General features: G+C 45.9%; 3 protein-coding genes across 3 annotated transcripts; 2 read left to right on the top strand and 1 right to left on the bottom strand.

Moving 5' to 3' along the window:
* Nucleotides 1-4741: 4741 nt before the first annotated feature.
* G6PC3 (glucose-6-phosphatase catalytic subunit 3) lies at nucleotides 4742-19994 on the bottom strand. The gene is given in 8 exon segments (XM_081884273.1): nucleotides 4742-6556; nucleotides 8261-8402; nucleotides 9969-10087; nucleotides 11705-11795; nucleotides 15365-15471; nucleotides 16942-17172; nucleotides 19796-19926; nucleotides 19929-19994. Coding segments are annotated over 8 exon segments (1236 nt in total). The 5' UTR covers nucleotides 19983-19994; the 3' UTR covers nucleotides 4742-6195.
* A 3669-nt stretch (nucleotides 19995-23663) lies between these two features.
* LSM12 (LSM12 homolog) lies at nucleotides 23664-34643 on the top strand. The gene is made up of 5 exons (XM_081886653.1): nucleotides 23664-24026; nucleotides 26866-26999; nucleotides 28768-28877; nucleotides 31740-31866; nucleotides 32477-34643. Exons 1-5 carry the CDS (start codon nucleotides 23906-23908, stop codon nucleotides 32567-32569), a joined length of 585 nt encoding a protein of 194 aa, XP_081742779.1. The 5' UTR covers nucleotides 23664-23905; the 3' UTR covers nucleotides 32570-34643.
* A 20503-nt stretch (nucleotides 34644-55146) lies between these two features.
* LOC309354668 (uncharacterized protein) lies at nucleotides 55147-57599 on the top strand. The gene is made up of 2 exons (XM_081884933.1): nucleotides 55147-55504; nucleotides 55590-57599. The coding sequence occupies exon 2, from the start codon at nucleotides 55798-55800 to the stop codon at nucleotides 56854-56856; it is 1059 nt and encodes a 352-aa protein (XP_081741059.1). The 5' UTR covers nucleotides 55147-55504; nucleotides 55590-55797; the 3' UTR covers nucleotides 56857-57599.
* Nucleotides 57600-62915: the final 5316 nt, after the last annotated feature.

Genomic DNA, 62915 nt, shown 5'->3' with positions numbered 1-62915 from the left:
ACAAGCCAATCAACACTGTTCACCACAGTATGGCAGAACCGATTGCCGTGAACTCAATTCTGCTCAAGGACTTCCAAATCTCTGTACAATAGTGATTATGCTTCCGTAATGATTCAGCTGCTATAGTAACACACATCTTCACCTGTCCTTAATTTATGCTTAGTCAAATGTACAACACCCAGTAGATGTGAAAGGGAAGTACAGTGTGGTGTATGGTTTTGCAGCCTCCCCAGTGCAGATGGCTCAGCAAAGTCCCCTGAATGGCTTGCCTAAGCTGTCATTTCTGCTGTGTGGAGAAGCAGGGGAATCCATGCAGGCTTTGCATCTGTATTGTGTAGCTTGCAGAAATTTGACGCAGTGCCTACCGCAAGGCACCTATCTGCACACCCCTGTCACAAAGGTCTTGCACTCTACATCTTCACTAGCTTCACAGTAGATAGATGGATAGATCGATATTTGTGATATCACTCTACAAATAACCTGAAGGCCTGTCACACAGAAGAGGGCAAATACTTGTTATTGGCTTCCCCCAAAGGGGAGGACTAGATCTAATGGACTTCTTACAAGTGGGTAAATTTGGGCTGAATATTAAACTTCTTAATTAATTGTAAGTGCACTTCAAATACAGTGGTGCCTTGGTTCCTGAACAGCTTAGTTGACGAACAAATCGACTCCCGGACGCCGCAAACCCAGAAGTAAGTGTTCCGGTTTTTCGGAAGCTGAACGTCTGTTTTGGCTGTTGGTGTTGTTTTCAGGGCCAATCGGAAGTTGCGCCTTGGTTTTCAAACATTTTGGAAGACGAACAGACTGAGTTCGAGAACAAAGGTACCACTGTACCTCAAAAGAGTTTTGGGTTCTTGATTACCCTTTGAGCAGGAGATCAGACTTGACAGCCTTCTAGGTCTCTTCCAACTTTCAGTCAGTGGAAATAACAGCAACAACGCCCATCCTTTTAGATAAGCTTCAGCAACTTAAACTTCAACATTAAAAGCAGTTAAAACAATTAAATTACTACCGATTGATTGATTGATTGATTGATTGATTGATGGGTGGGTGCTTGCCGTGTTCTCCCTTGCAATCCTGGAATAAGTGCACTTGCCTCTATTTAACATTTTGAACCACTTGCTATCAGCGGCAAAAGTGTGGGGTTTTGGGGGGCGAGCAGAGAGGATCAGTGTATATGCAAGGATTTGTTTGGATAGATGTCATTACACTCCCAGTTTAAAATATCCCCATAAATGCCCCTTTGGAGGATCAAGGAACTTTTCTTGGTGATATTTCAGGCACTGTAAGAAGAAAGTGAGGATTTATGTTCTTTAAAGAGCTGTGTCAGTTTCCTGAGGGAGCCTTCCTTGGGGGTTTGGAATGAAGCTATGAAACCACATGCACTTTATATGCTGCTGGCCTGCCCTCCCATCTCCAGTTGCAAGTTTGAATTCTGGTTGTGGATAGAGAAGTTAACCCAAGATCTAAGTTCCTGGGTATGAGGCCTGGTTCCCTAGAAAGATGGGAGTGGTTGACTAGGCCAAGCCTAGCTCCTGAATGCCCTCAATCATGGCCCAAAATTTGTATTGACCAATGGCAGACGGCCTTTGTATGACTGATATTGAATGCTGTTGTCATTGGCCAATCAAAATTCTTTTGTGAGTAGTTCCTGCTCATCCACTCCTCCAGATAGGACCCTTGAAGTATTCCACACGCCTTCCTTTTTCTGATGGGACCAGGATGAGGATGTTGTCTTGGTTGTTAAGAACTAGAGGATGCTCAAACATGATATTTGAGAAACCTCATCCTCATGAATCCAGACTTAAGTTGCAATGAGGTTGTTCATCATGACTTTACATAGTTCCCGCTGAAATCAGTGAGGCTTTTAGTGCAGGGTTCCCCAAACATGGCTCTCTCTTCTGTTTTTGGACTAGAACTCTCATCATCCCTAGCTAGCAGGACTGGTGGTCAGGAATTATGGGAATTGTAGTCCAAGCTTGGGAAACACTGCTTCAGTGAATTGAACACAGCAACAGGGAACCTGCAGCCTTCTAGGTGCTATTGGACTACAACTCCCTCCCCATTGGCTATGCTGATGGGAGATGAAGTCCAATAGCAAGTTCCCTTTTGCCGATTGAACCCAATGAGTGTCCTTAGCTGAAGTGCCGTCAAGGTAGCTCACTGGTTTGACACGAGCCAAGGTAGATGTCTGCTAGTGCAGAATGAAGTGGGAGCAGAGGTGTAATAAAGAGCAGGGACAATGAGGAAGCCTCTTATTTGAATCAGGGCTGTGGAGTTCGCTGTGGTCAGGTCTGTGGCTGGTCATAGAGAGAGGCAGTCTCCCAGGGTGCTCAAGTCCTTCCTGTCCACCCACAAAGGAGATGCAGGCGTTTCCTTTGTCCTCGTGAGCAGGCAGTTCTCTGACCCACATCTCCTTTTCGCAGGTCCACCAAGGGGCTTGTGGAAATCCGCCATGCAGGCCCAGAGCTCTGCGCAAGGCTGCATGCTTGCTTCTGTCCCTGTGGCTAAACTCTGCCTTGCACACTGGGGCTCCCACATGTGGATGTCAAGCAGCAGCAGCATGTTGGAGGGGAGAGGGCGAGCCATGGATTTTCATGTGCATTGTTGTCATTCCCCCCGCCCTTCTACACTGCACATGTTTTGTGTCCAGTCCTCCTGTTTCTGCACCGACGTAGCTTTTACGTTCATGGTTTTCGTGAATGCAGGTATCAAATGAAATCCCACCGTTTGGGATTGTACGGCTCATTCACTCAGAGCAATAGAAACTTCAGCTAAATCTGAGGTCAGGCAGTGTGTGTTCCGCAGAACTCGCAGGTAGGGCTTGTCACGTCTACATTTTTCCACCTTTTTTTTTAGGGTGGGTGGGAAGACAAATATCCACCAGCCATATTTTTCATCTTGGTTTTTTAAAAATTATTTCTAGGGGGAGGAGGGTGGGAAGTCAGAACTGGCCAAGAGTAGCAACTCCTTCGAAAAGCCATGAGTCTTTAGGACAACAGCATGGAACAAGTTGTGTGTTTGTGTGTGTGTGTGTGTGCGTGCGTTACAGCTCCTGTTTTGTGGAAGATTCCACACCAGTATTAAGTTGCCAAGGGGGCTGTTTTCATGGAGGGAAAGAGGGACTTTGTCAAAAAACACAACACCAATCCTCTAACCAGCCCCCTTCTCATGTTGTTGAAAGATGCCCCCACAAGTGGGAATAACTGTAATTTTATTTTATTTTTCCTGCTTTTTCCCTCCTGCTTTCTGTCTCTTTCTCTTTCTCTCTGTTTTATCTCGCTCTGGATACAATTTTCAGTTGAGTATTTTGTAATATGTTCCAATGTTTGTCCTTGTGTAAATAAAATTGTTTCTGGCAATATCCCGTTGTAGAATTGATGTGTGGAGGAGCTGTCTGGGCTTTTTTTCCTATGTGAGTCTTGTGTCCACTTCCCAGACTAACAGGACCCAGCAGCTAAAATGTGTGAATGTCTGTCCTGAATATCCCACCCGTTTCGCTTCACTGGATCGTCCCTGGTTCTGCTGTTGGCAGAGAGAAAGAAAAACTGCACGCACCTCTGAGGCAGGAGGCGTTTCTAGAACAAGAAAAGCCAACTTGGGACTGTGTACACAAACGTGCATTTAAGCCACATGACACACACATACCCCAAGAATCCAGGGAAACATAGTTTGTTAAGGTTGCCTTCCAAAGGCAACAATGGGGACAAAAACGAGATAGTGATTTGCTAGGGATACCAGAAAAGAGACAACCTATGCCTCTTTTGAGGGAAGCGGGTGGCGCTGTGGGTTAAACCACAGAGCCTAGGACTTGCCGATCAGAAGGTTGGCGGTTCGAATCCCCGCCACGGGGTGAGCTCCCGTTGCTTGGTCCCAGCTCCTGCCAACCTAGCAATTCGAAAGCACATCAAAGTGCAATTAGATAAATAGGTACCGCTCCGGTGGGAAGGTAAACGACGTTTCTGTGCGCTGCTCTGGTTCGCCAGAAGCGGCTTAGTCATGCTGGCCACATGACCCGGAAGTTGTACGCCAGCTCCCTCGGCCAATAAAGCAAGATGAGTGCCGCAACCCCAGAGTTGGCTGCGACTGGACCTAATGGTCAGGGGTCCCTTTACCTTTATGACTCTTTTGGAATTTAAAAAAAAAATCAAAACGTTCACAAAGCAGGAATACAAATGGGACCTGAAACAACAGAGTGCAAGGTGGGAGTGCTGCAGTTCAGGATTTGAACCATTCATGGATTCCCCCACCCCCACATTCCATTTTCCTTCCCCCTCTTCCTCTCTCTCCCACCACCTTTTTCTGGTCATCCAGTATTCTGTGCCCACTGAGCTGGCTTAGCCTTACCAATACCTTCCACCTGCGTATGCCATTTTGTCTATATAGAAGTATCCACATTTGGAGGGCGGATGCACTGCTAGTTTATCACCAGTCTTCCCCCAAACTTGTACACGTGTGAGATTTTGCCCCAGGACTCCCATAAATCCCCACTGGTTTTCTTTGGGTGTGAGCTCTGTCTGTTTTTCCACAGTTCTCACTAGTGGATATGCCAGAGGCGGAGGGGGGCAGCGCAAAACACAGTCTGAATGCTGTGAAAGCTTACTTGCAACAGCAGCTTTCTTTTTAATAAAAGACTTCTATATCCTGTGCTCCTTTTAAAAAACAAACAAAAAAAAGTCTAGCAACTCCTTCAGATTCCATTTCTTGCTGTCTCAAAAGCATGTGCTGGCAAATGACATGACAAGCTGTGAATGCAAACTTTATTATGATACCAATATTCAGGACAGATAGATACAGTGCTTTTTTTCTTAAAAAAAAATGTCTAGGGGTACTCTCATTTTCCTACTCCTATTGAAATACTGCCCCTCAATGAGGCCAGACTTAGATTCACAAAATGTTTAGGGGTATGCGTCCCCTCAGGAAAAAAAAATCACTGGATAGATAGATAGATAGATAGATAGATAGATAGATGATAGATAGATAGATAGATAGATAGATAGATAGATAGATAAGCTTTGGCAAAAACTGGAAGAAACAAAGGGAAGGAAATCTTAAGACTACGGATGGGGAAACCTACGTTGGATTTAACCCCAGCCAGCACAACCAATGGTCATGGATGATGGGAGTTGTAGTCCTGCAACAGGAAGAGAACCACAGATTCTGCGCCCTTGCATTAGGCATTGCTACCCAGTCACTTTTTCTGGTGTGCTGGACCCAAAATCCCAAGGCAGTCCCCCCTAATCCAGGCAGGTATGGCTTTTTGCGATTGCCGACACTGTTTTAAAACCATGGCTGTTGCTTGCAAAACAGAAAGATGGGGTGCTAATCCGTTGTGTTCAAGCAAGTTGGCGGGTTTCTTTAATTTTCTTAACGCACGTACAGTCATGATGGCTAAGTAATGTGCCGACAACGGCTGAAGGGAGGCAAAGGCTTAGCTAGCCAGCCTTAAAGGCTGTGCCAGTATATTGCGACTACAGTGCTTCCTAAGCAACTGGGACTTACCGTATTTTTTGCTGTATAAGACTCACTTTTTCCCTCCTAAAAAGTAAGGGGAAATGTGTGTGCATCTTACAAAGCAAATGCAGGCTGCTCAGCTATCCCAGAAGCCAGAACAGCAAGAGGGATTGCTGCTTTCACTGCGCAGCGATCCGTCTTGCTGTTCTGGCTTCTGAGATTCAGAATATTTTTTTTCTTGTTTTCCTCCTCCAAAAACTACGTGCGTCTTGTGGTCCGGTGCGTCTTATAGAGCAAAAAATATGGTGGGTGGAAAGCAATGTGTGATGAGGTGGCCTGTTTCCCCTTTGAGGGAAATCGGGGAGTTCGATTCTCCCAATGTTTATGTCTTACGGTCGTCCATGAAACTTATTTCCATAGGTATATAGTAGAAAGGGCTGTTGCAGTCACATCAAATCTTTGGGGGTGTTAAAATGCCTCAACACCCATTAAAGAGCAGAAAAGTGTGCAGTGGTTTGTTTTTAAAAATGGGATTCTCTACCTGGCAAAAAGGGATTCAAGGGGAGGTTGTGGGTTTTTTGGTAAGGCTGTTTTATAGACGAGGTCAGACTGAGTGAACAGACTCGTTTTACTTGAGGAAATCTCTCCTCTGTTGGAAAAATCTTACCTCACTCTGGGAGGAACAGAGGTAAAGCAAAGGGTTGCTGTGGGCTTCCTTGCCTATGTCTCCCCTGCCGGCTACTCTCGGTGGGGCGGCCCCGTGCTGGAGGTCAGAGCGTGGAACGCTTTGGGGAGCAGTGCGATCACCACCCATGGGAAGATGGCATACTTCGCAAAACTCAGCCCGTACCAAAGAGCCACATTCTGCGGCTGGGCCACGTCGCTCAGCAGCCGCAGGACCACGAGGGACAGCGTGGCGCAGCAGAGCCTCTGGGACCAGCCGGGCCTCTCGCCTTTGAGCTGGGTGTAGTACGACGACTGAAAGGCCAGGCCAAGGCCAAGGGCAGTGGCCGTGTCGCGGCACAGGGACGAGAAGGGCCGTGTCTCCATGCGGATCCACTCTGGGTTCGTGCACCACTTGGTAGCGAGGCCGATGGACCTGGGAGGAGAGCAAGGAAGAGAAACAAGTAGGTCAGGCAGGCAGAGGGGAATGAAATTATGCAGGGCATACCAGAAGTGGATAGGGAAAAGAACTTTCTTTCTGCCTCTCTCATAATACTGGAGCTCTGGGCCACCTAATGAACCTGAATGCTGGAAGATTCAGGGCAGGCAAAAAGAAGAACTTCTTTGCCTAGTGCATAGAATAGGTTAATATTCTTTAAAATGTGTTTGTGGGAAGGGGGGTTGTTATGTACTGAGTTAGATAGGATCCAAAAGGCAATAGTCTGATTGGTTCTAGAACAATAGGGTCCAGAATGCAGCAGTCTGATTTGTCCACAGGAGCCACCCAATCCAGCTCCAGGTGGAAGTGAATCCGCAACCTGATTGGCCTACAGGTGAATCCCGGAATTAGCCAATCACGTGGGGCCCATTGTGTAAATAATGTATATAAAACAGACATTCTGGGGGAACTTCCATTCCTCCCACCACTATGAGCTGAATAAAGAGCATGAAATCCACTCTCGACTCCGAGTATATTTCAGGGGTTATTGTTTTGTTTTTGCTTTAACTCTTTAATTTTGTGCTTTTATCCTGTATTTTTAATCTTGCGAACCGCCCTGAAATCTTCGGGCAAAAGGCGCTATATAAATGTAATTGAAAATGATAAGAACCACTCTACAATTCTGTTTTACGATTCTGCAGTTTTGGGGACTACAACTCCCATCATTCCTAGCCAGCAGGACCAGTGGTCAGGGATGATGGGAACTGTAGTCCAAAAACAGCATTGTTGCGGACCAGGTTTGGGATGTAACACTAATGTAAGGGAACCAGCACCTGGGATAGAACTTAAGAGATATCCTAAGATTTCTGAAGCCAAGAAACTTGGTGCGTTGTGCTTTTCTTCATCTCCATTTTGAGAAGCCAAGCTAAGCTGACATTTTGGAGACTATAGCCCTATTTTGGGACGTTTTGAGGAAAAGTATTTCTAAGAGTAGTGATGTATGGAAGTGAGAGCTGGACCATAAAGAAGGCTGATCGCCGAAGAATTGATGCTTTTGAATTATGGTGCTGGAGGAGACTCTTGAGAGTCCCATGGACTGCAAGAAGATCAAACCTCTCCATTCTGAAGGAAATCAGCTCTGAGTGCTCACTGGAAGGACAGATCGTGAAGCTGAGGCTCCAGTACTTTGGCCACCTCATGAGAAGAGAAGACTCCCTGGAGAAGACCCTGATGTTGGGAAAGATGGGGGGCACAAGGAGAAGGGGACGACAGAGGACGAGATGGTTGGATAGTGTTTTCGAGGTTACCACCATGAGTTTGACCAAACTGCGGGAGGCAGTAGAGGACAGAGGTGCCTGGCGTTCTCTGGTCCATGGGGTCACGAAGAGTCGGACACGACTAAACGACTAAACAACAAACAACATTTCTAAGAGGCAGGAGAAATGGAGCAGTGTGAGGCGTTTAGAAAACCAGCTATGTGACCCCAAAATCCACCCGCCACCAGCTATGCAGGCGTCCTTTTGCTAGGCAGATTGCACCTCCATGCACAACGCCAATGAGATGAAAGTTAACATGTGCAGGAAGGGTGTGGAATGTAGAGTCGGAGGCACAGAACAACAACCGCCATCGCTGGGGGGGGAAAGAGTCCACGTGGATGGCCCTGCAGCCCAGTGTCCCGTCTCCCTGGCGGAAGGAACTCACCAGCTGAGATCTACGCCGAGAGCAACCAATGCCCAATAGGTCACGATGCCACTTAGCAGGAGAGACAGCGAGGCCCACATGAAGAAGCTGAGTTTCCTCTCTAGCGGGACGTGGGATTCTAGCAGCCAGCCCAGGATGATTGCTGGCAGGCAGTGAGAGACCCGGGGGGGGGGGAGGAAGAGGAGAGAAGTGAGAAAAGGGGGAAATGCAACATAGAGCCCCCAATTCTATGGCTGGGTTCTTCTCATTGCCCTCCATATCTAAGCCAGGAGTCAGCAGATTTTAGGATCCCATATTTTAGAACCCAGAGGACCCCCAACAGTAGCCAGATGCAAAACAGTGGCTCAGGAAGGTGAAGAATTAAGAGGAAATAATAATAATAATAATAATAATAATAATAATAATAATAATAATAATTATTATTATTATTATTATTATTATTATTATTATTTATTTCTACCCTGCCCATGTGGCTGGGTTTCCCCAACCACTCTGGGTGGCTTCCAGCAAAATATTAAAATACAATAATTCATCAAATATTAAAAGCTTCCCTAAACAGGGCTGCCTTCAGATGTCTTCTAAAAGTCAGATAGTTGTTTATTTCCTTGACATCTAATGGGAGGGTGTTCCACAGGGCGGGTGCCACTACTGAGAAGGCCCTCTGTCTGGTTCCCTGTAACCTCACTTCTCGCAATGAGGGAACCGCCAGAAGGCCCTCAGAGCTGGACCTCAGTGTCGAGGCTGAACGATGGGGGTAGAGACGCTCCTTCAGGTATACTGGTACGTTTTAGGGCTTTAAAGGTCAGCATCAACACTTGAATTGTGCTCGGAAACATACTGGGAGCCAATGAAGATATTTCAGGACCAGTGTTATATGGTCTCGGCGGCTGCTCCCAGTCACCAGTCTAGCTGCCGCATTCTGGATTAGTTGTAGTTTCTGGGTCACCTTCAAAGGTAACCCCACGTACAGCGCATTGCAGTAGTCCAAGCCAGAGATAACCAGAGCATGCACCACTCTGGCGAGACAGTCCGCGGGCAGTTAGGGTCTCATCCTGCGTACCAGATGGAGCTGGTAGACAGCCGCCCTGGACACAGAATTGACCTGCACCTCCATGGACAGCTGTGAGTCCAAAATGACTCCCAGGCTGCGCACCTGGTCCTTCAGGGGCACAGTTGCCCCATTCAGGACCAGGGAATCCTCCATACCCACCTGCCCCCTGTCCCCCAGAAACAGTACTTTTGTCTTGTCAGGATTCAACCTCAATCTGTTAGCCGCCATCCATCCTCCAATGTCCCTCTGTGTTCCTGCCTGCCTCCCAGTACCAGAACTGGAGTTTACACACAGATCCTTTGGCACATGTACGCCTAACCCTGTTTGCCCCTTGAGCGTTCTTGATTTCAGCGGCCTGATTAAAGAGGGAAGGGAAAAAGCTTTTCGCGATCACGACTGGGAAATCTTTGAATCTGAGGCAGAGGAGAAATTCTGAGCGATCCGAGAACACCTCTTCCCTCATTCAGGATTGTTTCCCACAAGCCTCTGTGGTTCGTTTCTGAGCCTGGCTACGGGGGGAACGTTAATCTCTAAACTGGACCTATAGCACCGTTAACGGTCCTCATGAAGACACAAAGCAAGGCCCTTCTGCAAAGGATGCTGGGATATCAAAGCACAGGCAGCAGAGATGGCCGCCGGACGCCACAGTGTACCCACCTGTCAAGATGCCGCCAACGACTTGGTGGGGGAAATGAGCAAGGATGAAGATGCGAGAGAGGCCTACAGCCAGCAGGAAGACGAGATAAACTGTAAAGGGCCCGGCCTTCACGACCCAGCTGTAAGAGGCAAAAAGAGTGGGGTTTTATTTATTTTTATTCAAATTTATTCTTTACCTTTATTTTCCTGCAGGAAGCTCAAGATTAGGGCTGATGGGAGTTGTAGTCCAACAACATCTAGAGCAGGCATGGGCAAACTCGGCCCTCCAGATGTTTTGAGACTACAATTCCCATCATCCCTGATCACTGGTCCTGTTAGCTAGGGATGAGGGGAGTTGTAGTCCCAAAACATCTGGAGGGCCGGGTTTGCCTATGCCTGATCTACAGGGCCCAAGTTGACTACCTCTTGGCACATGCCACTGACCGACCCACCCAATGTCAGCTCAAAAATTCACTGCACCTGTTTTGATTTTATGCACCAACATTACATAAAGGAAAAAGAGGTCAGGGAAAAGGCCAATATATACCGCATTGGCCCGAATATAAGCCACACCTTTATCCCCAAATGCCAACCATGAAAAGTTAAAGTGCGGCTTATATTTGCAACCTTAAAATAATTATCCAGTATGCAGCCAGGAGCACGGGGCAAACAGAACCAGGAGTGCGACAAAGCAGCGCCTGCCCTGCGCATATTCCCCCGTCCTCTCCCCCAAGAAGGGAGAGAGCAAAGAAGGGAGTGGCTTATATTCGAGTGCGGCTTATATTCGGGCCAATATGGTATGTGGACGGACTGCCCCTGGATTGAGGAAATTTACTTCTTTAAGTTCTCAAAGCTCTTAACCTAGCTCAAAGTTGTCATCTGAACTACCCGAATGTTTACCTGAGAATCAATCACAGCCAGTCTGTCATTTGAAAAACAAAACTTTAGATCTGTCTTGTGCCCCCAAATGGCAACTAGATATTCCACTCTAGTGACTGCAACCTTGGTTTAAGGAGCCATCTGGCTGCCTGGCTTATATATCTAAGTTTCTAACACTGGACCGCCAGTCGCTCCTAGGCTAACCTGCCTCGCAGGGTTGCTATGAGGGGGAGAAAAAGAGGGGAAGTGGAAAGGCCCATGAGCTCCTTGGAGGAAAGGCGAAATGCAAATGTAATAAGTAAGTAAGTAAGTAAGTAAGTAAGTAAGGTATACAATGCTATTAGCAGAGACATCACCTTGCCTTGCCAACAAAGGTCCGTATAGTTAAAGCTATGGTTTTCCCAGTAGTGATGTATGGAAGTGAGAGCTGGACCATAAAGAAGGCTGATCGCCAAAGAATTGGTGCTTTTGAATTATGGTGCTGAAGGAGACTCTTGAGAGTCCCATGGACTGCAAGAAGATCAAACCTCTCCCTGAGTGCTCACTGGAAGGACAGATCCTGAAGCTGAGGCTCCAATACTTTGGCCACCTCATGAAAAGAGAAGACTGATGTTGGGAAAGATGGAGGGCACAAGGAGAAGGGGACGACAGAGGACGAGATCGTTGGATAGTGTTCTCGAAGCTACCAGCATGAGTTTGACCAAGCTGCGGGAGGAAGTGGAAGACAGGGGTGCCTGGCGTGCTCCATGGGGTCACGAAGAGTCGGACACGACTAAACGACTAAACAACAACAACATACAATGCTATTGTAAAGTAAGAGGGAAGGGGGGAAGGGAAGGAGGACTGGGAATGTGAGTGGCTGAGATACAGAGACATACCTTTTGGAGTGCTGTGATATCCGTGCGGTCAGTGCGGTCACCACTGGCCACAGAGCCGTGCCTGTGATCATGCAGTGGCCAGAGGGGCTTCCTGCAGAAAAAAAGGAATTGGATTAGGGTTTTTTTCCCCTCTCTCTTTCTCTCTTTTAATCAGCATGCTTGGGAGACTGCCCTGCTTTGCAACAGACAAACCACAGACGAGTCGACCTTTCGGTCCCTGCCAACTCTGTAACCCAAGGCATGGCCTGGGTGGGGTGGAGTGCTGGAGACAGGCCTGGTGGTCTATGTGGAGGTTCTCCCCCTTGCTCTGTTGGCAGCTGGTCTGGGGCGAATCAAACGCCAGCAGAGAATTACCAGGAGGCGTTCCAGTGAAAACCACCAGCCCAGGCGATTTCAGAAAAGTCTCAGGCGAATTCCAGAAGGTCCACGGATACCTCAGAACCACGCAGCGCTTGGCCATCACAATGGAGCAAAGCAAACATGGGACATCCACAGAAACCTTTACCGAAACCTTTTTTAAAAAGTAAAAAATAAACAAAACCAGCCTGGAACAGTCAGCCTGCTGGCTTCTCAAAAGTTTGCGCTGCCTCTTGAAACCGTCAGGCCTCAACTATTTGCCTCCCTCACAGCAGCTCTAAGTTTATTAGCCAAGTACACAAACAAGCAGCTCCGTTCTACGTCAAGAGTTTGATCTTCCTGACAGATGTGGCATTCAATCTTCTCCACCGCAGGCCAACATTTCATTTTGCCGAGAGAGAGAGAGCTGGCCAACTATTCCTGTCCAACAAGTGGGCATGGAATTTTTATTTCTTATTTGTAAATGTGCCAATAACTCAACTTGGTTCGAACCGCAAGGACATAATCTTTCTTCATTCGGGGCCCAACTAAGCTCCCTTTGAGGACCTCTTATTTATTTGCTTAAGCTCTTTTTTGGGCTTCTTGAGTTGTAGCATGTTTATCTCACCATTCTTCCAAAGCAGGGATGGGGAACCTGTGGACTTTCAAGCAGAGACACTCCACCCTCACCCTGTCCTGTATTTTGGCAGAACAAAGGTGGCAACCCTACTTCAAATGTACAATACGGATGGGGTCCTGAGTTCAAGTGCTCGCCTGGTCATGCAGCCCACGGGCTGAGCAAACTCAATATCAATCTAATCAGTTTCACACAGTTGCTCTTCAATCAAAACGGGGAAGCGGGTGGAGCTTGCATGCCACCACGACATCTATAGATCAGGGTTGACGATTCTGTGAGACCTTCCGATGTTGTTGAGCTCTACCTCCCATCAGTCCTAGCCAGCATGGCCCAATGGTCAGGGAAGCAAACCAAAAACCAAAAAGACCCCCACAGAAGCCATACTGATTTGCTATTTCAGCCACATTTCCCAGCTAAAGAGGCCGATAAGTAGACCTTTTTTGAGATGGCTCCAATAAGCAGAGTTTGAGGAGCCTAGACGAATTTGCCAATGTTTACACAGCTAATAACTCTGTGCCTGGAAGGAGGCTTTGGAAAGAAATCAAACCTGCCTTCTGCTTGGATGTGCAAAGCTAATAGGCTAGCAGGCAACTGGCCTTCAAAGCAATTTATTTTGTGGAACCCCAACTAGCCCCTATTTGTCCTAAACTCCATGCCTCTGAGCCACAAAACAGCTGTACCAGCATTTTGCCAAGTGGGTGTGTGATATTTAATGCCAAGGATATCATATAACTTTAGAGCTGGAAGGACTTTTGGATCTCATCTAGTCCAGATGTCGGGAACCTGTGGTCCTCCAGAGTTTTCTAAACTACAACTTCCATCAGCCCCACCTAATACATCCAACATTCAGGGATCTTGGACAGTTGAATAACATTGGGAAGGCCACAGATTCTCCTTGCCCAGGGTAGACAATACTTACCTAGATGGACCAACCTCTGTCATGACATAAGGCAGTTTCTTATGTTACCTGTTCCATTCATTATTATTATATTTTGTTTGTTTATATGCCGCCCATCTGACTGGGTTTGCCCAACCACTCTGGGTGACTTCCAACAAATTAAAACCTCAAACCATGAGGTCGATGGAACATGCGGAAATGGCTAAAATGACCGGAAGAGTCAGAAATCAGGAAGACCAAAATTTTAATAAGGAATGGGGGAAATTTATAACTTATCTTAAAGACCATTGTAGACAATTAAAATCATTAGTAGGATTGGAATATCACTTGTAGTTTAAGGCTGAATTCTGGACATAATGGAAGAAGTAAAAGCTTTGGATTATCATAAAAGATGTGGGAGGAAATAATTAATAATAGGACCCACAAAGGGGAGGGATGGAAGTCCAGGAGATTCCTTGGAATCTTGTTTTTATGATTTATGTTTCATATATCTCTGTAAAATTTTAATTTGAAAAACCAAATAAATAAATTTTAAAAATAAAAATAAAACATCAAACACAGTGAAACATCAAACATTAAAAACTTCCCTAAATAGGGCCGCCTTCAGATATCTTCCAAAAGTCAGGTAGTTGTTTATTTCCTTGGCACCTGGTGGGAAGGCGTTCCACAGGGCGGGTGCCACCACTGAGAAGGCCCTCTGCCTGGTTTCCTGTAACCTCACTCCTCACAGTGAAGGAACTGCCAGAAGGCCCTCAGTGTCCGGGCTGAATAACGGGGGTGGAGAAACTCCTTCAGGTATGCAGAACTGAGGCCATTTAGGGCTCTAAAAGTCAGCACCAGCACTTTGAATTGTGCTCAGAAACCTACCGGGAGCCAATGTAGATCTTTTAGAACCGGTGTTACATGGTCCCGGCGGCCGCTCCCAGTTATCAATCTGGCAGCTGCAACTCGGGTTAGTTGTAGTTTCTGAATCACTACCACATGACTGAGACAAGCAATGTGTGAGGGTCCTCAGCAAGACAGCTTCAAGGTTTTTTGGGGGTCCTTGGGCAAGTTGTTCTCACTGCCCCATTCTTCCTTGTGTGGGTCTTTCTCCTCTTCTCCACTGATTCTGCTGCCACTCATTGGCTGACCTCTCCTTCTGGCATCCAATCAGTGCCATCGCCCAAAGTGGACAAGGCACAGGGAGGTCGTTTTTGCTCCTCTCACTGTTCACTTGGGAGCGGGTGAGTGAATAGGCAGCAACAGCGAAGAATAACAGAGCCAGGAAGCTCCAAGGATTATTAGTGAGCCAGAGTTGGACCATGGGCCTCAACAGGTACACAACAATGCTGAACCATCACCATTGGCCTGGTTACTTATGGACAAAGGTGTGCTGGGCAGTTCTTTCCCCATCCCTATTTAATCCTCACAACAACCCTGTGAGGTGGGCTATGCTGAGAGATAAGAGATAACTGACTTCATGCCTGAGTGGGGATTTGAACTCTGGTCTCCCAGGTCTTAGACTGACACTCTAACCACTAAACCACACCGGCTTTCTATGCTTTCTGCATTGCAGGCAGAGGAATTGCAGCATCTAATTCAACCTTTCATTTGTCCCCAAGACAGCAGGTGAACAAATCAAAAGATGCTGCCCCAGTATAACGTATTGAATTAAGTTGGTGGGACAGACTGCTTGCCTGTGTCTCAAAACTGATCGCCGCATGTAAGGAATTAAGGGCCCCAATCATTTTTCAACCACAAAAGCCCAGATTGACTGGCGTTTTGAACCTTCTCTTGAGCGACAGACCTGGCCCTGTTTCACAGCTTGCAGGGAACTGGCGGAGGGTGACTTCCTCCTTCCTTGAAAACCCAGACTCGTAGATCCACCAGAAAGGCCGTTCACCAAACAAAAACCTGTGGAGAGGGAGAACAAAATATTAAGAGATAACAAGGGACAAGTGGATTCATAGAATCATAGATTAGAATCATAGAATCATAGAGTTGGAAGAGACCACAAGGGCCATCGAGTCCAACCCCCTGCCAAGCAGGAAACACCATCAGAGCACTCCTGACATATGGTTGTCAAGCCTCTGCTTAAAGACCTCCAAAGAAGGAGACTCCACCACACTCCTTGGCAGCAAATTCCACTGTCAAACAGCTCTTACTGTCAGGAAGTTCTTCCTAATGTTTAGGTGGAATCTTCTTTCTTGTAGTTTGGATCCATTGCTCCGTGTCTGCTTCTCTGGAGCAGCAGAAAACAACCTTTCTCCCTCCTCTATGTGACATCCTTTTATATATTTGAACATGGCAATCATATCACCCCTTAACCTCCTCTTCTCCAGGCTAAACATGCCCAGCTCCCTGGGTTCAATGCTTTCCGAGTTCCAGGAGCTTTTAAGTTTACTTTTCATTTTATCTGCTGCTCTTACTGTCAACAGCTGCTTTTCCAGCCCACAGCAACCTTGTGCCTTCCAGATGTTTCAGACTGCAACTCCCATGATCCTCCGCATCCTCCAGTCACACTGAGCGGGACTGATGGGAGTTGTAGTCCAGAACATCTGGCGGGAACCTAGGTTGCAGAAGGCTGGCTGGTGTGGCCATTGTGAGCTTTTAAAACACACACGTATATAGCATTTTAGTAATTAGTATGGAAAATCCCTAAGAATTGTAAAGTGGGATGTCGCTTATTTAAACAAATAAATGGAAGGCAGCAACTCCTGCATGTTATCTCCCTTTACGTACATGCACAAGCACTGCCAACCCTGGTACCATGGTAATATTTATTGAAATCAATATTGCCATGGAAGGAGTGGCAGTTGTTAGAAGCTGGCGATGTGCACCAGGCCACCTGGTGGGTGTGGGGGTGTCTTACCTCACCATCCCCTTCTGGCCGAAGTAGCTCCAAGGCCTAATCAGCGTCCTCAAAACTGAGAGAACCGAACTTTGTTAAGGAATCGAAATTAACAAAAACGATACCAAAAGTCCCCAATTAAGGTGAAGTGACTTTAGAGCACTGATTTGCAGCTGCCGTTTTGATTTCCCACAATGCCCTGGACATAACGTGGCTTCAGGGGATTGTGGGAAATAAAAATGGCAGCTGCCCACTACTAATTAGAGTGGTGGTTTTGAAAAGAGGCCCAGGAGACAGTTTCAGAAACAGGCCCTGCTTTTAGGGATGCTTTTAGCCTACTAACATCAGAAGAGGGGGTGGCAGCTATGCAGTTAACTTTTCCTGAGGCGTGGCGCACTTTCAAGAGCAGCTGGGACCTATGGACAACTGGCCTTGCGTGGTGGCAGCTTCTCCAACCTTTTCCTGAGACCAAGAGTGAGTCCCAATGGTTATTAAAGCCTGGGACGTTTGTTTTGTGACCTTTCTCCTCTCACCATTTAGAGACTAAGTTGAGCCATTCTGAGATCAAGCCCAGCCAAAGGACTTTGACGCCAACCTTCCGGTCGAGCAGGAAATAAGCGAGAGGGAAATAAATGATGATGACGCTCTTTGGGTCACCCATGAAGGTCATCCAAAGCCAAAAATCCTCCAGCCCAGGCAGGCTCGTCTGAAGCACCTCTGCAAACCAGATTCCAGAGGTGTAGAATACGTCCATAGTGGTGAAGCTGGAAAAGATGGTGAGACTGGTTAGGATACAGGAAATGCTTACTGCGAAATCTTGGTGAGCTGGTGCCTTGATGCTGCAAATGGGGTCCATCCCATTGCCACGAACATGCTTAGTAGTCTGCCATGCCTGACTCAGAGGGACTGATGAAGTTGGGTGTCATCAGCATATCATCACACCTCACTGAAGATCTTTCCCAGATCTACTTTCCTGTAGATCAGGAATGGACCTTCCAGCTGTTGTTGAACTCCCAACACCCATCATGCCCAAGCCAGTGTTAGAAACTTAGGTATATAAACTAGGTGCCAAATGGCTTAAACAAAGGTTATAGTCACCAAAGTCACCAAGGTTATAGTCACCAAAATGGAATGTCTTATAAAAGAATGGAAACGGTTTATTGAATATTTACAATTATTGTATTGAATATTTACAATTCAACTGTAAACAGATAAGAGAATTGGCAGGATCACTGTAATAACGTGCAGTTTTATAAGAGTATATATTTAAAGTAGATGAATAAATGAGCAAATTAAGTTAAATTGGGTATGCAGAAAATATTAAAAAATAAATTTAAGGAACCGCAGAAAGAGGAGGAAGATGAGCTTTTAAATGATAAAATAACTGTGAAATTATTGAAATGTATTAAAACTGAAAATTATAAAAAAGACAAAACAAAATGGAATGTCTAGTTGCCATTTTCTGGGCAAGATGGCTCTGAAGTCTTGTTTTTCAAATGATGGAGTAACTGTGATTGATTCTCAGTTAGACATATGGCTAGTTCAGAGATCTAACTTGAGCTAGGTTAAGAACTCAGAGAACTTAAAAAAAGAAAAGCCACTTGATCCAGGGGCAGTCTACATATATATTGGCCTATTCTGACCTCTTTTTGTTAATGGGGACATGGACTGTTCATGACATAAGAATATTCTTCACATCTGTGAGCAGGGCAGTGGGGTGGGATAAGTGAAGGCAAGCTGCAACAATTAAGTATAGTGTCGTTTACTGCTCCTGCTCAGGCTGCACAGGAAAAGCATTTTGGCTCCTGAAATTTATTCTGATTGTGCGGATAAAACATAACAGAATTCTGCAGTACAGTGGTACCTCGGGTTACATATGCGTCAGGTTACATACGCTGCAGGTTACAGACTCTGCTAACCCAGAAATATTACCTTGGGTTAAGAACTTTGCTTCAGGATGAGAACAGAAATCATGCTACGGCAGCAGCAGGAGGCCCCATTAGCTAAAGTGGTGCTTCAGGTTAAGAACAGTTTCAGGTTAAGAACGGACCTCCAGAACGAATTAAGTACTTAACCCAAGGTACCACTGTATTAGTGTGCGACGACAGTCAAGATTCAATGATTCCCCAGGCATGCACTTCCACATGGTGATCTCAGGCACCCTGGAGCTTATAACCAGCAACAGCCCTGGGTATAAGCTCCACAGGTGAATGGTGCCTTGGGGAGCATCACTCTTTGTGGTGGGGGGGCAGCTCAGAGACCAGGGGTTGTCCAGAGGACTCCCAATGAGAGGAGACTGAGGGAACCCTCCACAAGGGAGGGTGTTCGAAAAAGGGTGAGTGGCTGCTTGCTCTGCAGACAAGGGGTGACATAACTGGGCTTCTGATCCCTAAAGGGTGTGACACAGAAAAAACATAGTTGGTTAAAGGAGCCGTGGACTCAAGAAGTTTGAAAACCTCTGGCCAGGGCTAGATTTAGGTTTGATGAGGCCCTAAGCTACTGAAGGTAATGGGGCCTTTTATATGTCCAGCTGTCCTATGTCAACAACAAATTGTCGCTGTTTTTTGTGTTGAATATATGCTATATGGTAATTTATGGACCTAATAGGTCCATACACAACACAAACCACTGTTGCTGTATGTAGGTTTCCTTTTATTTGTTTTTTATCTTATATTTTGGAAATGTACATCCAGGTTTTTTTCTTTTAAATTTTTTGGGGGCCCCAACAGAGTGGGACCCTAAGCTATAGCTTGTTTTAGCATATACGTAAATCCGGCACTCCCTCTGGCCTAAACTTAAAGCAACAAAGCGAGAGCAGCAGCCAGTAAGGAAACCAGAGACTTCCTGGTCCGTTATGGGCTCTTACAGCCACTACTCTAGTCCAACCCCGGTGGCTTCCTTCAAAGGATGCTGGAAATAGAAACATAGCAATGGCCAGGAGTCTTCATAGACGCCCCCTTAATCTCCTGGCACAACTACAACTCCCAAAATTCGTAGGAAAAAGCGGCGAACCCACAAGCCCCCAAAATACTCTTTAATGGGTGCCAGGAGTTACATTTGTTGTAAACTTAACATGGCTGGGTTTTCCCCCCACTCCATGTTCCCCCAAAGTCTTGGGCTGGTGATGTTAGGAAACATTCATATAATCGATTGCACTTTTCAAAAAGCTCAGCCTCATTGCTTCCATTAAAAGGATGCGTTTGCAAACCATTTTGGCTACCTAGACCGGGAAGCGAAAGTTCCCTCTCCCTTTTTTTTTTGCTCTTTTCCCTTCCTCCCCCAGCAGCCCTTTCCCTTATAGCTCTCCGCTGCCGCTCCCGACCCTCCTGCCTCGCCCCTTCCCACCACCATCGCACTTCGCATCCGCTCCACGCCCACTCCCATTACCTGCAATTGCCGGGATCCGCTTTGCCCACGACTTTGAATGGAAAAACTACATTTCCCAGAAACCTCAGAGGCGCGGAGGACCCGGCATCCGGCTTGGTTACCGGGCGGGGTAAGGGACATTCCTCCGAACTCTCACGCTGGCCTCTTCAGGGCTCGCGGGGTTTAGGCTCGTTTTATCTCGCATCATGCATTATTTTCTGGTGTGTCTCTAGTCTAGACCGCTCTGTGCATCGTTTACGTAGCTAAAATAAATAAATAAATACTGATCGCAGGAGCATTTTATTAAAATGCGATTTGAAATGACTACAGGTGTTCGCCCCCCCCCATCTGTATTGGATGGGCTGCATATTTATACAGTACAGTATATAGAGCAGCCTGCGTGAGCAATGCAATAGGTTTGAAGCGAAGGTGGGTAAGGCACATAGAAGATTTAGTTACAGATAGGTAGCCGTGTTGGTCTGCCATAGTCAAAACAAAAAAAATTCCTTCTAGTAGCACCTTAAAGACCAACTAAGTTAGTTCTTGGTATGAGCTTTCGTGTGCATGCACACTTCTTCAGATACCTGTGCATCTGAAGAAGTGTGCATGCACATGAAAGCTCATACCAAGAACTAACTTAGTTGGTCTTTAAGGTGCTACTGGAAGGAATTTTTTTTATAGAAGATTTAGTTACTGTAACAGCAACAATAACAACAAATTCATTTATATACCGCCCTCCCCAGCCAAAGCCGGTCTCAGAGCGGCTAACAACAGTAAAATAATACAGCATTCTAAAATCAATTCATTATAAGAATTCTAAGGTCTCAAAAATAAATGATCATTAAGTGCACAAGGTAAAACACACTTAAACATAGGTATATAAACCATATATCTGAAATAGTACAGGAGAGCAATCCTGAAGCTATCTTGATTCTTGTTTAGTCGTGCCCGACTCTTCGTGACCCCATGGACCAGAGCTCGCCAGGCACTCCTGTCTTCCACTGCCTCCCGCAGTTCGTGATTCTTAATGACCCCAAATATTTCCTCTGCAGAAGGGGAAACCTTTTCCCAGCATTTCTTTTCACTTACAAATCCTGCCTTAAGGGCATGTTTTGTAAGACGAATAGGGTGTGCCTGTGATCTGAATTCAGTAACTTAAGGTATTTAACATCTCAGAAGAATTATCACACTGGCCAGGTGATGCAATCAGTGACCATTATCAGGCATCTTGTCAGACAGGAGACAAGACACACTCTCAAATTTCTGTTGTCTTTCTGTGACAACTCTCAAATTTCTGTGACACTCTCAAATTTCTGTTGTCTTTCTGTGTATGATGCCTCTTGGGTGGTCTTTGGCTAAGGGGCTGGGCAATTTCTAAAGTCGTTGAAAGTTATTGGATCCCTTTGTTCTGGGTCCTCACCCCCTTGCAAGGGGTGGAGATGCTGTTGCAACAGAAAAATAAAGATCTTCCTTGCTTTCCCTTGTTCCTGCCTCCACTCAGTTTTCTCTGATCAATGCTTTATTATATTGCATTTAATAGTTTGCATTTTTCCTTCTGCCTGTTTTGCTTTAACTGTACCATTTTGGTGCCTTCTAGGAATTGGTGCACGCAGGCAAAGGAGCAGGATTTAACCTGTGCACCCGATAGCCCTTCCTTGGATCTACTTCCAAGCAAACATGGTTAGGATTGTACCGTTACTCTATAACTGTGCATAGAAGAAAGGCCTCTGGTATCATGATAAGAATTCTAAGGTCTCAAAAATAACATATATGTTCATAAGTGCACAAGGTAAACACACATGTGTAAGTAGATAAACCACATCTGAAATAGTACAGAAGAGCAATCCTGAAGCCATCTTGGCTCTCCTAAAAACTCTAAATGTTTCCTCTGCAAATAAAGTATATTTGGGAAACCTTTCCCAATAGTCCTTTCATTTACAAATAGTTCAAATCCTGTCTTGAGGGTGTGTTGAATAGGACAAGCCTGTGACCTGGATTCCAGAACTGAGGTATTTACCATCTCAAAAGGATGGACACACTGGCCAGGTAATGCAATCAGTGACTATTATCTTGTCAGACAGGAGACAAGACACACCCTCAAATTTCTGTTGTAGACCATCTCTTTTGGTGTATGATGCCTTTTGAGTGGTCTTTTGTTAAGGGTTTGGGCGATGTCTATAGTCTTTAAAGGTTCCCGCACACTTTGTTCTTGCTCCTTAACTCTTTGTGTGTGGGGGGTGGGGGGGAGACACTGTTGCCACAGAAAAATAAAAGTTTTTCCTTGCTTTCACTGCCTCCATCCAATTTCCCCTGACCAATAAAGGACTTAGGGGACATTGAATCCCTTAATGGAGAGTTGAGCTGTAAGAGCCAACCCCATTCTCTCTCCCCCCCCCCCCATAAAAGTCTGAACTTCACTGAAATTTGCTCCCTAGTGAGCAGGGCATTTTACTATCTGAGGCGAACCACAAAATGGCATCTCCTTCCCCACCAGGGACTAAGGGGTGGGTGAAGATCTATATCAGGAACAAGGGGGGGAGTGAGGAATAAAAATCACATGTGGATCTGCTGCTCCTACATACTTTGCAGACTTGACCTTGCCTCACCTGCTAGTAAGCTGTGAAAAGTGGCTGGGGAAACACAGCCAGAAGGGCGGGGTATAAAGAAATAATTAATTATTATTAGGGGTGCAGCCAGAGCGCCACACAACCTACCCACACTTATAAGGACGCAGAGCCAACAGTCCATATTCACTTGCATTTATCAAACTCCTACAGTGCCCTGCTGCAAAATCCCTCGAGGCACGGTGTAGCCAGGGTGGGCAGGGCTGGATTGAGGTCTGATGAGGCCCTAAGATACTGAAGGTGATGGGGCCCTTTATATGTCCAGCTGTCCTTTGTCAACACCCAGCCCTACAAAGAGGTTCCTCATGAGGCCGGAGGAACACCACCCGGCTATTGTTTTATTTATTGATTGATTTAATATGCTGTAAACTGCTTTGAGGTTTTTATTAAAAATATAAAGCGGTATAAAAATTGATAATTAAACAAACCAACAAACCGTCACTTTTTTGTGTTGAATATATGCTATATGGTAATTTATGGACCTAATAGGTATCGAAAGCCATTTGCACATAACACAATATGTATTTTATCAAAGTAATTGTTACAACCAGTCCATGCAGAATGTAGGCACCCTATATATAGAAATGAGCAAACCAGTGATATTTTAGGGAGCAGACTACACAACACAAAACACTGTTGCTGTATGTAGGTTTTATTTTATTTGTTTTTTTATCTTTTGTTTTGGAAATGTACATCCAGTTTTTCCCCCTTTAATTTTGGGGGGGCCCTCCAAGAGGGTGGGGCCCTAAGCTATAGCCTGTTTAGCTGCCTCCCCTAAATCAAGCAAATAAATATATAAAAAATACTTAACTAAAGCTCCCCACCCCCCCAACACCAATCCTGCCTCTGACCTCAGGGTGGGCCACCGCGCTTCTAACCCTCCCTCTGCCCAGCTCCACCTCCTGGGCATCCCATACACAACCTCGGGACCCAAAGCCGCGCTATTGCACGGCGGGGTCGGACTAGATGACCCTTGGGTGTCCCCCCTCTCCCGATTCTACCATTGACTAGGCTTCTCCTCCTCCCCCCGCCCTCCTGACGTCGCCTCGCCCCGCCCAGCCACCCACGCACGCACCGCGCGAGTTCTACTCCCTTGTCTCCCCTCTCCCGAACGTTGGTGGAGCCTCCCCTCCCCTCTCCGTGACCAGCCAATCGCCTTCTCCTTACGCGGTGACGTTGTTTGCGTGCGTGGGTGCGAGAGGGGGGTCCGACCGAGCGACGCACAGGCGGGGCCTCCGTCGCCTTGGCCACTCCTCGTCTTCCCTCCTCCTCCTCCGCCTCCTTTTTTTTTTCCGCCTAGGCTGACCCAGCCAGGCGGGCTGAAAGGAGGCGAGCAGGCGCCCTGGGCCCGGCTTGGCGCGCCGGGTGGAGTCTCGGCGCCCCCTTTCCCCCCTCCCTCCTTTCCCTCCGGCTCCCACCCCCTCGGCAGAGGCTGCTGAGGCGCAGCGGGGGCGCGAAGGGTGCCGCCGCCTCCACCTCCGCCGCCGCAGCCTGGGCCTGAAACAAGATGGCGGCCCCGGGCGAGTACTTCAGTGTGGGCAGCCAGGTGTCGTGCCAGACTTGCCAGGAGCAGCGGCTGCAGGGCGAGGTGGTGGCCTTCGACTACACCAGCAAGATGCTGGCGCTCAGTATCCTGCTGCTTGCGTGGAAGTGGTGGGGCGGGTGGGGGCATGGCGAGGGCTGGTTGCCGGGGCCCTGGCCTGGCGCTCAGGGAAATGGGGCTGGTGGATGTTCGCGGGGAGGGAGGAGGCACGTGAGGTTTCCTCGGTCGGCCTGATCTGGGGGAGTCGGGGGGGGGTTGTGTTTGGGAAGCTTGAGGTTTGGCTGGGGGGTGGCGGTGTAGGGAACCCAGAGACGGAGGGAAACCGCCGGCGTGGTTTTTTGGGGGGGGCGGCGGGGAGAGAAATAGATTTTGGGGGGGGGGGTACTTGTTAGCAAAAAAGGGAGTGTATGCGTGTGTGTGTGTTTATACATGTGTGTGTGTGTATATGTTCAATATATATATATATGTGTGTGTTATATTAAATAGATCTAAAGAGATATGGGTATATTTTGCTGCCTGGAGGGTGTATCTTGCCTCTCGTGAGCCACAGGGACCTCGAGACTGAAGGGAGGTGGGGAATAATCCTGTTTTGTTTGTTTTTCCAATGGAGGATTAGGGAAGCTTGCTAGGTGAAATCTAGGAAAGGGAAACTTAAAAGGGTGTTCCTGGGCATGAGCGAAAATGAAAGCTGGTGGCGGCCTTATTGAGAGAAGGAAGGCTGAAGTGGGAATTGGAGCTGGGGTGGTGGGATGTGTCAGAAAACAGCTTTTTGGTGTGTAGAAAAAGAGGCCAGGGCAGGATTTTTAGTGATCCAAGTGTTGGAATATCCCCATATTACGAAAGATGGGGAAAGCCCCTCTGAACTTGACTCAGGGCTGCCGCATGGAGGCATGTGCTTCAGGTGATTTCTCAACACTTGGTGGGTAGTATAGCCTGAATTTGCGGCCTGAACCCGCTGAAAAACGTGTTTGAAATGAAATGAACCTTTTCTATGATAGACAACGACTTGCACATATTAAGGTTAATCTAAAATACTTAACATGGCTGTCCTAAAGTAATGCATGTGTATGCTACAAACATGCTGATTAGGTTTGGGATATGTATTAACTGCCCACAGTGATGCCAGTTGAGATAAGGTTAGTGCTGAAGAAGGGTTGATGTGTTCCTTACAAAGCCCCTGGGGTCTGAGTTGAGCACATTCAGGCAGCAACAATAAACAGGGCCTAAAATGTAGTTGGCCCAAAAAATGTCTCTGGAACCAAGATAAGGATTTGGTGAACTTGATGCACCTGGGGCCAGGGAGGAAGTTTTGATGCTGGATTATGTTGCTGCACATGTTTATTGGGGAATTTTTAGAGCTTTGGTTCTGGATAGCATCCCTGGGAAATGTTAAGATCGATGTACCGTAGCTTCTTTCTCCATGCTGGCAATAAGGGGGGGGTGTAAGTGGGGAATGTTTTTCTTGCATATTAGAAGTCCATTGTGACCATTCAGACATGAAAGGGTGATTGCATGCTTCCCCTCGCTCTCAAGCCCTGCTTTAACTGTAGTTATGTGTTTCATTGTCACCAGTTGTTGACTGTAGTTAATATAAATGCAGATGTACTACTTGACCACATGGTTAAGGCACGCAGGGGAATTTGAGCTAGAAATAGGGAGAGGCAATATGCAATAATCTCAATTTTGTCTGTATGGACATTGTGCCATTGTACCTAAAGTAGATTCCCTAGGCTATAAAGCATATTGGGCTTAGGTACTTAAGCTTTTGTTGGTTCCCAATTGCAAGAATCCATCACTTTGCAAATTGTGATGCCAGGGCAGGGTGCCTCATATATGTGTCTGTTGTTGAGAGCCCAGTTAAGTGTTCATGCTTTGAGCTTGGCATATGTCCTCTGTTTCTAGAAGTTGGGTTTATAAAATTCTACGTGGTCTCGGAAAGGCGGGTATGAAAAAGGTTCTCACCTTGCCCCGTAATAAGAACCTGCTGTCATCCAATGGAAAGCTGAGGCTTTGGACAGAGCAAGGGAAGGACTATTTTGCACAGTTCATAGTTAACTAAGGAAGTCTCTAACACAAAATGTGGTAACCTCTAGCTTAGCTTTAAAACAAGGTTTTAAAATGATGGGTAAGCCCATCAGTGGCTACTAATCTTAATGGCTGTATATTACACCCAGGGTCATTCAGTGAAGCAGAATCGTTCAGAGGCAACATGATTTTCAGTAGTGGTTTCTGGGGAATAAGGGTGGGAGAGAACTGTTGCCTTCCTGTCCTGTTTGTGGGCTTTGTGTTGAACCACTGTGGGAAATGGCATGCTGGACTTTAAAGGTCTGTGTCCTGAATGCAGCAGGGGCCTGCCTTATAAGTAACACTGCCGTGCGTGTTCTGGGTTATTTGACTGCAGCCGTGCAAATAAAAACATCCCAAAGCCATTTGCACCAGTATATCTCTGGGTAGTTTGAATGGCGAGACTAGCAAGCTGCAAAAGGAACTAATACCAGCAGTCTTTTGGGTACCTAAAAAAGTGCCCAGTACTTTGAACATTCATATTTTACCTGTTCCTATGTTTTGTGTTCACATCCCAGGGATGTAAATTTGTCATGAATTAGGAGTGAGCCAACCCTTCTCTGGCGGTTCTGTAGACAGGATAGTGTTGCTTTGTGGTAACATGTTACAGTAATATGTTACCTATTGTAACATGCTCCCTATATTGTTGCACAGAAAGTTTACAACAGCTTCACCTGTAGAGCAGCTGGCCATAAACTTCAAGCATGAAACTCATGCAGGGACTACAAACATCCTTGGAAGTGGATCTTTGCAATTAGGCATTACATGGGTAAACACTCTTCCTTCAAATGGTATTTGTTCTTTGAGCTGTTGAATTATATATTTTTTGGATTTGTTTCCTTAACGATCTTTTCCTCCAGAATGCCCTTCGTCAAGTGGCAAACCTAACCACGCAGATATCTTGCTTATAAACCTACAGTACGTTTCAGATGTGAAAATAATTAATGACCGTACAGAAACCCCCCCACCTTTAGCTTCTCTCAATGTTAGCAAGGTAAGCATCCTTTTTGGAGGTAGGTTTTCCTGCCAATTAGAGTACTGGAGCATGTTTAACACCTGTAACAGCATGACATTCTCTATTTATTTAACCAAGCTGGCTGCTTTGTAAATTTCAGCATGGCATGGTTAGCCATATTGTGGTCCTTTGGTTGGTGCAATGAACCCATCCATATGCCTCTTTTTATACTATATCAAACATTTTTTAAGAGAGTTCAGAATTGCCAAGGGAGTGTCTGTAACTGGTTACAGTGAAAAGAAAATTAAATAAAACAGCCCTTGCTTTAAACAATGGTGAACTTAAGTTTGGAGAGTTGTATCTGGTTTAGCTGATGCCTTTTAGTTAGGATACAGGTTTCTCATCTACCTGTATCCCCATCATGGGCAGCCTCACATCTACAAGATTGTAGTTACTGTTTATTTCTTAGCACCCCTTCTCCACCCCTGTAAGACTGTGTCCTGCAAAGTGACCCAGTATTGAGCTTCTTCACTCTCCCTTACAAACTCCCAGCTCTGGTTACCTTGGTGTGGAAGCAATTGAAAAAAGAATTGCAAGAGCCATGAGAAGAGACTCAGGTTTTGTGTAGTGGCTAGAGGTTCCCCAAGACTTGCCCTTCTACACATGGTTTATTTAGGGCTGGAATGTGGAAGGATGAAAGAAAGCTCCCATACACATGCATCTTGCTCACTCTCATGAATGTAAATCTCCTCACCGTACACAGTTTAAAAGGCAATGGACTGTATCATGAGAGTAGAAATAGCACATTGGCTTAAGAGCAAAGCCATTTGGCCTTCCAAAAAGAGGAGTGAGTTAGGGCAAACAAAATGGGTGCTGTATCATGCTGAAATACTTTCTCTCTCCCCTCCTATAATGTTTACTGCCTTTCAGGCTTGTCTGTACAGTGTTATAATTTTGCTAAGTGCGTTTGCCCATCCTGGCTCTCGCATCTGTTGGGAGGAAAACCTCTGCCCCCATTATGGAGGATTCCTCATCACTGGCATGTGTTGTTCAAAAAACAGAATATGTCAACTTAAAAGCATGTTCTCTATACTTGGGGATATTAAGTAATTAAGATATTAAATCTGTTCGACTTCCAAAACGGTCGAAAATCAAATTGCAGCTTCTGATTGGCTGCAGGAAGCTCCTGCAACCAATCAGAAGCTGCAGAAGCCTTGTTGGATGTTCGTCTTCCAAAAATAATCCGCAAATCATTAAAATTTATGACATTTGGGAGCCAAAATGTTCAGGAACTAAGCTGTTCAAAAACCAAGGCATGTCTGTATGTATTTCAGGCTAGTTCATAACCCAAGTTCTACCACAAATTTCACTACAGTGTAGTGTAATGGATTGTGTTTGTTTACCCAGTTCCTCTACTTTCATTAATAAAAATCTAATTACTTCCAAAGGTTGTGATTTCCATAGAGCAGGCACCCCCAAACTCGGCCTTCCAGATGTTTGGGACTACAATTCCCACCATCCCATACCACTCGTCCTGTTAGCTAGGGATGATGGGAGTTGTGGTCCCAAAACATCTGGAGGGCCGGGTTTGGGGGTGCCTGTCAGAGAGCTACTGTGTGCTTTGCATCATTGAGGGCTGGGTACACAAGAGGCTGGGGCGTGTCTGCTCATGAGATGGAATATGTTGCATCCCCTGTCATGCAAAAATTGTTTTCCTTCAAATAGAACTGTGTTTGAGGCTTAGAGTGTCTTCAGCCATTTGCGATCCAAGATTAAGATATCTGCATTTCTGATATCTCCTTTCCAGCTTGCGAACAAAGCACGGATGGAGAAGGAAGAAAAGCTGAGCCAGGCATATGCAATTAGTGCTGGGGTCTCATTGGAAGGACAGCAGCTTTTCCAGACTATACACAAGACGTAAGTATTAGGGATGGGAAGGAAAAATGTGGAGTTAGAAGGCAGCTGGGGAGGGGCAGGGACCTGAATGCAATTACTAAATGCAGAAATCACTGTCAAATGCATCCACCCATTGCCAAGTTATGTGGTTCTACCAGATGGTAATAGAAGTTTTTTCCCCATGTTTTCCTTACTTTTTTAATTCTTTGAAAACCTGTTTGCCTGTGGCCAGTCAAAGCAGAACGTGCTAGGTAGCTAATTTATTCAGAGTGCATATAACTTTGATTACTGTAGTGTAGATTGTCCTTTAATGCAACACAGACATGGTCCTGGCTCACGTGGCTTGCATCAGGGGTCCCAAGAAGACTAATAGATTTGGGTCTCCAGCTGTTTTTGGACTACAGCTTCCATCATTCCTAGCTAGCAGGGCCAGTGGGCAGGGATGATGGGAACTGTAGTCCAAAAACAAGTGGGGACCCAAGTTTGAGAAACACTGCTCTAGACCAATAAGGATACTTTGAACACTGAAAAGAGTCTTCTAGGGAGGATGATAATATGAAATTTGACCAGCTGTTGCATTTGTCTTGCTACATGGATGGTCTGAATAGCGCTCCATGAGGCTTATAGTTCTTCGCTAATGAAAAGTTTTGTGTCTAACATCTTGATCTGCATGACTTGTGTGTAAACCCCCACTACAAAATGTAACCCAGTGAACAGAAATCAATCTTGGGGGTTTTTTTTGGGGGGGGTGTTCCTGTATTTCAAAAAGCGTATAAGAGTGATACACAGTGTAATAACACACTCATGAAAACTTGAATCACATGCACTTTTTAATGTTATTTACATATACAGATGCTGTGTTTAGAATCTGCTGTGCATGTAAATAATGCAGTTTAATGTATGTTAATAAATAAGGCTTGCTAATTCATTGGAATTCAATGAAAGAGAGATCACTGAGTATGGTAAAACAGTTGGTGGATTCAGTAAGAATGCTTTTCCATTAAGCAGTAAAATACATCCGTAAACAAACCAAATACAATAGGTACAGCGGAAAAGAAGCAGCTGTAACCTGATGAATAGCATTATCAATATTCCTAAGTACCATGCTTATTTATCATAGATTCCAAAATACACCTTCCTGTCTGACAGGCTTCTAGAATTGCCTCTTAATCATAACAGAGGCCATGCTAGAAATAGTGCTCAGTTTCTAGACACCTCCTCATATGTGATAAGTTCTGAAAAGTTATTGAAATGTATTACCAGTGAAGGTTTTATAACTGTTTATAAAACAGTTTGTAGTTAAAATACCTTAAACACTTGCTTTCCCCCCAAGAATAATTTAATATGGTCTAATCTCTGTAGCTCTGCAAAGTTTTGAGTAAAATAATGCAATGTTGTATATCAGCTAATACTATATTGCAATTCAAGAGAAAGAGGATTGCTTAGACTAGTCTACTATATTTTGAAACACCAACTTGGAATACGAGCTTTTTAAAAAAAAAATCAGTTAATTGAGGCTATAAACCTGGAAAGGAAATATGGGCCCCTTTTCAGCTTTGCTTATTATATTAAATGCTTGCTGCAAATTGAGTTATTGTTTGTTGTGGATTAGTCTGGAAACCTGTTGTTTTTTTTAAATTTTCCTTAGCCATGGAATGATATGTCTGGCGATAATCAGTTTCTTTCTGCTGACAGTCCTTGAAATAAGTTCACATAGATGATTTCAAGTAAACAACTCTCCCCTGCTGGCAGGAGGAAACTTCAGCAAATTGAGTGCTAATAACTGCTGAACAAAGCTCTGGACTGATCACCAGAGAAGTAATTTCCTAGCCCTATTTATGTGTTACCCGGTGTAGGACACCTGCACGATGAAGCAGGTCTGTGTTGGTGTGTTGCCCCTGGCACTTCATCCCTTGGCCAGCCATGCTGCCTGACATCTTTGCATTGAGTGCAGATGTCAGAGGGGCTGCTGTGCACAAACAGCTGCTTGTGTATAGGGGCTCCATGTCATATGCCTGAACTGTCATATGCCTCCCAACAGTCTCCTAAACCTATAGTTTTTATAATGCCAAAGGATGCACAGTCTTGGACTCTGGAGTCTTGTCTGGGAGGCATTTCCACCACTGAGGTGTCCACTGGAAACTCTTCTTTGTTCCCTTGCCATCTGAACATGGCACTTAGAACTTGGAGCAGCAATGGACTATAGCATGGGTAGGCAAACTAAGGCCCGGGGGCCGGATATGACCCAATTGCTTTCTAAATCCGGTCCGCAGACGGATTTAGAATCCACAGGAATCAGCGTGTTTTTACATTAGTAGAATGTGTCCTATTATTTAAAATGGATCTCTGGGTTATTTGTGGGGCATAGGAATTCGTTCATATATTTTTTTCCCAAATATAGCCTGGCCCCCCCACAAGGTCTGAGGGATAGTGGATCGGCCCCCTGCTGAAAAAGTTTGCTAACCCCTGGACTATAGGAAATGAAGTACTTTTAATTGGACTAGGATTGGTGGATTGGGGATGTTGTACTCTGCTCTTTGAAATCCACATATGCAGGATCCTTTCGTGGTCTACCACAGCCTGATTTCTTTAGTCTTTTGTCCTGGCCCCATTCCCTCTGTTTATAAAGTCTCATGGTCTCCCACTGCCTTCTCTGGCGTTCTTATATTAATGTAAACCATGACCGGTTCAAGCCCCCATTTCTGCGCAGTGTCATCATGGTACTGGTACTACAATAATGCTAAAGAGGAAGGCATTGGGGTAGCTGCATGGCAGCTCTTAACCACCTACTTCCCTCTTTGTAGTTTTGCTTTTCAGTAACTTAAGTTTTTTTGTGTTGTTACTGTTTTTGGTAAAAATTGAACCCTTTGTTGCTTCCTGCAGTATTAAAGATTGTAAATGGCAAGAGAAGAATATAGTCGTGATGGAAGAAGTTGTCATTGCCCCTCCATACCAAGTGGAAAACTGTAAAGGCAAAGAGGGGAGTGCCCTAAGTCATGTACGCAAAATAGTAAGTAGACCGATGCCTCTGGACTGTGGGAGGGCAGGAGGAAAGAGCTATGACTCAAAAGACTGACTCAAGTTGTACCAGCATCCATACTCTGTATTGAATTGCCCAGGCCTCCCACCTGCCCTCAACATTCGCTGCTAGGTTTTGTTTGGCTAAAGATGTCCTTTTGTCCCAATTGCATGCTGTTTCTTTGGTGAGATGGAGAGTGGTTTAAAACCTGGACTATTGATTCTGTCCGTAAAACAGAATGGAATTTCCATTGTGGTAAAAGTTGGATTTCCAGTGTGTTCCATTCAAGCTAACTTTGGACAGTGGCAACATCATATTGGCACCTTTGTGTGCATGTGTGTGCGCGCATTCCCAGAATGCACTTTTGCCCGTGTGGCAGTGGAGTGGGGAGGCACGTACGCTCTGGCCCGGGGTGGACTTCAAAGCCTTGGTCTCTGCTGTTTGTGCAGTCGCGGGAAGAAGAGTCGTCATTGGCTATAGGCTACCTTGTAAATCCCGCCGTAGCCTGCGGTTCAGCTAAGGTCATTCACCATTAGATTTCTTGATATGGGGCCTGCTGCGTCCGGCCGGCACTAACGCCCTTGCCTCCTTCTCCACCCAGGTCGAGAAACATTTTAGAGATGTCGAAAGCCAAAAGGTGATGCAGCGTTCACAAGTCCAGCCAACACAGAAGGAAAGCGCCCTCTCGTCCTGAGTCCCACCTGCCCTTCCTGGTTGCTACAGATTGCTCCTGCGGGGGGTGGGGGTGGGGGGAGCCCTTCCAACACGCAGCAGCAGATGATACAGACTTCTTCAAAATGAGGTCGGGGGAGGGCAGGGGGGGTCCACTTCTATTTTGTGGCGGCCCTTAATGATGGGACCCACAGCTTCTGAACTTTAGACTTCAAAAAAAACAAGAGAATAATTTAAAAACTCATTCATTACTTGACTAACAGACTCTTTACTTTTTTGCCCACCCGGTTCCTCCCCCCAAACCCTAGAACAGTCAGCCGTCTTGTATTTGAGATTTTTCTCCCTCCCAGGTCATTTTTTTTTTATATATAGCTTAACTGAAATCAATTCCATACCGCCCCTCTTCCTCCTGAACCATAGGAGAATTCAGCTCCCCAGTTGTCCTATTAAAAAAAGAAATAGAGAAAAGAGGAAATAACAAGCTGACTGTGGTAATGTAATCGGGACCTTTGTGTGAGTGGCGATCTCTCGTTTGGTTTTTGTTTGCACAGGGCAAGGCTTGAATTAGCCTTATTTTTCTTATCTCGAAGTATATATATAATAAATATATATATATATAAAATGTCCTTTAAATATTTTCTGCTTCTTGCAGTACTCTGAACTGGGATCATGGCAGAAAAAACAAACAAACAACCCCACACATATCTCCATGCTGAACAATCAAGCCTTTCATTGTCAGTGTTCGTATGTGTAACTCTGGTAATCAGATGTATGCTGAAGTGAGGGCTTCAGCAGGCTATATACTCTTTGGAGGGCATGCACTTGAGTCGCAGGCTTCCTCCTCATGGTCTCGTCACTAGCTGAGCTTGTATGGTATCTTTCCAGACATGGCCTCTAATGATACCACCGGGTCGGCACTGTCCCTGACCACCAACACCGTACGGTAGAACTGTTGGGGTTGTTTTAGTCTTCCCAAAGGGCGTGGCAATTGGGAGATCAGATAATGCCATTTTCGTAGGCAGCTCCTTTGGTGCTCCGTAGGTAAAAATTACTTGGGTGGAGCTTATGAGTGATGGTGCTTGTTTGGCACCCTTGCGGCCCAACCAAGGGCTGGAGAGGCACTTGAGGGGTGGGGGCCGAGTCCACACATGGCAGCACTCAGCCCCCGTCTAACTGAACTGGCTCTTTCCTCTCAAATCCTGGCTGGGGAATTTCTAGTCCTCCAGATGCTGTTGGAACTACAGCTCCCATCATCCTTTGCTATTGGCCATGCTGGCTGGGTGTGATGATGGGAATTGGGAGTCCGATAAATCCTGGAGAGCCACGGGTTCCTCGCTCTGGTCTTAAATATTCCCATTTAGGAAACAGTCAGCCTGCCTGGCATCTTTTACCATGCTACCGTGCAGCATAGTTAAGTGAATCCTTTTGGATTTGACTGGTGCAGGTTGGGTGCTCCCATTTCCCTTGTGGCATTGCCATGTGATATTTGAATCCTTGAAGCGATGTAAGTGCCACTGTGAAAATGGCTGTCTGCTGTAGCCCCTCTGTTTTGACTCTAATTGAGATCAGGTGCAGAAGTGGTTTTGTGTGGAGGATTCAAATATGCTGGTGTGCTGCTACTTTGGGGGCAGGCGGGGTAACGATTCGCCTCACCCCTGTGAGTAGTGCAGTAACTATTTGCAGAATACAGCCTGCTTTTCAAGAGGGGTTAAATTCTATTGTACGCATTCAAACCATATTGCTATAACGCATTCTGGAGTTTTCCTATCGACTTTAACCTCAAAAATCCCAGTTTTAGATTTGCCTGCATTTCATCTCTCAGTCTGGGTGCTCTCCTTGTCCTTCATAAACGCCCTTGCCTTAGAAATATGTTCTCGAAAGTAAATAACTCTTGAACATGGGCATAAAGGTGAACTTACAAATGATTTTTTTTTTGCCATGATCTCTTTCCCCCTTTCCCCTTTTTTGTTTTGTTTTTTAAAACAAATGGATCAAAATTTAAATAATTCAAGCCCTGCCTTTCAGAATGGAGGGATTTTTTTTTTTAGTATTGTCTAGCAAAACCAATAAAAACCCAGAATTTTTTTAACCATCAAGCAAGCATTTGTGTTGGTGGGTTTTTTGTCTTTAAGGGCAGATGGTGTTTGCGGAAGGAGGGGTTGAATTTGGGGTCAAGAACCAGAACATTATTGGAGTGTCGGTGGATACACCTCTCCTGTGAAATCTCGCGTGGCAGCATTAGCCCTCTTATCTCCATACGTAGTAACTCGGGTGGCTATGTGCCAGATGTTGCCTTTTTACACACTGGATACATCAGATCTATTCTTCCATAAACCGGAATGCATTGCTGGGTGCAGTCGTACCTTGGTTTTTGAACAGCTTAGTTCCCAAACGCTGCAAAGCCGGAAGTGACTGTTCCGGTTTGTGAACTATTTTTGAAAGCCGAAAGTCCGACAGGACTTCCGTGGCTTCCGATTGGCTGCAAGAGCTTCCTGTAGCCAATTGGAAGCCGCACTTTGGTTTTCGAATGTTTTAGAAGTAGAACAGACTTCGGGAACGGATTCCATTCGACCTCCAAGGTACTACTGTGTTTCGCTTAGTATGGGTAGGTTAGTTAACATTTCCATTCTTGATGGCTGCGAATTAAACAGTAAATTCAGCCCTCACCAGTGGATCGTAAGTGACAAGCAGAAAACCAAGGCTTCGGAATACAAACCAGACCTGACTTCATATACGCTCCTGGGCAATCACTGAAATTGTGCAGTGGGTGAGCTGTTAAGTTTTGGTGTCTCCAGGTCTGTTCTGGTTGTGCCTTGTTTGTGCATCACTCCCTTTTTAAACAATTGGAGAAATTGATCTCTTCCCCAGGAGGCCATCCGTCTGAAAACACTTGCACGGCACGGGGAGGCGGGGTGTTAGAGCTAACATCACGTCTCAACCGTTTTCAATGGCAGTTCTGGATCAGGCCCAAGGATAGTCGTCACTGTAACATTTACAATGCAGCCCACTAGTAAGCTCCAGTTCCCACTCTTTCCCTATTCTCTGAAGGGGTTTAAACACACACAAAAACACAACCCACCACTTTGCTCTGCTGGTAAATGCTGAATTGTTAGGGTGTGTGTGTGAATGACTCTGGGGAAGGCAGTGGGACTTATTTGGCTTGTGGGAAAGTTTCATAATCATCTACATTGAGTTCACATCGACAAGCAACTTTCAGTTCGGCAGTAAATCTTGTCCACGCAGGAGGGAGCTGGTGTTGACCGTTCACAGCTAAAGGGCCCATATTACATATCCATTTTATGCAATCGAAATGAATTCCATTTTTACTTGAGAGACTGCAGAGCAAATCCGATAAGAATGAGAGCACTTGTTTGATTAAAGCAGGATGCATCAGCTGTGTGAACATGGATAAGAAATTTGACATCTTGATCGCTTTGGTTTTTAAACTTTGGGGATGGAAGAAGCCTCAAACCAGCATTTGATTAAGCGATACCACTAAGGGAGCAGTGGCAGAAGCTCATATCTTTCAGCCCTGGCAGGTTTGTTTTCTTTTCCAACTGAAAGAGTGATAAGTATCAAAAGCAGCATGTTCTTACCGTTCAATTCCTAACATAAAAGTGCTTCGCAGTCTCTGGTTTCGTCCTGAAACGCCATGCATTTTTAGATGTATATTTGAAAATGCCAAGTGGTGTAGAAACTAGAGATTTGGGCTTTTGGCAGTGTTAAATCTCTTCAAAAAAGAGAAAAATCTTGCCCTTTCAGACACAGCTCGCCATATTTTGGCTGTGTTGATGTAAGCAGTTTGATTTTAATGCACAGAACATGGGGATTTGATATCATTTCCCTTTTTACAAATATGGAAGTGAGTGGCTGATACCAGAACCATATGGGGAAGCTGCAAGAACACAGTCCTCCCAAATCTAGTTTTCAAGATACCACATCTTTTTATTTTGTAGCCGTAAGAATATTTATGGATCTTATGTTTTAGATGTTCACAGGTTAGAAATGAAGCTTCAGTTCCAACTATTGCTGTCAGTGCCAGCACACTCCTAAAGTAAGAGGATATCACTAATAAATAAAAATGGGAGGTGGAAACCCAAAGCCTTTGATGTACTGCAAAGATGGGAAATCAGCCAAAGAGACACATTCCATTCTGGGCAACTTCCCAAGGTCTGCATGACCTGTAGTAGGCAGGGCCAGAGGCAAAAAGAGATGGAAGATTAAATGCAAAAGTTACTTTTGTATGGAAGGCCGACTGCTGCATACCCACACTTCATTCTCCAGGCAGACAAGCAAGGTAGGTAAAAACATGCAGAATTTGAAACACAGCTGGAACGGTGCTGGTTTCAGAAAAGTTCTGTGGGACATGTCTAGAGGCCTGAAGGGTCTCGTTCAGCACTCAAAAGCTGAGGTTCCCCACACATGGAAAAACTGAATGCAATTCTCAAAATAGGACTGGTTTTGTGGTTTTTCAAGGGTAAGCCATCTTTGTTTCAGGCCAAAAGGGAAGAAGGGAACATGAGAGCTGCACAGATGGCAGAGGATGATAGAGCTGGATGAGCCGACGCTGTAGAAAAGGGGAAGGTCAAATCTATATGGAGGGCTATTAAAAAGAAACAAGAAGCTTGTGCAGAATCCAAGAATCTATTGAATGGGCTTGGTTTTTAATCTCATTGCAAGCCATGGGGCTACACCCGTTTCTAGCTTGGTATGCTTTTTCTCTTTTCATTAAAGACAGGTGAATCTTGCAAGGCAGTTCCATTCGCCTACTCGTTGCGAACCCTTGCTCTGCACTGGGATACATCATTAAGACGCTAGACTCCAGCATGAACGACATGACAACAAAGGCGTTCTAAAAATAAAAATGCTAAACTGGCGGCTGCTGCTTCATGCCTGCGTTGGTCCCTTGAAACAGGAATATGAATTATGTATTAGCAGTAGTATGGATGCTTGCATCAGGGAATCTCCCAATATGAAAGGGAGCGCGGAAAGATCTCTTGCTACAGGTGCATGATGCTTGATGAAACCATTGCAAGCAAAGTCAGGGGTGTGTGTCAATGACAGTCTACAACTTCCAGGCAGAGGACACCTGAGCAGCTGGACAGCACAAAAGCAGGCAGAACAACCATATTTTTTTAAAAAAATACCTTTGTACAGTAAGTAGTTTGTACATACTTGTACACCCTCCTTTCCCAGCAAGCAGTAGGCACGATCGGAGTCCAAGGGCACATTTCAGCCAGGCAAAAACACTCAAGGGGGCGTGGCAAAGTGGGGCATAGATTGAGGAGAGGTGAGTGCTGAGGGTCAGCTACAAAGCCTGGAGGACACATTTGGCCCTTGGATCCCCTTCCCCACATCTACAATATGGTGGGGGGGGGTAGTGAAACCTCTGGCACAGACTGGCATGGCATAGTATGACAAGTTGCTGCTGCAGTTTTCAGTCTAGCTTCTGTGAAGGAAGGGGAAACTGTCAGTTTCATGCAGGCCTAGGCTGAGGACCAGGAAAAGGTACTGAGAAATTGGGGGTGGGGGAGGAAGAGGAAGGGAGAATATGGGGTGGGGAGAAGCTGAAGAAAGTGTAGGTAAAGGTAAAGGGACCCCTGACCATTAGGTCCAGTCGTGACCGACTCTGGGGTTGCGGCGCTCATCTTGCTTTATTGGCCAAGGGAGCCGGCGTACAGCTTCCGGGTCATGTGGCCAGCATGACTAAGCTGCTTCTGGCAAACCAGAGCAGCGCACGGAAACAGCGTTTACCTTCCCGCCGGAGTGGTACCTATTTATCTACTTGCACTTTGATGTGCTTTCGAACTGCTAGGTTGGCAGGAGCAGGGACCGAGCAACGGGAGCTCACTCCGTTGCGGGGATTCGAACCGCCAACCTTCTGATCGGCAAGTCCTAGGCTCTATGGTTTAACCCACAGTGCCACCCGTGTCCCTCTCAGCAAACCACCATAAAAGGAAGTGAGAGGAAATTGTTAGGGTATAGCACTAGGCAGCTGTGACAGTCAAACTGAGTATCAGAATCAGAAACACACCAGAGTCCATAAATCTTGTTGCTCAGGCAAGTTCCCAGAACAAACAGGAAGATCCTTATAGCTCTTCCTGTCTAGGAGAGTCCAATAACTGGGCCACATTGACAGGTCTCTTCCAGAGCCTAAGATTATTTGCAGCCAGGAAAGTGCTCCAAACCGCAATTCTGACAGCTCACCACACAGGAAAACTGCATGCACAACCAAAAGTTTATAGCTCCAGCTCTGACAGATGTTAGCAAGGTATTGAGGCAAGAAGGTCTATGCCAGGGGTGCCCAAACGTTTTTCAAAGAGGGCCAGATTTGATGAGGTGAACATGTGCGAGGCCGACCAAGGTTGTTGACCTTTTATTTTAGGACTGAAGTAGCTGATCAAGAGAGAGAGGATTCCTAAAGTAAATAGCTGCTGAATTCTTGAGCCTGGTGTGACATGCCTTTTGTTGCTTCTGCTGTCATTGCGGCATCGTCAAAAAATGCAAGAAAGAGGGGCCGAATTTCACATGGATTTGAACTACCCCACCAATTGTCTGACTGCAGCCTCCATGGCACTTCTGAGCATAGTTGTTCTGCAAAAGTACTCCTAGCAAATTAATGCTGGCGTTGGCTCTCATACGGTGGCCCTAAGGTGGAAATGGAATGCAGCCAGTGTTTAGTCTAGACACCAGCCGCCTGGAGCCATGGGTCATGTCACTCTCTTGGATCCAATTCTATTTTGGTGCAGCCACAAGTGTATTAAAAGAGTGCCAAGCACTTGAGCATGAGGAGGTGTGCATTCCAAGAAAAGGGCTCAAAAGGAAGGGCAGAGCCTTTGAGTCCTAGATCAAGACTTCCTGGAAGCAGCAAAGTGGCAACAAGGGCCTGCGACAGCCCTTAAAAACTAAATAATACAAGGTATGCAAAAGGTTAATAATTGTAGGGTCAATGCAGACGATTCCCCCCACTTTGGCTGGTTCAGTATACATAATCACAGCCCCTGTTTGTTCTCTACCTATAGATTTGTTCTTGGTTGCAATGGAATGCCTTTAAAGCAGCTTTGGGGAGCTAATAATAATTAATAATAATTTATTTATACCCCACCCATCTGGCTGGGTTTCCCCAGCCACTCTGGGCGGCTCCCAATAGAATATTAAAAACACAATAAGACATCAAACATTAAAAACTTCCCTAAACAGGGCTGCCTTCAGATGTCTTCTAAAAGCCAGATAGTTGTTTATTTCCTTGACATCTGGTGGGAGGGTGTTCCACAGGGCGGGTGCCACTACTGAGAAGGCCCTCTGCTTGGTTCCCTGTAACCACACTTCTCGCAGGGAGGGAACCGCCAGAAGGCCCTCGGAGCTGGACCTCAGTGTCCAGGTAGAACGATGGGGGTGGAGACGCTCCTTCAGGTATACTGGACCGAGGCTGTTTAGGGCTTTAAAGGTCAGCACCAACACTTTGAATTGTGCTCGGAAACGTACTGGGAGCCAATGTAGGTCTTTCAGGACCTGTGTTATATGGTCTATGGTCTTAAGCTGGTAGACAGCTCCTTGGAATAATAGAATCACAAAAGTGTAGAGTTGGAAGGAACCATGAGGGTCATCTAATCTAATCCACTGCAATTAAGGAATCTTTTCAGGGCTACTGCACATTTAATTAAAACTTCCTTTTGCAGGTTCTACTCCTTTTATTGCTTCCTGTCCAGGGTGGCTGGGGCATCAGTTATAAACTGTTCCTGAATCTTTCATTATTTTATTTTGTAAGAAGCCTTCCTTATTTTGTTTGTTTAGTAAATAAATATATTTATTTAGCTTGACCTTGACTCAAATATCTAGGGGTTATCCTTCTGGGAAGCTGGCTCTTCAATCCTAAGTTTAATTTGTTTCTCTGTGACAGTAAAATTGCCACTCTTCAACTCACCCAGGGTGAAACCTTGTCTGATTACTAATGCAGTTTGTGTTTTTAGCGCAAGACCTTACTGGACCATCTGCTACAAATTTAAATATAGGTGTTAAAGACAGCATTTCCCATTTACTGCAGTGTTAGATACTTAAGAATTTTATGTATTTTATCTAGAACATGGTTTTTCTTAACTACAGCATGTGCTTTTACATCATTTGCTGATATGCAAATGTGTTATAGCATAAAACACGACCAATTGCAAAAATGCTCAGTCAATCAATACTGTAAAACAGATCAAAAACAGCAGGTGCCTTCTTGATCCCACACTACACCTTTAAGGTTGCAAGCACAGATTCTGCCCACAGTGATGCTTGTAGCATTTGAGCGGACCAGCCAATCAGGGTGGGGGAAGAGTCAAGTCAGAATGTTGAGGAACAAAACCCTTTGAAGTTCTTGTTACTTTTCTGGACTACAGAAACATCACCAGGCAATTGTAACTATCCGTGACCAAAGGTTGCGTGGGGACAGGACGGAAGAGGAAGCCAAAGCAATTTTATTTTTTCTGATTTTTAAAAAATAAAGTAAAAATAAAATAAATCTCAAAATGTTTTGGGTTTTTTTTACAGTCAGCAACCCAGGTTGACCTTTTTCAGCCCCCACAGATAATTTGTGCCAAGTACTTTGATTCTGAAAACCTTTACTGAAAATCCAGACACAAAAGCAAAAAGATTGGGTGGGGGGGCGGGCAAAGACTGCATCTTAAAAAGCAGAGACATCACCTTGCCAACAAAGGTCTGTATGTTTAAAGCTATGGTTTTCCCAGTAGTGATGTATGGAAGTGAGAGCTGGACCATAAAGAAGGCTGATCGCCAAAAAATTGATGCTTTTGAATTATGGTGCTGGAGGAGACTCTTGAGAGTCCCATGGACTGCAAGAAGATCCATTCTTAAGGAAATCAGCCCTGAGTGCTCACTGGAAGGAAAGATTGTGAAGCTGAGGCTCCAGTACTTTGGCTACCTCATGAGAAGAGAAGACTCCCTGGAAAAGACCCTGATGTTGGGAAAGATGGAGGGCACAAGGAGAAGGGGACGACAGAGGACGAGATGGTTGGACAGTGTTCTCGAAGCTACCAGCTTGAGTTTGACCAAACTGCGGGAAGCAGTGGAAGACAGGAGTGCCTGGTGTGCTCTGGTCCATGGGGTCACAAAGAGTCGAACATGACTAAACGACTAAACAACAAAAAGATGATGAACTTCTTTTTGCAAAATCTCCCCCAAAAGGTTTTAAAGGAAAAAACTTCTATTCCTATATAGGGTTGCAATACATCTGGGTTTTCCTGGAAGTTATGCCGATTTGCATAAATCCCCCCCCCCCCGCCTGGATGCCATTTTCCATGGCCAAAATCCTGGCTAGGTCTGGGGAAGCCTAGATGAAAGATCTCGAAATGTTCATCATAGCAGTTGTGGTTGCAACAGGCCTGCAGCCTTCCCAAGGATGTTTCTTCTGAAAATGGTTATTTAAAATCTCTTCTGTAGCAACGTTGGCTCAATTTCCCAGTCAACGGGTTAAAGTAATAGTAAAGGGACCCCTGACCATTAGGTCCAGTCATGGCCGACTCTGGGGTTGCGGTGCTCATCTTGCTTTATTGGCCGAGGGAGCCGGCGTACAGCTTCCAGGTCATGTGACCAGCATGACTAAGCCGCTTCTGGAGAACCAGAGCAGCGCACGGAAACACCATTTACTTTCCCGCTGGAGCGGTACCTATTTATCTAGTTGCACTTTGATGTGCTTTTGAACTGCTAGGTTGGCAAGAACAGGGACCGAGCAACGGGAAGTCACCCTGTTGCGCGGATTCGCACCGCCGACCTTCTGATCAGCAAGTCCAAGGCTCTGTGGTTTAACCCACAGTGCCACCCATGTCGACGGGTTACTTCTTCACAAAACTGGTTTTCTTCCTGAAATAAGTGAAGTGATTTGCCCTTGGGATGTATGGGGTGTTAGGGGAGGGGCAGTACCACTGCTGAGGGGCAGGTTGCGCTCCTTCTGAAGTAGTTTGCCCACCTTTGGTCCTCATCCTGCACTCAGCTCTCACCTGTGGCTCTTAGAACCTGGCAGCATGGCTAAACCAGGTAAGGGTAGCCACTGGGCCTTAAACCCTCAGTGAGTTAGTGACTTCCCTGCATGTGAAGACAGGCTCTGACAGATTGAACGGACGAGACCAAGAGTGGGCCCAGAAGGCGGTTTCTGCATGAGCTGTAGAGGGAAGTGAGGGACAAATGGGGCTCGCCAACCTGGGAAGGAAGCCCATCTAGGAGAAGGAAAACTCTGGTCCTAAACCTCCGCTGCCCTGCAGAATATCTTCGAGAGAAGAGAAGGTTAATCCTACACAAATCTAGAGTGGAGTCCCTAAGACGGTTGGAGGCCGCCTTGTACGCCTGCTTCTGGCAATTCTTGCAGCCAAGCTGGTGCCAAATAATAATAATAATAATAATAATAATAATAATAATAATAATAATAATAATTTATTATTTGTACCCTGCCCATCTGGCTGAGTTTCCCCAGCCACTCTGGGTGGCTTCCAACAAAGATTAAAAATACATTAGAATGTCACACATTAAAAACTTCCCTGAACAGGACTGCCTTCAGATGTCTTCTAAACGTCAGGTAGTTGTTTATTTCCTTGACATCTGGTGGGAGGGCGTTCCACAGGGCGGGTGCCACTACTGAGAAGGCCCTCTGCCTGGTTCCCTGTAGCTTTGCTTCTCACAGTGAGGGAACGGCCAGAAGCCCCTTGGCACTGGACCTCAGTGTCTGGGTAGAACGATGGGGGTGGAGATGCTCCTTCAGGTATACTGGGCCGAGGCCGTTTAGGGCTTTAAAGGTCAGCACCAACACTTTGAATTGTGCTCGGAAACGTACTGGGAGCCAATGTAGGTCTTTCAAGACAGGTGTTATGTGGTCTCGGCAGCTGCTCCAGGTCACCAGTCTAGCTGCCGCATTCTGGATTAGTTGTAGTTTCCGGGTCACCTTCAAAGGTAGCCCTACATAGAGCACATTGCAGTAGTCCAAGCAGGAGATAAGCAGAGCATGCACCACTCTGTATTGCTCTGCTTTCCTTTGGACCACATCAGTGATGTCGAGAGGGGGGTCTTGTTGTCTGAGCAGCCCAGGACCCCCATGCACACTGCTCAGGCTTGCACTCCAGGAAGGGGTACTATGGAGCTATTCTTCAGGCTGTGCAAGTAACTGAACCACCTGAGGCATTTTTCTTAAATATATAAAGCTGCTGTTCTAAAGCAGCTGATTTCTACCTCAGCTGAAGAGGTGTGGAGTCCTACACAGGCCCTTGCCCTGCATGTAAGGTATCTGTCAGTTAAGGATGCCTGCCTTTGTACTTGCTTAATTGAACAAAGGCATTATTAGCTGGGCACAGGAAGGGGCTGTTAATAATAGACGAGGTGCCATGAGGATGGTTTTACCTGGTTGGCATTGGGACTCAGGTGTTGAGTGACTGAAATGCGATGCTGTCTAATGGTGAACTGTGGCGCCATGAATTATAAAGGAAGGGTAGCAGTCTGCTGACTGCGGGGCCCTTTGTGTGAGGTAAAAGTAGGGTCTCCGTTCTACACAAGGCGATTTATGTCTTTGTTAACCTCCAGTTCTACAGCAGGCTTATACTTTCTGAATCTCTCTTTCTTCTGAAGGGAGCGGAGAGATGTTTGTGCCTGTTGCTTAGGGATCGCCAGGGTGGCACCCACTATTATCTCCTATGGAAACTATGGAGAGACCTGGTCTGAATAGAGATACTGGATTCTTGTCTCATTACATATGCTAAAGCTGTTTTTGGTCACCTGCATACTATCCCTTGCTTTTTCCTGTAGGACTAATTGCAGTCGTTAACAGTCGTCAACAGGTTTACCATACCCATTGAGTCAATCACCCATCTCCTACTACCCTCCTGAGAAAAACCCCACTCCACCCTCCCACTATATATAAGGGTCTGGTGACTTCTGTATCTGAAGAAGTGTCCATGCACACGAAAGCTTATACCCAGGACAAACTTAGCTGGTCTCTAAGGTGCTACTGGACAATTTTTTTTTAAAAAAAGTTTATTTCGACTATTATCTCCTATGACACCCATGAAAGCTCTCAGTAAATATGTTTTAATATCCCCCTCGCAAATCCACAATGCACGAGAAACTGTTTGGTCTCCTTGCTCAGGCCTCTCCCTACACCAGTATGCTCATATTTCATTGGATTGGGCCCTCTCCCTTCTGAGCAGAGGAAGGGTGCAAGAGCTCTTCTAGGGAAGCAAGTGTGGCGGTGGCAGCTAATGTAGTGTCTGAGGGGAGATGGGGTGGGGGCAATGCCTATACCCTTTCCTTCTCTTTGGGGTGTGGAAGCCATTTTGTATTGTGCCATGTCCCTGTGGCAGCCATTTTGTGACTGGCACTTGCAGCACTTTCTCAAGGTTCCAAATGGGCCCGCTTGGCTCAAAAAAAGGTTGGTGGCTCGTGTTGCAGCTGATGACCCTTTGGCACGATGATGCTGATGACCCTTTAGCTCCAGGTTTGAGGGGGCTGGCCATGGGCAAATTTCCTTTTGGTGGTCCCATCCTATTTTGGAGAGCTTTGGTGGGCTCACCATGAAAGAGGGCATTGGTGCTATAACACCAGGTGGCTAATGAAAATCCACCATCTTTGTTTTTCACAGTGTCTCCATTGTAGTATTGTCCCAGGGCATTGTGGGAAATTAAAATGGCACCCAATGCTACTTGGAACATGGGGGGGGCATATTACAGTGTGGGGCAGGACAGTAAACAGTACAGACCCTCGAAAGTCTTGGATTTATCGAAAGCAACACAATGACCAAGTACAACAATGCGATGTCAATATAAACTATATAATCGATACAGAACATTGAACAGTATGCAATATATGAAATATGCACTCTCTGAAAAACCAAATAAACAGAAATCTTATAAATCTCTGAAAATCACAAAATATGCACTCTTGATGGATTCTCTTGAAAACATAGAACTAAATAAACATAAGTCTTATAAGTCTCTGCAAGTCTTTGTAGACTATGCAAGTCTCTGAAAGAAGCAATGGGTCAGATTCTTATCAGGTGAAAACAAGCCATAAATCTTTGTTATGACGTCCAACGCTGCCGAAGTGGTCTGCGAACAGATGTAGTGAACAGTGATTCCGGATATGCCCACTGTTTCGTGAAATTCTTCTTCAGCACAGCAGAAGGATACAGAAATGGTTCATAAACCCATCTATATGGTGAATAGAATTGTATAACACAATTGCTATGGAGCAGTAGTCATAAAGTTATGTAACCACTGGGTCTCTTTGGCCTCATCCAAAAGGGCTCTGAACTAAACAGCTGCTTGTACAATGGAGCCATCTCTGGTATGTTGTAGCAACGAACCATCAGCCCTTTCCAGCCTCATGTAAAGCTCATTATGACTTTAGACAACGTGGGGACTTCATATCATCACCATTCTTCAACTCTCGGAGAATAGAAATAATGGCCGCTCTGTTCTTGCGTTGGCGAGGTTGCGCCAGGAGTGCCGTGTACCGGTGCTGGGCACCACGTTTTGAGAAGGACAGAGTTTGACAAGCTGATTTGTGCTTGGAGGAGGGTGACTAAGATGGTGAGGGGATTGGAAACCAGATTGCATGAGGAATGGTTGATACGTTTAGCTTGGAGAAGAGAAGTTTAAGGGGACATAGCTGCCTTCAGACATCTGAAGCGCTGTCATACAGGAGAGATGAAGCAGATTTGTGTTAGCAGTTGTTGTTCCGGACAAGACAGGGCTAGAACCAAGGGACGGAAATGGCAGGGAAGCAGATTTTTGGCTGAACACCAGGAGAAACGTCCCGCTACCAAGAGCTGTTGGTGGAACAGCTTGCAGAGGGAGGTGATGGGCTCTTCTTCAGTGGAGGTGTTTCAGTAGAGGTTAAGCAGCCATCTGGCAGGGAACTGGGCTAGAGGACATTCACGCCCCTGTTATGTACTGAGTTGAATAGGATCCAAAATGCAGCAGTCTGATTGGTCCTAGAACAATAGGATCCAAAATGCAGCAGTCTGATTGGTCCTAGAAAAATAGGATTCAGAATGCAGCAGTCTGATTGGTCCTAGAACAATGCAGCAGTATGATTGGTCTGCAGGAGCCACCCAATCCAGCTCTAGATGGAAGTGAATCCACAACCTGATTGGCCTACGGGAGAACCCCGGAATTAGCCAATCACGTGCAGCCCATTGTGTAAATAATGTATATAAAGCAGATACTTTGAGGGAACTTTCATTCCTCCTCACCACTATGAGCTGAATAAAGAGCATGAAATCCACTCTCGACTCTGAGTATATTTCAGCCCCTTTCCTACTCAATGGAAAGATCCACATCATACCTTTAAAACACATTGCTTCCCTGAAAGATTTCTGGGAACTATAGTTTGCCCTTTACAGAGCTGCCATTCCCAAACTACAATTCCCAGAGTTGTGTGTGTGTGCTTTAAATGTATGGTGCTTATGCAGACTAAACTGAAGGGTGGCTTAATGAAAGCCAGGCTTTCACTCCTTTTCTGTGTTTTCGGTGGCCACCTGTCTTGGGCTCTCTCTCCCAGGTGTGATAACGAAAGATGAGGAAGAGGTTTCTCTGAAGCCAGCTCACTGGCTCGCTAGGGTGGCAGCAGGCCAGCCAGCAGCTGTAATCCCAAACTGAGATTAGAAACCTGGCTGCGTTTATTTGACACTGGAAAGCAATCCAGTCTGTCTGCTTTGCTTTTCGGCTGGGGAGAGTTGTCTTTGCTGCAGGAATGGTGGAGGAGAAGAAGCCCGGGTGTTCCCATCAGGGCAATGGGTGAAGCAAAGAGAGGCCTTTTTGGTGTTCCAGGTATGTTTGGAAACTGAAATGGGGACGGGGTAGTCATGAATGTCCTTTGGTGCATACAAAGCGAGAAGGAAGATTTGGGTGAGTTGCAGAGTCTGCTTAGGTCCATTGGAGCGGTAGATACCCCAAGCAAAAAACTGTGCAGTGAATTTTAACAAATGAGCTGGGAGAGGTTTGTGGCCGAAAACCACCGGCGCAAGGCCGTGCCACATTGGAACCACATTGGTCCTTTTTCTTCAAAATTAAATTGGTCGATTTAAGCAGGCTTTTAAAAAAGCGCTTTCTATCACAATGTGTTGTTTCGCCTTGGAGATTTGTGTCAGACACAGACCCACCAAGTGTCCCTATATTCCAGTGACAGTCATGGATTTATAGAAGCCGCCCCGGTTTCTGATTTGATCCCAGAATGTCCCACTTTTCCTTAGGACGTCCCTAGTTTCATCAGAGAAATGTTGGAGGGAGTTACGCGATCTCCGAGCCAAGGAGATGAATCTAACTTTACAGCCTTTAGAAGACCTCTGAAGACAGCCCTGTATGGGGAAGTTTTTTAAATGTTTCATGTTTTATTAGGTTTTAATATATATTGGAAGCTGCCCAGAGTGGCTGGACATCCCAGTCAGGTGGGTAGGATAATAATAATAATAATAATAATAATAATAATAATAATAATAATAATTATTATTATTATTTAGGGTGTATTTTCATTGGAGAAATATTGGAGGGCATATAGACATGGCTGCTTGCATTCATTCTCTTGCTGCTCTGAACCGGGGCAACCAAATTTACAGGAGAAGACGTACTAGAGAAATCATGCTCTCTGTGTGTGTGTCATAAAGAGTGATAAGAACACAGTGAATCACTTGCTCTGTGTAAAATGTTCCTCATCTACGCTCTCACATCCTTTAAGTCTGTGGCTTTCTAATTAATATCTGCGCTCTAATTGCAAGGCTCCCTTTATTCTTGGGAGTGGGGCGCAGGCCTAATTGAAGTCGTCATCTTTGATCCAAACTCTCTGGTCCCTAAACAGGCGCTGTCTGTTGTTTAATGAACATGACTACTGTCATTTCCTTAATTATTATTGGCAAGAGGGAACTGCAATAAAACGCTGCAGCGTCGAGTTACCCTGTTCAGTGTTCCAGCCAGCCAGTTCCCTTTCCAGGACACTGCATCCCATCCTCTTTTACCTATGTTCTTCTATCTCTCACCCCATTCAGACAGCATTTTGCGGACACTGAGAATATCTGGTCCACCTTGGGATGTTTTTTGGGTGCCCCCTTCCATTACCACAGTTTCTGCATCCCTTATGTATAGATGCATTTATTCTGCTTTAGTGAAGCCTCTGGTCAAATAGGTTCTGCAGGTTTTTAAAACCTGTCCCCCCTGAAAAAACCCTTGCGATAAGTGGTCACACTTCAAGGAATGATCTCTCTTCCAAAATCTTGTTCTCTCCAGGCTTTTGGGGGATCTTTAGCCTTGAATCAGCCTGTGAGGCAGGTTTTGCTGAGACGTACCATGGCGCTGTGGGTTAAACCACCGAGTCTAGGACTTGCCGATCAGAAGGTCGGCAGTTCGAATCCCCCCGACGGGGTGAGCTCCCGTTGCTCGGTCCCTGCTCCTGCCAACCTAGCAGTTTGAAAGCATGTCAAAGTGCAAGTAGATAAATAGGTACCACTCCAGCGGGAAGGTAAATGGCATTTCTGTGTGCTGCTCTGGTTCGCCAGAAGTGGCTTAGTCATGCTGGCCACATGACCTGGAAGCTGTACGCCGGCTCCCTCGGCCAATAAAGTGAAATGAACGCCACAACCCCAGAGTCGGTCACAACTGGACCTAATGGTCAGGGGTCCCTTTACCTTTTTACCTCCTATGTACAGCTGAAAGGTTCTTCCTCAAAAAGGCGCTTTGGTACAGGTGATTTAGGAGTAGTGAAACCGCCAGGAAGAAGGCATTCCTTAACTTTATTTTTCTCATTCTCTTCCACTTTTCTGTTGCATATTTCTCCCTTCCCCATGGAGATACAAAATGAAGTATAGGGGTACTCTCATTTTCCTACACATATTGAAATACTGCACCTCAAAGAGGCCAAACTTAGATTCACAAAATGTTTAGGGGTATGCATCCCGCCCCCTCAGAGAAAAAGCACTGTATGTGAGTAAATGTGTTTGGAGCTCTGTAAGAAGAAAAATAAGGGAGAAGGACATATGCACTTTGGAGCAGAGAATTGGGCTCGGCAGGGGGGATTAAGAATCCCCTTCTCTACTCCAAATGGAATCTCCCCACCTGCAGCACAAAAAGCCTGCATTTTCCTAATACAGTGGTACCTCGGGTTAAGTACTTAATTCGGTCCGGAGGTCCGTTTTTAACCTGGAACTGTTCTTAACCTGAAGCACCACTTTAGCTAATGGGGCCTCCTGCTGCTGCCACGCTGCAGGAGCACGATTTCTGTTCTCATCCTGAAGCAAAGTTCTTAACCTGAGGTACTATTTCTGGGTTAGTCGAGTCTGTAATCTGAAGCGTATGTAACCTGAAGCGTATGTAACCTGAGGTACCACTGTAATTTTTTATTTTTTTTTGTAAAATGTGGTCATGGTTTGTTCCTTGCAAGCAGTGCTATTTTTCTAGAAAACTCACCATGAAAAATAATGGCAATGGTGCCCAACTGAGAGGTGCCGGAACTGAGTTCTTGCATGTTCTGGTTGGGGGGGGGGGAAGCCTTGCTTGCAGTATCTAATCAGGGCCTGAGATGCAGGGGGTTTCATAATTAAAAGGTAAAGGGACCGCTGACCATTAAGTCCAGTCGCGAACGACTCTGAGGTTGCGGTGCTCATCTCGTTTTACTGGCCAAGGGAGCTGGCATTTGTCCGCAGACAGCTTCACTAAGCCGCTTCTGGCGAACCAGAGCAGCACACGGAAACACCATTTACCTTCCTGCCAGATCAGTACCTATTTATCTACTTGCATTTTGACGTGCTTTCGAACTGCTAGGTTGGCAGGAGCAGGGACCGAGCAACGGGAGCTCACCCCGTCGCGGGGATTCAAACCGCCGACCTTCTGATCGGCAAGCCCAAGAGGCTCTGTGGTTTAGACCACAGCGCCACCCGCGTCCCTTGTTTCATAATTAATCTGAGATTAAAGGGTAGGCATGAACCAGATGCAAAGATGAAGAGGTCTCCTGCACCCTTAATTAATAGCCCAGCAGAATTTCAGCAGACACATGGCAAGCAATAAGTGCTGAAATCCTCTCTACTATTAAAGGTGCACAAGCCCCATAAACACGAACCACGTCTTTCCATGTTCAAGCCAACATGCTTGTCAGCTACATCATATTGACTCTCAATTTAAGATCCGTGGACATGATCCACCTGCACTTAAAACTTTCAAATCCCATGAATTAAAATGAGCCTACATGCATTCCTGCTCAGGAGAAAGTCTCATAGTTTTCAGTGGAGCCTGCTCCCAGGTAATTGTGTCTAGGATCACAGCCTTAAATTCCTGCTTAAGTCTGCAATCCTGTGCCAAGGAAGCAATGCCCATTGAAATCAATTGACTTTGCTTGCTGTGTGCCCCTTGCTCCGTTATGTCCTATCTGCGCAATTTATTTTGACCACATGGAGTCACTCTCCCTAAGGCTGTAGGAGTGGGTGGGATAGGAACCCAAAGAACTACATAGTTCATCTCTGGCTGCAAAGCTGGGAGACCAATTTTTAGAATTAAAACTGTTAAATGACCTAAATATAGATGAAACGAACAAGTGGCATTAGCTGCCTCTGTGACTTGGATTTGTTTGGTTGCTTGTTTGTTAGTTTCGAATTAATCCCAATGACCAGCTGTTGCACTAATATGGTTGCATATGAACAGAACTGAGTACTTCTGGGCACAAAATGAAGAGAGACAAAGTGGTTAAGACCACTTTCTCTACTTTGTGATGCAGAGTTTATAGAATAGCTTTGGGGGAAGGAAGAGGTATGGCTTGTTTCTTGCTTAGTACCTGGTTATCCTATGAACCATGTTTTTTCCCCTTTTGGCTAACCCATGTTCTTAAGCTATTTTTAATACAATGGCAATGTATGTCTCTCTCTCTCTCTTTTAAATAAGGACAGATTTGTACATGTTCATTTCTAGATGAACACTTAAAAGTAAAATAATAAAAAAGTAAATAAAACCGTAATTTTTTTTTAAATCCTGTAAATAAATAATTTGTAAAAAAAATCGGGGGGGGGGGAATTATTTTTCTAAATGAAATGAAACCTACAGTAAGGTGGAAAAATAATGTTTATTTTGGTATATTTATATTTGAAAAAAATTCTCCTTCTTTTTCCAATTGCAAAGTCAGATCCTCAAAACCAATCCTACCTAACACATGTACATCTATAGTCAGTAGAGATAAGGCACCCAGCCTCCCTTTGTTGCATAGTTGTATTGCTGGGATTTTTGAAATATACTTTAACTGAGAAAATGAATGCTCGGCTGAGCTATTTGTGACCATTAATGTTAAAAATCAGACAATGGAAGATTTCTGTGGTGCCTCCACTTTGATGCCCTAAACACATGCTTATTTTGCTTAATGTTCAACCCAGCCTTGCATACTGGAGAAAAAGCATACAGGGCCCATACCATTACAGTGGTACCTTGCAAGATGAAATTAATTCGTTCTGCGAGTTTCTTCGTCTTGAGGATTTTTCGTCTTGCGAAGCACGGATGCACCCTGGTATTAACGGTTCTAAGAAAAAGGAAACAAACTTGCAAGACGTTTTCGTCTTGCGAAGCAAGCCCATAGGGAAATTCGTCTTGCGAAGCAACTCAAAAACCGAAAAACTCTTTCGTCTTGCGAGATTTTCGTCTTACGAGGCATTCGTCTTGCGAGGTACCACTGTATTTGGAACCCACAAACAGCTTTTCTTTCAAAATAAAGGAAGGCTAGCTTAAGTACACATTTTTTTTAAAAAAAGGGTTTCTGAGTGTAAGTGATTCACAGAGGCTCTGTTCTCCTGGTCCCCTGTCACCACTCACCACCTTCAGCGATGGAGAATGGGCTGCTTCGAAACCACCCACCTGTTCTGTGCATCATCATGGCCCTTTCAGATGTGTGGCTGAATGAGGCACTTTGTGCTTCTGGTGAACAATTAGAACACCTTGTACTCCTCAAAGGGGGAAAGGAAGAAGCTGAGCGAGGGTCTGAATCAGCTCAGGGGGAACCTAGCAATTGCCGTAAAAGGGGGAGAAATACAGAGTTTATGAGATACTTGCCCCAATGGCCCAATGGCCCGCAAAACCATGAATTTCTTCAAGTGGAACTGTTCGATTGGGTTTGAACATAAGAATCGCCCTGTAAGATTAGGTCAAATTAGACCTCCTACTCATAGAATCATAGAATTGGAAGCAGGCCCTCCAAGTGTCCCTATTTTTCAGGGGCAGTCCTGGATTTACAGAAGCCGTCCCGGTTTCTGATTTAATCCTGGAATGTCCCACTTTTCCTTAGGATGCCCCTGTTGCCATCGGAGAAATGTTGGCAGGTATGGAGTTACGAGACTCCGAGCCAAGGAGAAATGCAACTGTCTTTAGAAGACATATGGAGGCAGCCCTTTAAGTTTTAAAATGTTCAAACGTTTTATTATGTTTTTATATATGTTGGCAGCTGCCCAGAGTGGCCGGGGCAACCCACTCAAATGGGCGGGGTATAAATAATAACATTATTGTTATTCTTATTTTTCTTATTCTTCTAATTATTCTGGAATAGGACGTCCCTATTTTCATTGGGGAAAGATTGGAGGGTATGTAATTTCAATTGCACAATATTGACCTCAGTGGTGCCTTGTATGCTGAAGGCCAAGTGCATCTCTTGGGTCCCTCATTGTCCCTACTCAGCCACCCTCCTCTTGGGGATTAACAACATCCCAGATGTGTGAACAAGTTGGGGTTGGAGATTTAAATTTGCAGCTGATCAGCTTTGGCCTCTGCCAGCCGTAATCCCTGCATATGTGCACATTCTGGAGCAGCTGGTGAAAAATCTGCACGAAGGTCAGCCTCGTTCTCCAGCCTCCATCTTGATATGCATAGGCTGAACTCAGCCCCTTTCTGTGACAGTCTGTCCTCAGCTCTAGGACTGAGGGAGCCATTGGCAACATGTCCTCAGATGGATCCCTTCCTTTGGAGCTGATGGGTCCAGTGGGCTTTCCTAGCAGTGGTGGGCAGCAGCAGAAGTACCCCGATCCGTATTCGGTAGTGAACCAGCGCTTAAATTTCCCACAATGCCTTGGTACCATGTTACATGAGGGGAGCATTCTGGGAAACCAAAATGGTGCCTCATTTCCTCGGTGTTGATTGGTGGGCACAGCAGTGGGGCTGGGGCTTTGGCGGTTGCCTCAGCATACCTTGTGAGGACCTCACAGGCTATAGGAGACATGAGCCTCCACTAAGGCCCACACACTTCATCAGGGGACCCTCAGCCAACCCTTGACGTGCTGTTCCTCCTCCTCATTGTTATTATTATTATTAAATTTTATTTATACCCCGCCCTCCCCAACCAAGACCGGGCTCAGGGCGGCTAACACCGGTATAAAAACAATTGATTGAAATACAACTTTAAAACAAGATTAAAATACAACATTAAAATGCAGCCTCATTTCAGTAGAAACTCAAATAAAAAAATTTTGGGGATGAAAATGTCAAGTTGTGTTGCTGCTTGCTTTCATTATAAGAAAAACTGATCCCTTTCCCTTATGGGGTATTCCAGAGCCTGTATAGAGTCCTTAAGTGGGTTCCCTATCGGCAGGAGAAAACGGAGGCCCACCAGAGTATATTGAGAAGCAAAGCTGCTAGTAAGCCTGATCTTTATTCAAGGAACTCTTGCAACAGGGTCCCCACTCACCACACGCAGGAGGGAGGAGGAACCCAGTACAATGGTGCGCAAGCCCTTATATAGACTTTTGAAACTGCCCACCCTGTAGCCCAAGACCAACCCCCAAAACATCATACATACATCACAGAAGTAGGCAGAAATCCTGCCTGCCAGGATACCTCATAATGGTCACTGATGGCATTACCTGGGCAGCCTGGCCATTCTTTTGTGATGGTTAATGCTTTAGTTCCTGAGTCGAGGGCACAGGCTCACCCTATTCATACACAAATACGCCCTTTATGGCAGGATTTGCAAGCAAAAAGACAATGGGAAGGCTTTCCCCATTTGCCTCCCTTACTGCAGAGGAATATTTGAGAGTCAAAATGGCTTCAGGATTGCTCTCCCATACTATTTCAGACACATGGTTCATATATTTAGATACGTGTGCATTTACGAATCTTTATTCTATATCTGAGACCTTAAAATTCTTATAACACTTTATTGCCTTTTCTGAGGGAGTGGCAGCGGTGGGAGCGAGGAGGAGTTTGTTAAAGGGGGCTGGCCGTTCTTGATTACATGGGTAAAACAAGATAGGCTGGCATTTTGATGCCAATGGCTTCATGTGTGTGCTATTGGAGGGGCGCCACCCCTCCCAGAATAAACAAGCACCCTCTGCTGCTTCCTGTGGTGCATTAAAGTTCATTTACAACTTTAAAGGGCGCGGAAGTACACTGTGAGGGCATCTTAACTGTTAGCAGGTAAAGCTATTGCTTGGTATATGGAGTGCTCTGATTTCAAGGTCTGGCAACCAAAGGAGGGTAAAACAGAGAAAATGGTTAGGGGGCTGTCTACCTAGACCCCTAAAGCAGGGGTCAGCAAACTTTTAAGCAGGGGGCCAGTCCACTGTCCCTCAGACCGTGGGGGGGGGCGGACTATATTTTGAAGAAAAAAAATTGAACATATTCCTATGCCCTACAAATAACCCAGAGATGCATTTTAAATAAAAAGGCACATTCCACTCATGTAAAAACACGCTGATTCCTGGACCATCCGTGGGCCGGATTTAGAAGGAGATAGGGCCAGATCCGGCCCCCGGGCCTTAGTTTTTCTACCCATGCCCTAAAGTGATTACAGGCTAAAGCCTTCCCCTGTTGATATGCCAATCATTGCTGCCTTTTCCGTCTCTTTCATTTAGTGCCTCTCTCTGGAAGATCGAACTGAAAAAGCCTGCTCTGGTCCCCTGCCGCTCTGTTCGGCTTTCAAGGTTCCAAGCCGCTGGAACTGGAAATAGAGAGAAAGAGACCAACGAGATAAGGTATGATTGACACATCTTGCAGAAAGTGCTGCTGCTCCAGTTACAGGCCTCTCTGATCCGTTTCTTCCTCTCTGGTTTGCTCAAGTTGCCTGTTGTCCTCCAAGGCGAAAGTCCAAGGAAGCTCTTAGCTAATCACTCGACAAAGAGCTCTTTGTTATGGATTCCTCTGAAGAAATATGACTCTCTGGATCGAATGAGGAGCGCTTGGTGCTGCGATCTCCATTCCTTACCAGTTCAGCTGAGGGCTTTGCAAGCGCACAGCAAAAGCCGGACCTCCACCAGGCCTTCTGGAGATGTCTCCCTTCTCCGTAGCCATCCTGTTGTCGTGCGCCCTGGTGGCCCAGGCCTCCCAGGCTTGCCCCCACCCGTGCACCTGCTACGAGTCCTCCAGTTTCGTGGACTGCCACAGCCGCCACTTGGCCCAAGTCCCCCCAGGCGTCCCTCACGACACATGGATGCTGGACTTGAGGCACAACAACTTGAGTGGGCTAGAGGGAGGCGGCTTTGATGCCCTGTGGTCCTTGAGAATTCTCCTCTTGTCCCACAATCCCATTGTGAGGATATGGCCCAATGCTTTCAGGACCCTGGGCTTTCTGGAGAAGATGGACCTCAGCCACAACCTCCTGGTCCACCTACCACACTACTTCTCAGATGACTTGACTTCTCTGAAGGAACTCAAGGTGTCCTACAACCACCTGGGAGCCTTGCGGTTCAACAGCTTGCAGTACCTGGAGAACTTGGAGAAGCTGGACCTGAGCCACAACCGGGTGACTTCAATCGAGAGAGGAACTTTCCGGGGCCTCTCTGGACTCAAACACCTCTACCTTCAGTCTAACAGGCTTACGGTGCTCTACAACGGCTTCTCCTTCATGCTCCAGAACCTTGAGGTCCTCCTCCTGAGCAACAACAACATCAGCGCCATTGAGCTGGAGGCTTTCATCTCCTTGCACAACATGAAGCTTCTGTCCCTGACAGGCAACCAGCTCATCCACCTCAAATTCAAGACGTTCCTGAACATCCAGACCATCAGCACCCATATCCAATTTGCAGGCAACCCATGGATTTGCGACTGCGACCTCCAGCGTGTTTTCGGCAAGATCGTGAGTGTCCGGCACCTCCACGTGGATGACTACGAGAACATCACCTGCGCCAGCCCCTGGCAGCTGGCGGGGTCACCTCTCACGTCTGTGGACAGCCAGCTGTGCGTGGCAGAGACCGCCACTGTCCTGGTTATCACAGTCACCGTCTTGGTGACGGTGATCGCTGCCATTGTCATGGCAGAGAGGAACAGGAAGAAGAACCAGGGCAAGAACTGGAATGAACCCGAAGGTCCCTTTGACTCAGAGAAATGAGATGGGGTTGTGGGGGAGGGAGGGACCACTAAGTAATAGAAGTTGGCCTTCTGGTGTTCTTCAAGCTCTGTCTTACTCTCACCCATAACTCTGGGCCCTCCTATTTGCTATGAGGTTGGAGTGCTAGCCTGCTTCTCCCATTCCCACCCACCCCCCCCCTCGTTCCTTGCAGTCGTAGCTCTGCCCTATCTCAAGTCCTGTAAACAAATGTCAGGATGAGGCTGGCCCTGTGTGGAATCACTGCCCCATGACACTCACTTCTTCTCCTTGAGAAGGTGACTCTAGGAAATGCGTACCTCAGATGAACCTTCTCGTCTAGCCTCCCTCTGGAGTTGAGGGCCAACATTTCTGTGTCCAGGGCAGCTGTCTACCAGCTTCATCTGATGCACAGACTGAGACCCTACCTGCCCGCAGTTTGTCTCTCCAGAGTGGTGCATGCTCTCGTTATCTCCCGCTTGACTACTGCAATGCGCTCTACGTTGGGCTACCTTTGAAGGTGACCCGGAAACTACAACAAATCCAGAATGCGGCAGCTAGACTGGTGACTGGGAGTGGCCACCGAGACCACATAACACAGGTCCTGAAAGACCTACATTGGCTCCCAGTATGTTTCCAAGCACAATTCAAAGTGTTGGTGCTGACCTTTAAAGCCCAAAATGGCCTCAGCCCAGTATACCTGAAGGAGCATCTCCACCCCCATTGTTCAGCCCAGACACTGGGGTCCAGCTCTGAGGGCCTTCTGGCAGTTCCCTCCCTGCGAGAAGTGAGGTTACAGGGAACCAGGCAGAGGGCCTTCTCAGTGATGGAGCCTGCCCTGTGGAATGCCCTCCCATCAGATTTCAAGGAAATAACTATCTGATTTTTAGAAGACATCTGAAGGCAGCCCTGTTTAGGGGAGTTTTCAATGTTTGATGTTTTATCGTGTTTTTAATATTGTGTTGGGAATCGCCCAGAGTGACTGGGGAAACCCAGCCAGATGGGTGGAGTATAAATTAATAATAATAATAATAATAATAATAATAATAATAATACAGTCATACCTCGGGTTACAGATGCGTCAGGTTGCATTTTTTCAGGCTACAGATCACCGAAACCCGGAAGTACCGGAATGGGTTGCTTCTGGGTTTTGGCAGTTGTGCATGCGCAGAAACGCTAACCTGCGCTTTGCACATGCACAGAAGCACCGAATCGCAACCCGTGTGTGCGCAGGCGCACAGACCCATGTTGCGAATGCTGCGGGTTGCAAATGTGCATCCCGCACGGTTCACAACCCAAGCGTCCACTGTAATATTCAAGCGCTAGAATCATGTCCACATTGGTGTGTCTCCACGTGTCCCACAATGGTGGTGAAATGTAGATGTGGATTTTGCTTCAGAATCACCTTTGGGGAGGATTAGGCGGTGTGGACTGCACAATGCATTCTGGCTCCTGATGGGTTCTACCTGCAGCATTCTTGGATAGGGGCCATACAGGTGGTGAACTAGGAGACATTTAAAAGCATTGGGCAGGCTGACCAAGCACACCAGATCCTTGAAGGCTACAACAGGCAGAGATGCATAGGGGCCCAGCATGGGACACCTCTCATGAGAGCCAGTGTGGTGTAGTGGTTAAGAGCGGTAGTCTCCTAATCTGGGGAACCGGGTTCGCATCTCCGCTCCTCCACATGCAGCTGCTGGGTGACCTTGGGCTAGTCACACTTCTTTGAAGTCTCTCAGCCCCACTCACCTCACAGAGTGTTTGTTGTGGGGGAGGAAGGGAAAGGAGATTGTTAGCCGCTTTGAGACTCCTGAAGGGGAGTGAAAGGCGGGATATCAAATCCAAACTCTTCTTCTTCTTCTCTCTTGAGGAGGTCCAGATCTCCACCTAGGAACTCCGTGTAGCTAATAGGATGTGGCTTTATGAAACGACCTCTTCTGGGCAATAATCTCTACCCAGGCTGAAGGTATGTAGAAACCTGCCTTAGATCATTGGTCCATTTAGTCCCCCATTGTCTACTTTGACTATCAGCAGCTGTCTACGGCTTCCGGCAGGGCTCTTCTCCTGACTCTGGTACATATTGCATGCGCTCAGTGCCGGATTTACGTATAAGCTAAACAAGCTATAGCTTAGGGCTCCACTCTCTTGGGGCCCCCCAAAAAATTTAAAGGAAAAAAAACCTGGATGTACATTTCCAAAATATAAGATAAAAATAAATAAATAAATTAAGCCTACATACAGCAACCATGTTTTGTGTTGTGTAGGATCCTATGATGTAAGTAATCGGCCTCCAATCATTTTATGTTAGAGCTTAATTATTTCACTATTAATATACTTCTTCTTTTCTTTCTTTTTTAAATATTTTATTAGTTGAATATAAGAACAACATATAATCAAATACAAGCTATATATTTCTTCTTAATTGTATTTCAGTTCAACAATTACTTTGATAAAATACATATTTTGTTATGTGCAAATGGCTTTAGATACCTATTAGGTCTGTATATTACCATATAGCAGACACAAAAAACAGCAACAATCTTTTGTTGACAAAGGACAGATGGACATATAAAGGGCCCCGTTATCTTCAGTAGCTTAGGGCTTCATCAAACCTAAATCCGGCCCTGCATGCACAACAACTGCTTTACCGGTGAGCTGTAGGCCCATTCCTAAAGGCAGCTTCTATAATATTTATCATTCAGTTTGACCCCATAGAATCAAAGACTTTTGGAGTTGAAAGGGAACCCGAGGATCATCTAGTCCAACGCCCTGCAATGCAGGAATACCCAGCTTTCCCATACGGGGATCGAACCTGCAACCTTAGCGTCGTCAGCACCAACTGAGCTACCCAGACCCACGTACAATGTTTCCTCATTGGGCAATATCCCTCGCTGTCGTGATGTGTGATGAGAAGGGCCCTGGCGAATCAGAACAAAGGCCCGCCTCCTCCACCCTCCTGTTCTCACAGTAGCCAACCAGGTGCCTAGAAAGAAGCTCACTCCCGATGAGCCCCAGCAAGTGATATTCAGATGCACACCATCTCTGGACTAGGAACCCTTGATAGCACTTATTCTCCATTAGTTTGCCCAGTCCGCCTTTGGGTTGGCAGAAATCACTACACCGTTTGGTAGCAAATTCCAGAGTTTAACTAAGTTCTGTGTGAAGAAGTACTTACTTTCATCTTTCCTTAAGCATTCAGCTTTGTTGGATGACTTCTGGTTCTACTATTATGAGAGGGGGACAGTTGGGTTATCTGTATTCACTTGATCTAATATTCCCTCTAGGGCAAAATCTGGCCCAATCACCTTTTAAATGCGGCCTGTGGACGGTCCAGGAATCAGCGTGTTTTTACATGAGTCGAACATGTCCTTTTTAAAATGCATCTCTGGGTTATTTGTAGGGCCTGCCTGGGGTTTTTACATGAGTAGAATGTGTGCTTTTATTTAAAATGCATCTTTGGGTTATCTGTGGGGCATAGGAATTCGTTCATTTTTTTCTTCTTCAAAATATAGTCCAGCCTCCCATAAGGTCTGAGGCACAGTGGACTGGGCCCCCTGCTGAAAAAGTTTGCTGACCCCTGCTCTAGGGCGTCCCCTCCCCCCCAAAAAGGAACCTTCAATTAATTTATCCCCTCTTGCCCCAATATACACACATCCACCTTGGGTTCTCTTCCAGTCTCAGTAGGTTGGTGATTTCCATTTGGTTGTATTAATATACTGCCCTAGCGCAGGAATTAAATATTTGAAAACTGATGGTGTTTCTCATTGCTGGTTTCTTTTCCATAGGATCCATTATTTATGATGTCTTTATTGATCCCTCAGCTTTAAGAAGGTGAGGGTAGCCAATGGGTCTCAAACCCTGGGTGGGTTAGGGATTTGACACTGCACATGAAGACAGGCTCCGGCGGATTGTGTGGATGAGACCAAGGGTGGGTGGGTCCAACGGCCAAGAAGAATAAATAAATAATTGGCATGCAGACCAGGAGGATTAAGTCATCATCCCTGCTGTGATATAAGTGGTGGTACAGTGGTACCTTGGTTCTCAAACTTAATCCGTCCCGGAAGTCCGTTCCAAAACCAAGGCATGCTTTCCCATAGAAAGCAGGGCTGTCTTAAGCATATGCGGCACCGGGGTGCAAATATCCGCCCAGCGCCCCCTATCTGTTGCCCAGTCCCAGGCACGCAGGAGGGCAGAGTCGGCTGCCCGCCTCAGCGTCTCGCTGGCTCGGTTGCCCTCGAACCCGCAGTGCAGAGCCGCCCGCAGCAGAAGAGCCCGCCACAGCACTCCGACCAATGGGCGGGCTCTTCCCCAGACTCAACTCTCAGGCCCCGGCCTCTAGGCCTGGTGCCCCTGAGAGCCCAGCACCTCGGTGCCCCGCACCCCTAGCACCTATGGGTAAGATGGCCCTGATAGAAAGTAAGGCAAAACAGATTAACCCCTTCCAGACTTTTAAAAACAACCCCTAAAACAGCAATTCAACATGAATTTTACTATCTAATGAGGACATTGATCCATAAAATGAAAGCAATAATCAATGTACTGTGCTATAAAACAAACAAGACAGTGTTGTATTTTTTTCTTACCCACAATGATGATAGTCATTGTTTGGATGGGTGTGTGTGTGTGTGTGTGGCTTTTATCCATTTCCGCAGTCACACAATCAATCAATCAATCAATCAGTAGGTGAACTGGGTTCCACACAGTCACAAAAACAAATTAACCGAAAAAGCCTCAGAAACAAAAACACAAAATAAATAGCAAAAACAAAAACACCAACCTGAATCCATTCCGGAAGTCCATTTGACTTCCGAAATGTTCAAAAACCAAGGTGCAGCTTCTGATTGCTGCAGGTGCCCCCGAAACAATAGCCAACAACTGCATTGGACGTTCAGCTTCTGAAAAACGTTCGAAAACCGAAACACTTCCGGGTTTTCGGCGTTTGGGAACCAAGGCGTTTGTGAACCAAGGTACCACTGTACTTATTCCTTGCCTCTCCCTGATCCCATTGGAAGCTGCCTTTAGCATCCTAAAACACATGCTAAGCAGAGACCATCACGAATGATCATAGGGGGGGACAGCTCCTCCCATTATTCAAGCACTTCATGCGATCTAGATTGGGGATGGACAGAAGACAGATGGGAATCTGCTGGTGGATCTCTGAGTGATTTGAAATACGCACACACCGATTTTTGACTCCGAATTGTTAAAACATCTTGGAGAGATGTAAAGGCTATGGAATAAATTCAAAGTAAAGGTAAAGGTAAAGGGACCCCTGACCATTAGGTCCAGTTGTGGCCAACTCTGGGGTTGTGGTGCTCATCTCTGCAGCGACTGCAGCGGGAACACAACTGCTGCTACGATTTCCTGGATCTATTTTGCCCACGTTCCCAATTTGGAAAATGAACATCAAATGCACTGCTGGAGAACTGATTTTTTAAAAAAGAAAATGAAAATAATGAAAATACTACCTCATGCCCCAAGCCAATGTCGTTATTCTAGTCAAGTGCTCATTTCCATTGCCCGGAGACTCTGAAGTGCATCTTCAAGTCACCACAATTCAAAATACATTCTGCGATTAATTTGAGAGACCCAGGCAATTGCCCTTTTTTTCGTACATCAGGCGGCTTCCTCCAGCCAAGCTGCAATTATCTGTCAAAAGAGCTCAGATGCCCCCATTCAATCTTCTGCCTTCTGATTGGAAATGTGAAGTGAGGTTACGCAAAGGCAACTGGAGTTGCCAGCAGGCCCTGCCTCTTTTCTTAAGTTCTGCTCATGCTTGCAAACATACAAAGGAGAAGTGACACCTTAAAAGGCTAACAGATCTATTGTGGAGTAAGCCAGGGATAGGGACCTGCTAGTCTCTGGTGAAGAGTCGCAAGTGTCTCCCTCTCCTGCTGTGACAAACTCTCCTCTCCCCTGGTCTCCCAGAACCAGAAGAGGCATGAAAAGGGTGCAGGATAGGTTGGCTGCATGCAGACATAATCTCAGATTGCTTGGGAAAAGCCCTGGAGAGGAGGGGACTTAGATGGCTGTGGGGAGGCAGGGATAATAATAATAATAATAATAATAATAATAATAATAAT

Source organism: Podarcis melisellensis (assembly GCF_964234715.1).
Source record: "Podarcis melisellensis genome assembly, chromosome: 13".
NCBI lineage: Eukaryota > Metazoa > Chordata > Lepidosauria > Squamata > Lacertidae > Podarcis > Podarcis melisellensis.
The sequence above is the reverse complement of the archived record's forward strand: the minus strand, read 5'-3'. Positions and strand labels throughout refer to the sequence as shown.

Bases quoted from the DNA above. Each gene is read 5' to 3' on its own strand.
- LOC309354668 (XM_081884933.1), top strand. From the start codon at position 55,798: ATGTCTCCCTTCTCCGTAGCCATCCTGTTGTCGTGCGCCCTGGTGGCC.
- LSM12 (XM_081886653.1), top strand. From the start codon at position 23,906: ATGGCGGCCCCGGGCGAGTACTTCAGTGTGGGCAGCCAGGTGTCGTGC. The intron at 24,027-26,865 runs GTATCCTGCTGC...CTTTTCCTCCAG, and splicing joins CAGCAAGATGCTGGCGCTCA to AATGCCCTTCGTCAAGTGGC. The intron at 31,867-32,476 runs GTAAGTAGACCG...TTCTCCACCCAG, and splicing joins TAAGTCATGTACGCAAAATA to GTCGAGAAACATTTTAGAGA.